We start from the raw sequence: 72,089 nt of genomic DNA, 5'->3' as shown, positions 1-72,089 counted from the left end.
TGCGCTAAAATCCGCTAGCGCGGATTCGTAGAAGAGGGAGGTAAAACTTGCAAAAGATCCCCTATCTCTGAGGGTGGTAGGTTGTGGAGAGAATTAAAAAAAAAAACAGTTATGGATTAGGAAAGTGCATTTATTTTAAAATTAATCGTAAAACATGATGAATGAAGTCATTTTTAGTCTGTGTGCTTTTACTACTATTACTATTAATTATTTCTATAGTGCTACCAGACATATACAGTGCTGTACAGAGTCACAAAGCAGACAGTCCCTGCTCAAAGGAGCTTACAGTCTAAACAGACAAGACAGACAAACAAAGAAACAGGATTTCATGGATACAATTAGAGGGAATGGTTAATCTTCTGGCTAGGGCAGTGGGGAGTAGGGTTATGGATTGAAGGCTATATCAAAAAGGTGGGATTTCAGTCTGCTTTTAAACAAGGTAAGGAAAGGAGCGTGGCGGACAAACTCAGATAGTTTATTTCAGACATACGGGGCAGCTAGATGAAAGGAACAAAGTCTGGAATTGGCATTGGAGGAGAAGGGTACAGCTAAGAGCAGCTGATCTGCGGAATGGAGTTCTCTGGGAGGTATATAAGGAGAGAGAAGAGAGGAGAGATATTGAGGGGCAGCAGAATGAACACATTTGTAGGTCAGCAATAGGAGCTTGAATTGTATGCGAAGGCGGATAGGGAGCCAGTGAAGTGTTTTAAAGAGAGGGGTAGGAACAGACAATCAGCAATCCAACTAGAGCCAGCTGGATGAAGTCAATGATGTTTATTTCAATCCAGGGATTACAATAACATCAACCCGACACAGTACTGTGATTCGACGCATCAAAAGGCCTGCATCAGGGTCATTATGTAAAGAACTTTGCTGAAAGTGACATTAATCTTATGAATCATAAAACATCAATCTGAATTGTTTGTCTTGTCATAAGTCCAGCGAGGTCTAGCTTGTGGGTGCTGTTCCTTCCAGCTCCTGTTTTGGAAAGAACAGCATCCACAAGCTAGGCCTTGCTGGACTTATAACAAGAATATAGAAGTGATAGGCCTAGATAGAAGTGACAGACTTTAGCAGGTTGTTGGATGTGCGTAGAAAATGAGAGGTTGGAATTGAAGATAACTCCAAGATTGAAGACAGAGGAAACTGGAACAATGATAGTATAATTTACAGAGACAGAGAATGGAGGGAGAGGAGCAGAGGGTTTAGGAGGAAAGACGAGCAGCTCAATCTTGGACATGTTTAGCTTCAGATAATACCTTCTATAATCACAGTTAAGTTTACAATTAAATATGATTAATTATATATTGTGAAAATCTCAGACCCTAAACCCGTGACTGGTGATATCACCAAACTGGGGTTCATTAGGGGACCATCATTGTTTTTCACTGTCCCCACAACCATCCACCAAAAGATTTTTTAAATACCAGATAGACAAAACTTATCTGTATATAGGATGGTATAATGTTGGTAATGCCCCTCAGCGGTGAGTGAATAATCTGGTGCTAAAAACAATCACTGTTATTCCTCCATAGAATATCCTCGTCCCCCCGACTCGAGTTTCGAAAAACTTCCTTCTTCAGGGAAGGACTCTGTGAGAACAAGCATACAGGAAGGAAATCAGTGAGCTTATTATGTATATTGAAGATTAAAACCACTATGTACGGGAACCTATATTATATTTCATGTATATTGTAGATACATCTATATCATAATCAATCCTTATCTACTCACAAATCTCATACTATTACCGGCTCCACAACTCGGCTGGTACCATAAGCAGGGCTGAAGTGTATTAAGGACGCAAAAGCGCTGACCTTAAATAGGACTAGTACGTGCCTAACGTCACCGGCAGAAGCGGAAGTGATGTCACCAAGGGGAAGGTGAAATTAGAATAAACTCAACAAAATTCAATGCTGGTTAAAGGGACAGCCATTCGATCTCATGATTCAATCCATTTGGTATTAAGGTATGCCATTCAAAAATGAACCTTTGTTCTTTTCTAATCAAAATTTTTGAAAGGTCACCATCTAAGTTCTTGATTTGTATCAACACAGTATACCTCAAATCATGGATCGAGTGTGATTGCTCCAACCAGTGACCAGTGAGGGGGGCAGAAAGACGTTGATTACGGATACTGCTAATGTGTTCCGTTATCCTGACTTTGATTCTGCGGGAAGTTTGTCCTATATATAATTTATGACAAGGGCATGTGATGCAATAAACTACACCCGCAGAATCACAGTCAGTCCCGGAATTGAGTTTAAAAATATTGCGTTTCGCCCCAGGAGTGTTAATATGAGTAATGTCCCATACATACCTACAAAGTTTGCATTTACCACAAGCTCTGTGGGGAAGACCTGAATGAAATTCTGACGTTGCTGGTCTGTATTTCAATTTTTCTCCTAGGTTGGAAGCCCTGGAGAATGCAAATTTAGGTTTGTCCTGCAAGACTTTATGGAATTGGACTATGGGCCAGTACTTGAAAATAATACGTTTAATATGATTACTATTATTGGAATACGGCATTACACATACCGCCTGTTGTGGATGATGGTGTTTTGAAATATTGTTCTTACTGTTAGTTGTCATAACCCATGGGCGATGGCAATTTTTAGCCCTCTTCCATGCCCTCTTAATGATTTTATGAGGGTAGCCTCTCTCCAGAAAATTGTTATACATAATAGAAGCCTAAGAGAAAAATTGAAATACAGACCAGCAACGTCAGAATTTCATTCAGGTCTTCCCCACAGAGCTTGTGGTAAATGCAAACTTTGTAGGTATTTATGGGACATTACTCATATTAACACTCCTGGGGCGAAACGCAATATTTTTAAACTCAATTCCGGGACTGACTGTGATTCTGCGGGTGTAGTTTATTGCATCACATGCCCTTGTCATAAATTATATATAGGACAAACTTCCTGCAGAATCAAAGTCAGGATAACGGAACACATTAGCAGTATCCGTAATCAACGTCTTTCTGCCCCCCTCACTGGTCACTGGTTGGAGCAATCACACTCGATCCATGATTTGAGGTATACTGTGTTGATACAAATCAAGAACTTAGATGGTGACCTTTCAAAAATTTTGATTAGAAAAGAACAAAGGTTCATTTTTGAATGGCATACCTTAATACCAAATGGATTGAATCATGAGATCGAATGGCTGTCCCTTTAACCAGCATTGAATTTTGTTGAGTTTATTCTAATTTCACCTTCCCCTTGGTGACATCACTTCCGCTTCTGCCGGTGACGTTAGGCACGTACTAGTCCTATTTAAGGTCAGCGCTTTTGCGTCCTTAATACACTTCAGCCCTGCTTATGGTACCAGCCGAGTTGTGGAGCCGGTAATAGTATGAGATTTGTGAGTAGATAAGGATTGATTATGATATAGGTCCTTCCCTGAAGAAGGAAGTTTTTCGAAACTCAAGTCGGGGGGACGAGGATATTCTATGGATGAATAACAGTGATTGTTTTTAGCACACTACAAGCACCAGATTATTCACTCACCGCTGAGGGGCATTACCAACATTATACCATCCTATTTACAGATAAGTTTTGTCTATCTGGTATTTAAAAAATCTTTTGGTGGATGGTTGTGGGGACAGTGAAAAACAATGATGGTCCCCTAATGAACCCCAGTTTGGTGATATCACCAGTCATGGGTTTAGGGTCTGAGATTTTCACAATATATAATTAATCATATTTAATTGTAAACTTAACTGTGATTATAGAAGGTATTGTCTAAACACAGTATCACAGGATATTTAATATATATCTCTCCATATTAAAGTAGCTTCAGATAATGGCAGGACATCCAGGCAGCAATGTCAGCCAAACAGGTTGAGACTTTTTCTTGGGCTTTAGGTGAAATTTCAAGTGTAGAGAGATAGATCTGGGAGTCATCAGCATATAGGTGATACTGGAAGCCATGGAGGAGAACAGGGAAATGAGGGAGAAAGTAGAGAGAGAGAAAAGAAGAGGGTCTAAGACAGAGCCCTGGGGTATGCCAACCACTAGCGGGATAGCAGCAGAGGAGTACTCTCTGACGCATACACTAAATGTGCAGTGGGAGAGGTAGGAGGCAAACCAGGAGAGGACAGATTCTCAGAATCCAAGTGAGGACAGCATATCAAGGAGTAAGCTGTGATTAACAGTGTAAAAGGCAGCAGACAGGTCAAGAAGGATGAGGATCAAATAAAGGCCCTTAGATCTAGGCATGTCACTGCAGACTTTGGTGAGGGCAATCTCTGTGAAGTGTAGGGGTCAGAAGCATGATTGTAGAGGATCAAGAGTCTGTCAAGATGAAAGGAAGTCAAGGCAGTGACAGAGGACAGCACATTTGAGTACCTTGGATAGAAACAGAAGAAGGGAGACAGAGCGATATTTGGACGGGCAAGTGGAGTCTAGATTTTTTGAGGAGCGGCTTAACCACCACTTGTTTGAAGGCATCGGGGAAAGTTGTCATGGAAATGAATAGGTTGAGTATATGGCAGATGGAAGGGGTGTGCTGGGTCTGGAGGCTCGGATGCTCTTTTCCTGGGTGGAAAGACATCTGGTGGCCTTATCCGCAGCCCAGGGGCAGGTGTAGATAAAGTTCAGGTAGACCTTGCAGGTCTGGCTCGTAAGGGCTGGCCTGCTTCCAAGGCTATCATCTCTAGATGGATCCGTGTGGCCATTTCCACTGCTTAGGTGTCAGCGGGGAAGAAGCCTTCCTCTTGGGCCAAATCTTACGCTGTTTCTCCTGAGGAAATTTGCAGAGCGGCCACTTGGGCCTCAATTCATACTTTTACCAAGTTTTACCGACTTGATGTGGTGGCTAGGCAAGATGCTGTTTTGGGGGCTTCAGTCCTATAGGCAGGCTCATCGAAGCCCCCTGATATGTTAAGACTGCTTTGATACGTTCCACTGGTAAAGATTCCAGAGTTTATTGCACAAGAACGAAAGATTAGGTTACTTACTTCTGCTAATCTTCTTTCTTGTAAATAGACTCTGGAATCTTCACACCCGCCCATCTCTTCTGCCTGATTTGCAGATCGCCTGTCAGTAACTGGTAAGTTGATAAGTTAGATTTCTGTCTTGACCAGCCTATTTAAGAATCCCATTCTGGTCCCTTCTATGTAAGGTTGAGGGATTGGAGGGGTCCCGGGATGGTGGCTCCATCTGCTCCCTCAGGCTGTGTCTCCTTTTCCAAAGTTATACTGTTTTTTGCTATTTAACGTTATGGAAAGTTGGCCTTTTGGCACTAATTATTGTGTTTTGTTTCTCATGAGCAGAATTGACATGTAGCGGGGAGTCACCGCACCCCTCTCTTTCCTTTCTGGTGTTTCCTGTTTTTCTTAGGTCTACCTGGCAGCTTGGCTTCAACGTGAAAAAATGCAAGATCATGCACCTTGGCAACAATAATCTGTGCAGAACATACACACTGAACGGCGAGACATTGGCTAGGACGGCAGCAGAGCGGGACTTAGGGGTGATCATTAGTAAAGACATGAAAACAGCCATCCAAGTAGAAAAGGCTACATCCAAGGCTAGACAAATGCTGGGTTGTATCCGTAGAAGCTTTGTTAGCCGGAAGCCGGAGGTCATAATGCCATTGTACAGAACCATGGTGAAACCTCATCTGGAGTACTGTGTGCAATTCTGGAGGCCACACTACCGTAAGGACGTACTGAGAGTTGAGTCGGTTCAGCGCACGGCCAATAGGATGATCTTGGGGATTAAGGATTTCTCATACAAGGACAGGCTGCACAGATTGCGGCTATACTCTCTCGAAGAGCGTAGGGAGAGGGGAGACATGATTGAGACAGCAAACTACAGACCAGTGAGTCTCACGTCTATAGTGTGTAAACTCATGGAAACACTGATCAAACAGAATCTTGACACAATCCTAGACGAAGAAAAACTGCGTGATCCACACCAACACGGGTTCACCCAGGGTAGATCCTGCCAATCTAATCTGATTAGCTTTTTTGACTGGGTTACTAGACAACTGGACGCCGGAGAGTCACTGGACGTGGTATATTTGGACTTCAGTAAAGCATTTGATAGCGTCCCTCATCGAAGATTACTGAACAAGCTGAAATCGATAGGATTAGGAGACACTCTAACTACATGGGTTGGGGATTGGCTGAGCGGTAGACTTCAGAAGGTGGTGGTGAACGGTACCCCATCCGAAGCATCGGACGTGATCAGTGGAGTGCCGCAGGGCTCGGTCCTGGGCCCGATTCTATTTAACTTATTCATAAGAGATATGAGCACGTTGAAGTTCTTGTTGCTTGTGGCAGTGAACAACAAGAGGAATGAGGGAAGGGAAGGGGGCGCATGCGGCAGGGGGAATTGGGGGAGGAGTGGGGGTGGAGATGAGGGCGGAGAGGGACGCCACCATCCCGGTCTTCTCTTACCCTCACTATGCCACTGATCCCACTGCTGTTCCTTGTGAGAAAGACATGGAGGAAGCCTCTGCTTGCCCTGGATCGGTAGCATGAAATGTTGCGACTCCTTGAGTTTTGTCCAGATATTAGGGACCTGGATTGGCCACCGTGAGAATGGGCTATTGGTCTTACGTGAGCCAAGTATAGGACAATTAAGCCATTGTAACATCACTGATGAGGTTGGCTCTGAGGCACTGTGGAATGAGGCATTATGACATCACAGTTTCAGCTCTGGTATGTTGCTCTCATTGGGGTTCCAGAATCTTGCTATTCCTTGAGATGCTGGAATGTTGCTACTACTCCTTGGGTTTTGGCCAGGTACTAGGGACCTGGATTGGCCACCGTGAGAATGGGCTACTGGACTTGATAGACCATTGGTCTGACCCAGTAAGACTATGCTTATGTTCTTATGACCTTAGGTAAGTCACTCAACCCTTGATTGCCTTAGCTGCAAAATTAGACTGAGTCCAACAGGAGTATAACTCACCTTGAGTTACTACAGAAAAAGGTGTGAACAAAATTCAAATAGAATGTAAAAGGTTAACACATTTAATTATTTATTTATTTTTAAAATTTCTACACCATTTTTTCCAAAACGGTTTATAGAAAGTTACATACATAAAATATTAAAAGTCAAATCAAAATAAGAGTGAAACAGACAGATTCAATCTTTAGATTAGATCAATTGCTCCAAGAAATGCATCTACAAATAGTTGTGTTTTTAAAAACATTTTCCTAAGAGTTCCTATCTCTACATTTTTGAGTTTGGCCAACAAGGCTATTTCACAACTTAACTCCTTAACATGTAAAAGTCATGGCATTCGTTTTCAATAATGCTGAATTCCCAGAACGCTGTGATCTTAATGGTTGATACCCAGACCATCAGACTCTTAAAAAATTCAGGAATCGTACCATATAGAAATTGGTGACGTAACATAATTGCTTTGTATTGAATTCTAAATGCAGCTGGCAGCCAATGCAGTTGTCGGAGATATGGGGTAATATGCTCATATCTTGATGTTCCAGTTATCAATCTAGCCACGGCATTCTGAACCACCTGCAATGCCCTGCATCTGGTTTATTTTTTTTATTTTTTTTTATTTATTTATTTCATTTTCTATACCGTTCTCCCAGGGGAGCTCAGAACGGTTTACATGCATTTATTCAGGTACTCAAGCAGTTTTCCCTCTCTGTCCCGGCGGGCTCACAATCTATCTAACGTACCTGGGGCATCTGGTCTTAGTTATTCCCAGGTACAGGACATTGCAGTAGTCCAGCCGCGACAAAATCATTGCTTGTACAACAGCACATAAGGATTGACAGTGGCAGAGCAAGAATGAGAGGCGCCCCTCCTTTGCCCTCATTTCTGCCTCCCCCCACTTTTTCCCCGATCCCCTCTGCCATGTGTGTGGCCCCCTCCCTTCCCTTCCTCTGTACCGCTAGTTGTTCACCACCTCGGGTAACAACTTGAATGTGCGCCTCATGACCCCGGCGGCTCTCCCTCTGATGTCACTTCCTATGCACGGCACCTGGAGAGCTGATGCGGTCACAAGGAACACGTTGAAATTGTTGTCATGGCGGTGAATAACGAGAAGCATGGGGGAGGGGAAGGGGCGCTGAGGGATGGAGTGGCAAGGGGCAGACAGGAGGAGGGGTGCTTGTGCCCCCACCAACATGGCACCCGGGGCGGACCACCCCCCTCGCTCCCTCTTACTACGCCACTCAGGCAGTTAAACCTAGCCCCAAAATGAGGATGGATGCTTGAAAATAGCTCCTCTAGTACCCTTGATAAAGCCATTGTATGGCGAAATGGGTCCCGTGGGGCTGGCTAGTAATTCTGCATAGTAAAGATAAGTGACAAAACTTACTGTGACAATGCTTTATTAAAATTCATTAATAAAATAAATAAGCAACAGTAAGATTTTGGTAAAACATCAAGGAGGAGATGGCACTAACCCTTTTAATTTTAACATCACATATGATTGTGCTGCCCCCTTTCCTATAGAGTTCACTCTGAAGTGGGTTGATCTATATTTGTGGAAGGTTCCATTTAATCTCACTTCATCATCTTCTTTATTCTGGTAGTGATCCATTAAAAAAAAGCCCTACTCTTCCTGCCTCGAACAGCTGAATGGCAGGAAGCTGCTTTAGGGTTTCCTCTGCTGCTCAGCTGCCAGCTCCACGCATGTGTCAGTCGCCTTCTCCAACGACTGATTGGATGGGATTACGGCAGAACTCTGGGAAGCTCATTTGCATGTGAAATTGTTTGAACATCAATCGCTATTTTCAGATTGGACAATTAATTGGCCCACAGTGACCCACAGGATTTTAATGATTTTTGTGCATCCGGCCCATTGTGGTATCTGCTACCACATTCTGTCAGACTGCTATTTTAAAGGCCTTATCCAGTTAGTAGGATCGCTAACCAGATACGTCTCAGTAAGCCCAATATTCAGCAGCACAAGCCGGATAATGTTGCTGAATATTTCCTCTGATTACCACAGTACTATCTGGACAGTGCAGAGGTGGAGGAAGAACCAGTATTTATCTACACAATGATGATTTTCAATGCCTCCGTGTGGATAGGTATCTGCACAGCTTAGGACAGAGGAAAGGTTATCTTCTGATATCAAGTTTTCTTTATTTTTGATATACCGTTTATCATACATACAGGTATCTAAATGGTTAACAATAAAATTAGATTTAAAAATAAAATGTAAAAAACAAAAGATGTATCGTATCTAAAGCTGAAAGTAAGGGAGCATTTACGCACTGACGTACATGAAACGAGGGGAAAATAGGAGAAGGGAGGTTTGTAAATACATCGAGATAGAAAAATAAAAATAAAGGGAGCTAAGTGGAGAAGGGAAATACACTAGGGTAGGACTCGCTTCAAAAGGATTTTCCAAAGTACTTCTGAGAGAGAAAGTGATTTGTCAAAGAGAGCTTGGATCAAAGAATATAAGTGTCTTTAAATAGAAAAGTCTTGAGTTTAGTTTTAAATTTTTCTAAAGAGTTTTCTAGTCGGAGGTCCGTTGGAAGGGCGTTCCACAGAGAGTGAGCATTGACAGAGAAAATGGATTTCTGGGTAGTGTCATAAAAAAGTTCCCATATCGATTGAATGGTGAGTAGATTTTGGTTGCTAGATCGGAGTGCCCTATGGGATGCATATGGAATCAGAAGTATGCTGATGAAAGCTGGTTGGTGGGAGTTTTTTGCTTTGAAGGTACGAAGGAGTATTTTATAGGTGAGATGGTGAGTGTCAGGAAGTCAGTGCGCTTGACGGAGGAGAGGAATAACATGATCAAAGTTTTTTTTGCATGGTAGATTAATTGAACAGCAGTATTTTGTAGATATTCAGCAGTGGCCTTTATCCAGAAATGTTTTTTCCTTATCCACAGTGACTGGCATTTTAAAACAATGCTCACACCGGACTCGGTAATACCACCATGTTCTTAAATTCATACTCTCCAATGTACTTCCTTTTCCCTATCCTGATAAAAGAAACAATGCTGCAAATATTTTAAATGACCAGGGAGCAATATAACTACAGGAAGTATCTCAGAGGACAGCTCTTTTCTTGTCTCTAGTTTGATATAGCCTATTCTCAACCTATTCTTCCATTAAAAAGAAACTTAAACACCCCCTCCCCCTAATATGAGCTAGGGCAACCTATGATAAAGGAGACATTTTTGTGCTCCTGGAGTTGTTAATAGATAACCAAACTCTAATTTATCTCAGATCAGATAAACGAGTCGCTTGCCGTTCACACCTTTATTTTGCATTCACACCTGGATAACCAATAAAATTGGAAGGGAAGATAAATGAATTGGCCGTATGATAACAGCGAATTAATGTAACAGTGGGAGGAAAATCATTGGTATGTACACACTCCAAGCATCTGATGACAAAATGTTTTGTGGCAGTCCCATTGTTTGGAGACCATTCATCAAATTCCTTGTTTACAGTCAGCAGTTTGAATTGTGGACTCTGGGACTTTAGCTGCTAATGGGCCTAAACACTTTTGCCAACAGATTAAGCCTTGCTGGAACATTAAGAGAATTGGCCCAAACAGAGGATGGGGGCCTTTTGTTTGGATGCTAATTCATTTGCATAAAACTCATTGTTTTCAGACCATGACTTTTTCAGATCTCAAAAAGCAGGAGTAATTGTGTGAAACTCATTCAGTTTCTTAGATGCCTGTTACATTATGCAAAAAAAACAAACAGTGTAGCACGAAGGTTGGCTATATGTATATTTGGGTGTAATTGAATCAGACTGAAAAGGAAAAAAAAAACTGAATCGTGTCAATCAACAGATCTGAATTCTTCAAAATTAAAAATGGATGGTTAAATGTGGTCATACCATTAGTTAGTTATAAATGATAGCACTCTCTCTTTCTTGATGCATTCACACAGCTTTCTATCAGTCAGTTGATCAATATGAATATATAGATAGACATGAATCTATAGACAAGAAGCCTTTATAGTAGATAGGAAAATAGAAGCAAGATGCTTCTGAAAGTGTAATTTTATTTCTAACATTTTGTCGTCAAAAGGTTATCAAAAGGTTTCATATGTCATATCTTGACACCTTTAACCCCTAAATTCTATAAAAAGTGCTAAAAAATAATTGCATTCACAAATTTGGGCGTATGCTCAGTTTGGCTCTGATTCTATAACTTAACTCCTAGAATCACGCCAGAGTTTTCGTGGCCTAAATAAGTGAACCTACGTTAGGTGCCACAGTCAAACCATGCCCAAATCTGCCCCAAATTTACCCCAAATCCACCCCTAGCCATGTCTACTTGCTGGCAGGCACATCATTGTAGACGCCCACCGAGTTAGGTGCCTATCAGCTAATTAATTATTTTAACTATTTTTAGTTGTTTTTTAATAGTGCTTTCAAATATCAGGATTGATTAAGCCAATTAAGAAAATTAATCCCCCCCCTTTTACAAAACCATAGCACAGTTTTTAGCATGGCTGCGGCAGTAACAGTTCCAACGCTCATAGAATTCCTATGAGCGTTGGAGCTGTTACTGTCGTGGCCGACAATAAAAACCACACTACAGGAGGAGGGGGGTAATTAGTTGCCTACATTGGCTAGACACGCCAATCTAGGCACCTAACTTCAGGCACTGTGTATAGAATCTGAGCCTTTGCGCATGCAAATTATTTGAATAACAAACCAATTAGTTCCAATTGAGCAATTCTTGATGCTAATTGGTTTTAGTAAAAATTTAGGGCTTCCTACAAAGCCGACTTAGGCTTTTTTATCACCGGCCATGGCAGCATTAGCTCCGATGGCTCATAGAATTCCCATGAACGTTGGAGCTAATACCACTGCGTCCGGCGATTAAAATGCCTAAAGCAGCTTCGGAAAAGTAGGGGGTATATGAGCAAATTAAGCACGAGATTCATGCCTAAATTTTACATGCAAATCCAAAAAGGAAATGTTTATGTTTATTAAAATCTTTATTATACCGCATATACAGCCAGAAAGGATCAAAGCAGTTGACAACATAACTCAATCAAATTGGTGAAAAGAACGCCATTAAAATAGGAAAGAAAAAATAGAAGGGAAAAAGAAAATTAACATTTCTAATACATAATACCTGTTACAACTAAAATTAATTATTAAAAATTTAAAAATATAAAATGATAAGGAAGGATCATAGGTGGATCGAGGGCATTCCTCCAAAATATGCAAGTAATTATAGAATAAAGGGGATCTATACTTTATTTAGGCTGGAGGATTTGCACCACATTTCCACTGGTGTAAATGACTGTGCCTAAAGCCAAACGTGGTTCCCGGTGCTAAGCACTATTTAATAAATGGTGCATAATTTTGAATTTTGGGTTCAGAGGAGAGCGACACGTCTGATAAAAGGGATGGAAAACCTTTCATACACTGAGAGATTGGAGAAACTGGGTCTCTTTTCCCTGGAGAAGAGGAGACTTAGAGGGGATATGATAGAGACTTATAAGATCATGAAGGGCATAGAGAGAGTAGAGAAGGAAAGGTTCTTCAAACTGTCAAATAATAAAAGAACAAGAGGGCATCTGGAAAAGTTGAAAGGGGACAGATTCAAAACAAATGCTAGGAAGTTCTTCTTTACCCAACGTGTGGTGGACACCTGGAATGCGCTTCCAGAGGGCGTAATAGGGCAGAGTACGGTACTGGGATTTAAGAAAGGATTAGACAGTTTCCTGCTGGAAAAGAGGATAGAAGGGTATAAATAGAGGATTTCTGCACAGGTCCTGGACCTGTTGGGCCGCCACGTGAGCGGACTGCTGGGCATGATGGACCTCAGGTCTGACCCAGCAGAGACATTGCTTATGTTCTTATGTTCTTATGAATGCAGTTTTTAGAATAGCACTCAGCGTGTTTTTCAGGGCCCATATTTTTAGGTTCCATATATATAATCTAGTCCAAAATGTACCCCCATGAGAATCACTTGGAACAGATGCATAATTTAATCAATATGATTGATGACCAGGAAAAAATTAAAAGCTCTTACAGTTAAATGCATAAAAATGTTTAAACTAATTCTTACATATTACAAATGAGTACGTAGCAGCAGAGGCTTTGCCAGGATTACAACAGGCTAGTAAAGTTTCTCTAAATGATTTTTATAGGGAAAAAAGTTTGTTTCTTACCTCCCCCTCCCCCCCTTTTACAAAACAGCGGAAACGTTTTTTAGCGCTGGCCGTGCGCTGAATGCTCTGCACTGCTTCTGACACTCATAGGTTCGGGGGCATGATATCATGGCGTGGCATCCGCGCATGTGTGGATTCCCTTCTGCCTGACGCGATTTAGAGGAGGCTTTTCAAAAACCTAAACCAAGTTCCGGGTGTTGAAAAGCCGTCCAAACCCCCAGACAAAAGGAGGACATGTCTGGGGACATCTGGACGTTTGGTAACCCTAGTCACACTACTCAGCGCCTCGGTTTTAAGTGCCATGTATAGAATTGGGCCCTTATTGCGCTTTTAAACTAAGCACGGCCTTAAATAAGACTGTAAGAGGACAATTCTATGAAGGCTTCTATTTTTAGAAACCACAAGCAGCAGCAAAAAGGTCTAATAGACTTTCAAAGTAGCTCACTCTGTCTAGCGCACTGAACTTACAATGATATCATATAACTTACAATGATATAACTTACAATGATATCACTTACAATGATATAACTTACAATGATATCATATAACTTACAATGATATCACTTACAATGATATAACTTACAATGATATCATATAACAGGAACCTCTCAACCAGACAGAGAAGAACCCAGTCCCCTTTCTCCTAACCCCCTTTTAAAGGAACTAAACGCAAAAAAAGTACGACAACTTACTAGCAACACATGCAGCTAAATTGGACCCCACCATCACCAACCTACTGACAGCTTCAACTGACCTCAAGGCTTTCCGCAAAGAAATCAAGACCCTACTATTCAAGAAATTCACCCAAATGTCCTAACCCCTTCCTTTTCCCCTCTCGCCCCCTCTTAGCATCCTCACTTCTAAATTGTTTTAGACCTTACGCCTTTAATTGTATTCCTCTTCCTGGAAAAGTCCAGCTATCTTTTTGATGTACTAGGTCAAACGTCTTTAATTGTATTCTTCTTCCTGGAAATGTCCAGTTATCTTTTTGATATAATCCGCTTAGAACTGCAAGGTACAGGCGGAATATAAGCCATTAATGTAATAACCTGTGAAGGGGGGATCCTCAGTGTGAAGGCTCAGCGAAAGGAGAAAAATCTCCAGCGCTCACATATTCTGGTGAAGGTCTAATAACCTCCTTGCCTGTAGCTCTGTTAGCTCCTCCCCCCTGCGCCAGCTTGTTTGCTTCTGTTGCCGCTCAAGGCCGAATGACTGCTGTCCGCTCAATGCTACAGGTTCCTGAGAAAGGGACCCCGAGTCTCCGAAACCGGGCTGGTAGAACCTGACTTTGGCAGTGGGTTCTTGTGCCCCGCCATTGTTTTCACCTTCGGACTATGTCTGCAAGTGAAGTTTGCTATTATTTTTTCCTGGGAGTCGGCTGGGGGACTTTCTGAGTATCTTACTCTGTCTTTACTTTAACACTGTGAAAATGTGATTTATTATTATCACTTATTAGTTTTTTCACAGATTTATTTGGTTGGTTTGAGCACACAGGAGGGACCCGATGATGGTGTGCAGGTGGAGATTATTAGACCTTCACCAGAATATGTGAGCGCTGGAGATTTTTCTCCTTTCGCTGAGCCTTCACACTGAGGATCCCCCCTTCACAGGTTATAGAATATCATTATAAGTTCAGTGCGCTAGACAGAGTAAGCTACTTTGAAAGTCTATTAGACCTTTTTGCTGCTGCTTGTGGTTTCTATTTAGTATCTTTTGCAGCATTTTTTTGGAGTTTTTTTGGTTTCTATTTTTAGACATTATTTTTCTTTATAGAATACTAGTTTAGACAGGTAAATACACAGCTATGAATTTATGCACAAGCATTTACACCATACTATTGGTGTAAACACTCACGGCTAAGTTGGGATGATATGTGCATATAGTACTGTATGAAATAAACATGTAAGTGTGTACCCTCCTCCCACTTGCCAAGTAGATGTAGCTGTGTTCTTGTCAACTACATACATGTACTCACACATGTTTCAAGTTTATTTAAAATTTCTTACACCGCCCAATCAAACCTTCTAGGCGGCGTACAAAAACAACCAAACAATGTGCCAAATAAAATATAATTTACACAAAAACAGAACAGGGGAAATGACAATTTTTAAAGGCATTGACGAACGGGAACAAAAGGAAAGAACTACAATTGATGATAGAGAGAAAGAGAACAAACAAGGGAAAGAATGACAAAGGGAGGGGGAACAGAAGATAAAACCTTTCTTGAATCTAAGTCGTCCTTAAAAGGACAGTTTAAGTTACAAAAGCATCGAGGAAGAGAAAAGTCTTTAACTTCACCTTACAATTGGCAAGAGATATTTTTTCACGTAAGTAATTTGGGATATATTCCAAAGAGAGGGGGCACAAACAGAGAAAATTGTAGTCCTCATTGTAGGAGTGTGTGGCGCAGTGGTTGGAGCTAAAGCCTCAGCACTCTGGGGTTGTGGGTTCAAATCCCACGCTGCTCCCTGTGAACTGGTCAAGTCACTTAATCCTCCATAGCCCCAGGTACGTTAGATAGATTGTGAGCCCACCGGGACAGATAGGGAAAATGCTTGAGTACCTGATTGTAAAAACCATTTAGATAACCTTGATAGGTGGTATATAAAAACCTAATAAACTTGCTGATATGTTTCAATGAGGGGATGGTAAGAAGGTCGTAGGCCGTAGATCTTAAAATCCTAGTTTGGTTATATGGGATAAGTAGGTTATTGATAAATTCTGGCTGGTTATTTACTCTGGTTTTAAAGAAGTAACATGGTCATATTTTTTTGCATTAAATATAATTTTTACTGCCGTATTTTGTACTATTTGGAATCTTCTTATTTCATTTTTTGTTATGCCTTTGAGGAGGGCATTGCAGTAATCTATGCATTTTTACAGTAATCTGTGCATTTTTGCATCTACTTGCCAACTAAATATAAGCGGCTTCATATAGAATTAGCCCCTAGGGGTTGCTATTCAAAGCAATTTAACCAGGTAAGACAGCTTCCTGCCCTGTTAAATCTTGTGGCCTTGCCTATGTGCTGATATTCAGTGGCATTTCACCTGACAGTGCCATTGAATATCGATACTAAGGTCCGGATTCTCTAAATGGCACCGGATTTTTAGGCTACCAACTTCAGTAAAAGAAAAAAAAGCCATTTAAATGCTGTTTATAACTGTTTCAAGACGCTTAAAAAATTGGCACTGGAATTGTGCCTCTATAGGCGCTTTAGACCGCCTAACACCACCGTGGGCATGGCTAATTCACATCAAAGGTAGACGCCGGAAATATAGGCCTGGAAAACCCTTGCCTACATTTCTGGCACCTACCTTTGGCCGGAGGCGTGATTCTGTAACCGGTGCCTTTGCATGGTTGACACACCATCAGTGGCTACTTTTAAGGCGTCCGCCGACAACGGCGTCGGTTAGAGAATCTGGGCCTGATTGCCCCTGTGCTTTCTGGTTTACAACTGCCTCGCTGAATATTACCCCTCAATCACAACGTGGGTAGTTATAGTTCTTTTCAATGATTAGACATTGTCTTCAAACTGATTTCGATTTGCCCTGACCATAGGTGCACATTTAATGAACCAAAGTTATGAGAGTGGCAAAGACGTGGTCTTAATGCTCTGAATCCAAGGACACAACACTGAGCAAAGAAAAAGGTTTTCTTGTGGCATGCAGGATTGCAGAGATGATAATCAGGGAAACTGGTAATTGAAGCTTCTTTTGGGAAGAACCTTTCTTCTGAATCCTTGAGTCTTTAATAGGATAAAATTAGCTTGAGTGGCTTGGTGTTTGGAGAGGTGATGATATAATTGCAAGTGCCTCCTGGGTTTGCTGCTGGACAAGGCAATCAGGTGGAGACATGGCAGAGCATGGGAACCTCTGAAGTACAAAGCTCAGCTTCCACCATACCAATTAGCCTAAATTAGCTACGCCAGTTTGGTGCTTACTTTGGAATTTTCTTGATAGTGCATTTATTAGAATTGCAAGAAAAGGAATATGAAATGTCCACAAAGTTCTGATGGGGGGAGGGGCGGTATATTTAAAATCCAGGCTCCTTTCACACGATCCTCAAAAATGATTGTATTATAACAAATGGGTATCAAGTGCTAAGCCTTAGGGACTGATGTAACGTGTTCTCTTTAGAATGGAAGTTTACAAAGCTGCTGTAATAAATTGATTATCTTGAGGATTATTTGCATGTGATGCGGGGGCCCGTATAACTTCATCGCTGTTTGCTATTAAGCCAGCAGTAAAACAGGCTGACCCCTTTCAAGGCTTGTGCATTTCTCAGATCACAGCGCTAAATCCTGATGGCCCAGGAGACACCATCCAGTGTAGGCAGCTGACAATTTTTAATTCTCACTTCCCATCTCAATTTAATCAACTTTTAACAGTGCAAAAAGATCTTGCAATGCATTTAGAGTGCTTTGTTCACATATATTTGAATTGGAAATGTTTCTTTGCAAATGCAAGTAAAAGATGATTCCTACAAAACATCACCAACTCTCCTCTGTGAGGGAATTCAAGAAAAATCAAGCTGTAATCATGAATTTTGGGAATAATTGAAACATATCCAAACATTTCCAATATTTGTAGTATTATTAATACCAGCACTAGGGGCCACTGAAAAGTTCTTGGCCTAACCAACAACGGGTCTTTTCCAGATAAGCCTCGCCACTAATGCGAAAAGTGCACGGGCGAAAACTTAAGCCACGCCACCTTATAAATTATTAAACTATTGAAGCCCTCCGAGGAAATTATTCACATGATTTGAATAATGACTCGGGGGAGTTCAAGGGGGGGCTCTGCCCCCCCTTGTATATCACTTTCCCCAAGTATTCACTTAGCATGGTGTTAGCTAAAACTGTGGCGGGGGTTAACTTTTTGGCGGGGCTTATCTGGAAAAGATCCCCAACAACGTTGGGGCAGTCTCCATCGAGGGCCATGCACTTAGTCTAGTGATTTTCCACATTTTTTGTTCTGCATTTTTCCAACAAAATGAAAAAAAAAAATGGAAAATCGCTGGACCAAGAGCCGGATTCTATAAAGTGGTCTAAGAAACGGCCACCGATCGCATGTCAATCACGCGTAGACACCATTCATAGAATCACGGCTGGTTGTTTTTTTTTTTTTAACACAGGCGCCTTAAATGTAGGTCAGCATTTTAAAGGTCTACATTTAAAGCACCAGTCTCTCGCCTAGTTTCCAAGTTTCCAAGTTTATTAGTTTTTAATATCCCGACCATCAAACAAATGTCTGGCCGGTTAACAATAAAATTTAAAGAGGCAGATTAAAAATTTGTTAAAAAAAAAAGAAAAAAGAAATAGTAGTAGATGCGTAAAAATATATGAAGTGAACATAGATGACATATGCCTAAGGCCATTCTGGCGCAAATCATGCCCCCACCGGCCCTAGGCATTTGTAGGTGTCCCTATGTGCCTCTGTAGATACAAGACTGGCGCCTTAGAACAGCGCCTTCAATAAAAATAAAAAAAAATAAAAAAGTGCCCCCTGATTAGTCACTTACGTAGCACTATGCGCAGTACTGGGCAGAGCTCTGGGTTTCTAGCCTAGAAATATCTAAGGAAAAGAACAATTTAAATTAAAACATTAAATTATAGAGAGTGTATGTTTGGGCAGACTGGATGGACCATTCGGGTCTTTATCTGCCGTCATTTACTATGTTACTTAACTACTGCTGCCTAACTGCAGCGCGTTGTGTACAAAATTTGGGCCTAAGTGTATAGCCCTCGAGGGAGACTGCCCCGACTTTGTTGGTTGGGTTGAGAACTTTTCAGCTGCCCCTCCTATAACTACACTGTGGGCTCCTTTTACAAAGGTGCGTTAGGGCCTTAATGTGCGGACTAATGCACACTAATCGCTACCGCCTCCTCTTGAGCAGGCGGTAGTTTTTCAGCTAATCCGGTGCGTGCGCTAAAAACACTAGTGCACCTTTGTAAAAGGAGCCCTGTGACAAAGACCATTAGGAAATTTCCAACATTGCATTTCTTTGCACTTTATGGCTTTAAGCATAAGCTGTAAATGTTATAATAATCACATGTTTAAGAAAACTGTTGTATTATTTCTCTAAAATAGTTATCAGAACGCATATGATTACTTCTATAACTGACTCCCCCCTCCCCCCACCCACCCGATATTCAGCCAGCAGTGATGAGTGTTTTGCTACTCGCCACCAGTGTTATTCCTAGACTAGTTTTTAAGCACGTTATATTAACGGTTAACGGCTAGAATAAATTTGTGTGTCAGTCTTTCTTTCTTTCTCCTTGGCCGCTGTATGTCTGTCTGTCTTTTTTTGCTGTCTGTCTGTTTTAATCTGTCTCTGTAGCCCCCTGTCCTTCTGTGTGTGTCTTTTTTTTCTGTTTCTCCTTATCCAAAGGGTTTTTTTTTTTTTTCTTGAAATCTGTCTCTTTAGACCCCTGTTCTTCTGTGTGGTTTTTTGACTGTCACCTTCTGTCTATCTCTTTGGCTGCTGTCTGTATTTCTTACTTTTGGTCTCTCTGTCTGTGTTTGTTTTGGTGTTTGTCTCTTTGGCTGCTGTATGTGGTTTTTCTTTTTGGTTTTTCTGTGTCTCTTATTATTAACCAGCATTCTCTCCCCCTCCATTTCCCTCCCCCCACACTACTTCCCTGTGCAGCAGCAGCGTTTCCCCTACCCCTCTCCCCTTTCCTTTCCCACGATCTGGCCAGCTCCCTTAGTCCCTTTCTGCTCCCCCTTCCCTTCCCGCGGTCCTGACAAACCTGCGACTCCAGCAGCGTCTGCAGCACTGTACACACGCTGCTTCGGGGCCTTCTACTGCCCTGATTTGCTCTGCTGCATCTCTGATGATGTCATCAGGGACGTGCCAGAGTAAATCAGGGCAGTAGAAGGCCCCGAAGAAGCATGTGTACAGTGCTGCAGGCTGCTGGAGTCGGCAGGTTTGGAGTCGGAACTGCAGGAAGGGAAGGGGGCAGCAAGGGAGTAAGTGAGCCGGTCGGATCGTGGGAAGGGAAGGGGGGTCGGCAAGGGATTAAGTGAGCCTGAAACCGCGAGTGTGGGGCCGTTTCTGCAGCCGCGCGAGGTGGAGCGGTGAAGAGCAGGGAGGCTTTTCTGGTGCGCATGCGCACTCCTACCGCCACAGCCCAACGGATCAGGGATCAGGGAAGCACGCGGTAAGAGTGTGCATGCGCGCTTAGCATTTTATTATTATAGATATTTAAACTCTGGGTCCTACCTGGGCTTCAGCATTGAATATCCTTTCTGTTTTTTTGAGCTGGCAAACACATTGTCGGTTACATCAATATTCAGCTCCTTGATTCATAAGTTATACCACTTAAAAATAGGACTGCTATTCGTGCGGCCTGATTTAAATGGTTTACTTATGAGGTGAGAGGCTGAATATTGGCACTTCACTTGACTCTGCCCCTGGAACACCCATAAGTTGGCTGTTTTTTAAATTTGGCACTAGGCAGTCATTTTCAGTGGAGATAACTAGTTAAGTGTTGCTGAAAATTATCATACAAAGGGCCGCTGAAAAGTTCTCAGCCCAACCAACAAAGCTGGTGCAGTCTCCAACGAGAGCTATACACTTAGGCCCTCTTTTACTAAGGTTTGCTAATCGAATTAGCATGCACTAAACGCTAACAAGTGCATGCTAGTCTATGGATGCGTTAGCGTTTAGCGCATGCTAATTCGATTAGCGCGCTCTCATCGGTTAGCGCACCTTAGTAAAAGAGGGGGTTAGTCCAGCGATTTTCCACTTTTTTTGTTCTGTATTTTTCTCACAAATGAAAAAAGCGGAAAGTCACTGGACTAAGTGTAGAGCCCTCGATGGAGACTGCCCCGACTTTGACATTTGACTACAAATCCAGGTATGGGCTAGAAGGATGAAGAGCACAAAGAGATACCTACTGGCCACAAAAATGTGTCCCTTGCAAGATGTTAGTCTGATGTCATTCCCACCCATGTGAGCAATCTGTCTATCTGTGGGGTGGAGGAATTCTTGAAAAGTAAATCCAGAATGCAAGCAACAGCTGGCTCCAGCACATGCCAGGAAAACCAAACCACCAGACCTGAATACCTGCTGCATTCGGTCCCAGATTGGCTCTGAAGAGACAGTTTACAATATACTGTCTATGCTGTGCATCATTCATTCAATATGTCTTCAAGAGGAAAATGAGGTTAGCTGGCAGGAGTAATCAACTGGAGTGTGGGTGAATGTATCCTTGATATGTCCATGATCTCCAATGATCCAGATACTTGATAGCAGAAACAGGAATGCCCAATTAGGCAACAGATGTCACTGCTCTTATTTGAAATGAATGAGCGCTCAAGTCCATCAGGTTGTCCAGTGGCCTATAGTATTCTGTGCAGGACAGGTACAAGCTAAAATACGGTCAAATGGCTGCAATCCTGATGTATGAAGAAGGTTGTCCTACCCAGAAGGTTGACCGATAGGGCTGTTTGGTACATCGTGACGAAGGATGAGTTTCCCCCTTGCCAACTAGTCTGTCTCGGATGCTGGAATATTGACGTTTGCCATCCCCTGGTCAAACAGAGTGCCCTTAAGGCAGAAACTCCCTGCGGAGTGGACCTTCAGTTCTCCTGCGTGAAAGGTTGCATAAAAGTCTAATATAAAGGCGGCACTGAAGAGCTGGTTCTCCAAAGCAGAGGAGCAGATGTGCTGAAAAGCAGTCTACATGCTAGAATCCTAGCGCCCAGAAGCCATTATAGAATAGGAGCTTCCTTGTCACTTCTGGGGTTCTTTTCAGCTCTCTTTTATGACTTTTAATTGCACGCTGCTTACATCTTATTCAAGTTTCAGATTTATTTAAGATTTGATATACCGCACATTACAAATGCATCTGGGAAGTGCACATATAGACAAACAAAACAGACAGAAAGAAATGAGAAGGACAGATACCTAGAAATAAAGAAGGAACTCTATTTAATGATCTGACCACTATCTTGGGCAGAGGAAGGGAAAGGGACCAAAGAGGGAAGGGGGTCATTACTCAAAGGCGTCTTTATACAGAAATGTTTTGAGGGCAGATTTAAATCTATCTAATGATGATTTCAGCTAGATATGAGGAGTGCATTCCATAAAGAAGAACCTGTCACTTGAAAATGTTACTTCAAATGGATTCATACGTAATTTGTCTTGCAGTTGGGACAATAAGCAGATTCCGTTGTAAAGAGCGAAGCGTGTGAGATGGTAAATCTGGAATCAGCAATTGGTCAAGAAACGGCGGAGATCGGGAGTGGTGGGTTTTGAACACCGATTGCAAAATTTTGTAGGTCAGTTTGTGAGTTACAGGGAGCCAGGATGCAGATGTAAGGAGTGGAGTTACATGGTGTAAGTGGTGTAGAAAGTGAATTAATAAACATAAACACCGAGGCACCTCAAAAAGGGCACACAGTTATAGAATTGCCTCTTAAGTTTGTACCTGAGGTAATAGAGGGTTAAACTTCTTGCTTAGGATCACAAGGAGCAAACACCTCCAGTTGTCCACCCGATGCTCTAACTCAGAGGTGGGCAAATTTGGTCCTCAAGGTTCACAACCTAGTCAGGTTTCCCCCAGTGAATATGCATGCACTGCCTCCGTTGTATGCAAATAGATCTCCTGCATATTTAGGGCCAGATTCGTAAAACGTTAACGCCGTCACTAAACTGTTTTCCGACGGTTTAGCCTGCACGCATCTCAGCGGCGGATTATCAAAACGGATTATCTCTATCTTTAGCGAGCTTTCCAGCAGTCTTCGACAATGACATGCAAATGGGCTCTTCAACATTGCAATGAGCACTCCGGTGGATTATTGAACATCGCCGAGCCATTTTCGAAGAGCGGCATTGGCTTTTGGCGACAAAAATCAGCGACTGGTTCGGGGGTGCCGGTACAATGCTAGCACTGTTGAAAGCGCATCTTGTGGCATGTGTTTTACATTGGCTAATAAAAAAATATAAAAGTTGCATGATTCTCATAAACTGTAGTCATGTTTTTTTTTCGCGGGAGAGGTAACAGCACGCTTCTTGAGCGCGTGTATGATACCCATGTCTTATGTGTTTCTGATTGTTGTTCATGATAAAATTTTACATTAAAAACAAATAACAAGATTTACCTGAACTATAGTAGTTTTTGGGAGAGAAAGGCATGTTTTATGTGCGCTTGTTAAAAGATTTCTATAAGCGTCGCAGCGTCATGTTAGATTTCTATGAGCATTGAACGTTGCTTCTCTCCTCTCCCTTCCTTTCTTGCTTTATTTTCACGCTGGACTTTACAACACGAACTGCTCACGCTGTGCTTATTGCGTTGCGTTGCTTACATTCATGCCTCTTTCCTGCGCATGGGCTGATCATTATCAGCGGCCCAGGGCCGGATTTAGATGAAAAGAGGCCCTAGGCTATTCCACTTATGATGCCCTTTCATCTCCCATTTTTAAGTTTGTATATTACATGAGAGATAATAAAATACATCATTACTGTGATATATATCAATATGTTAAATGAAACATGTTGTTATTGGTACTAACCTTTATAAAAAATGTGACACGGATAATAAATAAAAAAAAGTCGAGAACACTTATTTGGACATTTATTTTCAGCACCATATATAGTACTTGTAACAATAACTAATCAAACATAACACACAACATTTACAAAGAAACAAAATTCAAATAATGAAAATCTTTGACTACGAAAATAAAATACGCAATAAAAATTATCATATTTTCTATCAAATTAAATAAAATATATTCAATACATTGAAGATTAAACCAAATTCAATTTTATTATTTATGATATAATCATGAAAATATAAAATAAAGCACGTAATATACATTTTAAAATATGCAAATTAAAACATATGTTAAGAACTTAGAATTCCGTGAAATGAAGATATTGTCACAAAAAATTTTTTCAATAGTCTATAAACATTTCACTAAAGTATTGAACCTACTGAACTCAAAAGACGAGAATCAAATGATCATGAACGCAATTCTAAAATAAGAATCTTTTCTAATAACATTAACACGTGTTTCATATTATCGAAGTAACACGAATATAACCGAACGTCGGGGTATCAATAGGTCTGTTCGTTTGTCTGTTCCAATCTACACCAATCTGCACTTTATTTATGCAAGAACAAACCAGAGCTTAGTAGCATAAGGCATGTCAATATTTGCCATAGCAATCAGTGAACGTATGAACTATACTTTGGTGCAATCTAGTATATACAAACGAACAGACCCAATGAGCCGAACGCGTTGATCTTAACCAATACATTTTTATGTTTGTTTATTAGTCATATGTGTAGAATTTCTCCTTATTTTCGGTTCAGTGTTTTAGTGTTCACTGTTTTTAGAATAGTGTAATTTTAATTTTGCTAACAATTTGAATGTAGGCCCCTCTTGATCTTGAGGCCCTAAGCTGAAGCCTAGTTAGCCTATAGGAAAATCCGGCCCTGGCGGCGACTCAACGCATGTACATCTAGCGAATCTTCGCTACTGTCGGCCAACTTCATTTACATGTGTGATTTTTTGAGAATGACTCATGCTTTTGAATTCGCTACAAGATCGCCTGTGACAGCGCCCCGTCGGTTTTTAACATGGTTTTTTGAGAAACCTGGCCTTACTGAGGAAACCCTAGGTGTGGCCCTCAAGGACTGAGGTTGCTTACCCCTGCTCTCACCACTAGTCTGCTCCTTCACTCTTAGTTGTAGGTGCAAAAATCACACACAGGTGTAAATGCTGTTTCAAGTTGACTGGAGTGTGGGTGGTGAGAACAGCTATGCACGTAGATGTTAGATTACTTTATTTACATGCATTTTTGCTAAATGTAGGCACAGCCGTTACACCAGCTATAGTGATGGTGTATGTGATTGTTTCTTTAATAAAGGCACATTTATGGCCACGCACACTAGTATTTTATAAAATGGCACCTTTTTAATACAGGCGCGGCTCCTTGTAACCCTGAGCAAGTCACTGAATCCTCCATTGCCCTAGGTACATTGAGAGCCCACCGGAACAGATAGGGAAAAATGCTTGAGTAACTGAATGAAAAACTGCTTAGACAGACTCCATTGATAGGTGGTATATAAATAATTTATAAAACTTCCAAAAAAAACTTGCCACCCCCTTTTATGAAGCCATGTTAGCATTTCTTATTGCTGGCCACAGCGGTAAAAGCTTCAACGCTCATAGAAATCTTATGAACATCAGAACTTTTACAGCCATGGCCGGTGATAAAAAAAATGGGGGGAGGGGAATTGGTTTCAAATTGATATGTTTATGCTGCTTTAAACTAGGCACCCTGTTATAAAATTACTATCCACTAATGAAATGAAAGAATTATTCAATATTTTACTTCATTGAAAATATTACACCAGGTTGTTTCATCTTATTTCTTATGCAAGAATATTTCCATGAATAAATCTGGGGTGATATTTGTACCGAAACAAATCCCTTCCAAAAAATGTTTGACATCTACTAATTAACAAGGATCCTTTCTACTGATGAGTTTGCTTTCTGAACCAGAAAATTACAAAAATCAGTGAAACCATAACAAGTCACCAGAAAATTATATTTCCTCAGAGTTTTTCAATAGATATTTTTATTACCTGATACAATATTCAGATTTCTAGCACAATTCATGAAAGTTTCCCCCACTTAGTCTGGAATAGTATTCTCTGGACAGATAAGAGTTTAACTTTTAGGTAAAAAAAAATAAATGTAAGAACCACATCCCTACTATCAAGCACAGTGACCTGGTTGACTGGATATTATTGATGGAACCATGAATTCTGTTTTATATCAGAAGATTCCAAATAAGAATATCATCTTATCCGTCTGTGAGCTGAAGCTGAGCTGAAAAGCGGGTCATGTAGCAAGACAACAGCCCTAAATATTCAAGTAAATCTACTGAGGAATGGCTGAAGATGAAGAGATGTTATGCTTTGGGTTGTCTAGGTGTGCGCCTCTCAAACTGTGTGCCACAGCACAGAAGTGTGCTCCAAAGAGATTCCAGGTGTGCCACGCAGATGTGCCACGCAGATGTGCCCCTCCTCTCCACACCCCTGCTCCATCCGCATCCTCCCTGCTCCTTCCCACCCCCCACTCCACACTCACGCACTCCCTTCCCCCCATACCTCTAAATCTTCACCAACGCGAGTGGCTTCTGCAGCATGCTCCTCGTGCCAGCGTTGGATTTCCCTCTGATGTCACTTCCTGGCCCCGTGACCCAGAAGTGATTCAGAGGGGAACCAAGCTGGCGTGAACAACAGGTAGGAGAAGGTGCTCGCACTAGCGAAGATCTACTGAGTTAGAGGGTGGGGGTGGGAAGGGATGGCACGAGTGTGGCATGGTGGGGTGGAGAGGTGCCGGCCAAAATTCTTCTAGGGCAGTGGTCTCCAATGTGCAGACCCAGGGCTACATGTAGCCCCCAAAGTCCTCTTTTGTGGCCCTCAAAATGTTGGCTGGAATGCAGTGGCATACCAAGGGTAGGGTAGAAGGTGGACTGCCCCATGTGCACGCCCAAGGGGGGTGCACAGCCGGCCGGGTCCAGAACCTCCTGGGATCTTCACTTCAGTGCTGCTGCCGGTCCACACCCGTGGCCATGAAAAAGGCTAAGAAGCCGGTGGGAGCGGTGAAAGCATCCTTTAAGGAACACCCTCCCAATCTGGTTCTATCCCGTACCCTTCGTGATGCCACCAGACAGCGTTCTCAGCCATCAGTTGACCTTGCCTGGGTGCTGAGACTCAGGCAAGGTTAACCAATGGCTGCTAATGCTGTCCGGTGGTGTCACGAAGGAGGCGGATTAGAGCCAGATCGAGAGTGTGTTCTTTAAAGGACACTATTGCCGCTCCTATCGACGCTTCTTAGCCTTTTTCGAACCGTAGCAGTGGCGTACCAAGGGCTTGGGGGGGGGGATCCAATAATGATGGGTTGGGGGGCGTAAAAAAATGATGGGCAGGGGAGGGGGTGTAATAAATGATTGGCTCCGGGTGTCACATGCCCTGGGTACGCCACTGATGGAATGTTCTTCAAGTCCTGAAAATTCAATAAGTTCAATTTTGAAAAAAAGGATTGGTGTAGGCTGGGCATAGATGAAGTTCAGTGTAGGGCAGGTGCAGGACCTAATATCCATGCACCATATGTACATATGGCCATAAGACAGGTCAAAGGTCAGGATTCATATTTAGATGCACGTGTACTGCACAGCTAGAGAAATCATGAAACACTTGTATTCAGTTAAAAGCCCACCTCTTTGAGAGTGCTTTCGACTCCTAACTCTTCTCACCTTAGGTTCTGCATCCCCAACCCTCTATGTCAGCGGTTCCCAACCCTGTCCTGTTGGACCACCAGGCCATTCAGGTTTTCAGGATAGCCCTAATGAATATGTATGGAGCAGGTTTGCATGCCTGGCACCTCCATTATATGCAGATCTCTCTAAGGCATATTCATTAGGGCTATCCTGAAAACCCGACTGGCCTGGTGGTCCTCCAGGACAGGGTTGGGAACCACTGCTCTATGTCATGTCTGTCTATCCAAGTTAGATTGTAAGCTCTTCCGAGAAGGTACCGTCTATAAATTTAAAAATGTACAGTGCTGTGTACGCCTTTCAGCACTATATAAGTGATAAGTAGGAGTAGTTGAATTGTGGAAACTGCGCCAAAGTTTAACTAAAAAACAGAAGAGTGCATGATGAAATCAGAATTTTCAATGATGCATTTAACTAGTATAGGCTTAAATGTGTAAGCCTGAAATCTTTTGGTGGCCCTTAGAACTTTCTCATATTCACATTGTGGCCCTTTACATTGGAGACCACTGGTCTATGATGTGACAGACTGACCAACAATCAGTTATTATTAAGATGGACTTGGGGAAATCCACTGCTTATTCCTCAGACAAATAGCATATAATATGTTTTACTCATTGGGATCTTGCCATGTACTTCTGGCCTGGGTTGGCCACTACTGGAAAAGGATACTGGGCTTGATAGACCTTTGGTTTGTCCCAGTATGGCAACTTATATAAACAGCAGGGAAGAGTGAGGTGTAATGAGGCAACCAAGACAGATGTATCTTTAGTGAAACGACTTGTCATGGCCATGTTTCAGCACTGACGACTGCACTGGGAGTCGATGTTGAAGGGTCAATGTCTTTCTGGCCCCAGTGTTAATGGTGGATACAAGAAACACCAATCAAAGCCCAAATGGTTAAGGCTGTAAATAGGTTTCTCAGGGAGGCACTTGAAAAAGCCAGTATACGCTCACAATGGAGTCTAAAAAAAAAAAAAAGACTGATTGCCAATTACACGAAGGGGGTAATTAGGTGCCCTGATGCTGTGCAGTGAAAGCCTATTCTATAATAGCACCTGGGCACCCATATTCTAATATGTAATATTAACACAATCCAGTATCAGAAAGCCTTACATTTTATGTGGAAAGGGTGCACATAACTTACTGTTTTCTGTAAGTTGTGTGCATAAATGGCAACCCAACCAAGACTCTCCCATGCTCCACCTCTGTGAATGCCCCGTTGCATTGTATGTGCCATTCTTGCACCCAAATGCTAAGAGCTGGGCACAGGGATTTACACCAAGTTTCAGCTAGCATAAATTCCGGCATCCAAATTTAGGTGCTGAAAAGCATCTAAGTACCAAAAAGGTACCCAAACTGATGAGATGACCATTGAATGGATTGATATGGCCCCCCCCCCCACTCCCTCAGTGGTCACTGACCCCCCCTCCCACCTCTCAAATATGTGAATGAAACAGTACATACCTGTTTTTAGAACAGAAGCACCTGATATTGGAAAGCCTAGTAGAACTCCACACAAGTAGGATTACCAGATTTTCCGTTTGGACAATCCAGACCCCCTAGACCCGCCCCCCCCCCAGGCCCACCCACCCATTCCCGCCTCACCCCATCACACCCAAGTCCCGTCTCCAATCCTGCCCTAGCCCCCCCCCCCCACTGCCTGATCTCATTGGACAGGAGGATATCTGCACATGCGCGGATGCGACGTGATGACATCACGTGCACATGCGTGTGCATGTGATGTCATTGTGTGGAATCCACGCATGCACAGATGCCCTCCTGTCTGATGCGATGGGGAGGAAAGCTTTTCAAAACCTGGACAAAGTGCCAGGTTTTAAAAATCCATTTGGACCCCTGGACATGATCTCAAAAGGAGGACATGTCCAGAGAAATCCAGACATCTGGTAACCCTACACACAGGTGTCTTAAGTAGTCAGATAGGTGGGCTAGTGAACCATAGAGAGGAGGAGTTAGACCTATAAGGCACTCTAACCACATTTATGGTGGAAAGTATGAGCCCACAAAAACCCACCTAAACTCTTCCACCTGCAGCCATAAGAGCTATTGGGGTGATAGACAGGTGGGTATAGTAGGTTTTGAGGGAGGATTTGATGGCTTAGCATAAATTATAAGGGGTATATGGTGAGATGTATATCTGGCACCCTTTATGTGAAGTCACAGCTGTGCCCTCTGAGGTGCCCCACTCCTCTGTTGGCATGTCTATGTGGCCAGTCCGTTAGAATGATGGCCCCACCCTCATCTAAATGGTGCTGATTTGGACGTTTCTATCTTGACTTTTTTGTGATAAAAAAAATGGTGAATAAAGTTAAATGTCCTGGCGGACTAGACTTTTTGGCAGCCAAGATGTCCAAGTAGGTGATTCTCAAAAAAAAAACCCAAAAATTATTTGGATGTCCCATTCAAAAATAGACATTTCTCCACCTCCGGCTTGCTGGAAACGTCCAAATTCAAACATAGATGGCCCTCCACGTGTCTTTATGTAATAATAAAGGTGACCAAGATCATCTGTTAAATATAAGGGAACACTTTATTGACTGTACTACTGAGTGGTTTAAATTAAGACTTTGGATGACACTTATATGAGTCATGGTGTGTGCAGTGTGTAACTGTTAGATAAACCTGTTGGTAGATAGGCTATTTGTTATAGATGTCTTTTTGATGCCCTATATTTAGGGCAGGATTAATTCTTTGGTGGGCCCTAGGCACGCATGTACAATGGGTCCCCTGGACCCGACCCTTCATGGACCTGCCCCCCCCCCATCACTGCCCCCTCATTGCCCTGCCTCCTCCCCACCTCTGCCCCCCATGCCCCCCCTTCCTGTGAGAGTGTTCCTCCAGGACCGGTTCCAGAAGTCCAAGTAGCATCTTCTGCCTTCTTCATTATTCAGTGCAGCCAAACTCACAGTCTTCAAAAGGTCATGGGCAGTGGTTCCTACACGCTGCCCATGGCTAACCCAGAAGCCTTCCCTCCAGGTCAATTGCGAGCAGCGTGTAGAAACCACTGCCCATGGCCTTTGAAGACTGAGTTCAGCTGCACTGAATAATGAAGAAAGCAGGAGGAGGCAGTACTTGGATGTTTGGAGCCAGCCTGGAGGCAGATACACAGACACCATTGGAACAGGCAACATTCCGGGCCTCCCTGAAATCTTTGGGCCTGAGGCACGTGCCTACTTGGCCTAACCTTTAATCCTGCCCTGCCTATATTTTATTCTAGATGTTTATGTGAATATTGTGTTGGATTATTCACATTTTGAGTGGAATCATCAGGGAATTGTAGATGTTTGTTTAGCATGCCTTTATAAGACAGGCACCATGTTGAATTTTTCACATAGGCACCTTATTATGAAATTAGCCTCTAGGTGCATAAGCAAAGCTGAATTGATTTGTTAAAGTAAACTTGAAATAGAAAACATAAAGTATCCTCTGGTGGGATGTCAATACTGCTGAGTATAAAGGCAAAATGTGGCACACTATGGATTCTTGAATCTTAATTTGAATTTCAAAGGTCTTTAGATAATAATTGAATCACAGGTCTGGATCAGAATTCTGAGGGCAACACTTGACTTTGGTCAAAACTGTTAGGAAGAGATGAAATTCTTTCACTGCACTTCACATTGATTAAGTAATGTGTGAAAATTAAAACAAAAAAATAAGTATTTGAATCTTAATCATAGTCATTTGCATTAAATAAAAGTCTGTGTCAGGAGAAGGCATTTTCTAATACCTCCTCAGTGTTTTGATTGCGTCAATAAGCAAATCAGCTCTATGCATGTTCAGTCTTCTTTTGTAGAATTCCTTTATTTTTTAGTACATTTTTGCACGTAAATTTAGGGGCCTTTTTACTAAGTTCTTTTAGGTACTAACGTTGTCCGATGCAGCAAAAATGGCCTAATGCAGGATGTGCTTAGCACAGAAAATTTATTTTTTTTTACAATTTTGTTAGGTAGGATGTCATAGGTGGAGAATGAGAGAGAATGGGCATGGAAGCAGTAATCAGTTAGAACAAGCACATTAGCATCTGCAAACTGGTTAACATAGTAGATGACGGCAGATAAAGATCCGAATGGTCCATCCAGTCTGCCCAACCTGATTCAATTTAAATTTTTTTAATTTTTTCTTCTTAGCTTTTTCTGGGCAAGAATCCAAAGCTCTACCCGGTACTGTGCTTGGGTTCCAACTGCCGAAATCTCCGTCAAAACCCATTCCAGCCCATCTACACTCTCCCAGCCATTGAAGCCCTCTCCAGCCCATCCTCCCCCAAACGGCCATATACAGACACATAGACTATGCAAGTTTGTCCAGTACTGGCCTTAGTTCAATATTTAATATTATTTTCTGATTCTAGATCCTCTGTATTCATCCCACGCTTCTTTGAACTCGGTCACCGTTTTCCTCTCCACCACCTCTCTCGGGAGCGCATTCCAGGCATCCACCACCATCTCCGTAAAGTAAAATTAATACAGGAGCCCTTACTGCCTCCTAAACAGGACTGGCTCTATTACTATTTATCATTTTTATAGTGCTGAAAGACATGTGCAGCGCTTTACATTTAACCCTTTATTTGGCATTGTTGCTTAGAAGCAACATGTGTTTCTAAGTCTCTTATTGGAGATCTGCATCTCCAAATGCCTGTTACTTGGCACTGTTGCTCTCGTTCAACATTAGGTTACATAAAGCAGCTGTTTTCATCATCTGCCAATTAAAGGCTTAACAATGGACTGTTCGGCCTTGACCAACTTTTATATCGGCATCCCACCTCTCACTCCTGCTTGCTTTCCAGTGCCTCTCCTTCTACTTTCTTCCCCCCCCCCCACCAGTGATCCAATATCTCCTGCTCTCAAGTGTCTCTCTCCCCACCCCTACTGATGATAAAGGGTGTTAATATACCAGTTCAGCATCTCATCTTCTGTCTTTCCTCCTTCCTATCCTGTGGCTATTGATCTACAGGCAGAGGGACAGCGGAAAAGGAAGAGGGAGGGAGAGATGCTAGACAGGATTTTGGCACCCTTTAACACTGGTGCCTCTTCAGCAGTAAGTGAATCACCTTTTGATTAAGGTTCTGAAAGCCTCTCAGCACTTATCGTTCTCTTATAGATCATTAATGCAGGATCTGGACAAAATAATAAACACAGCTTGCTAATGCAAAATTTTAGCTCTCCAATGAAATAAGCAAATAGGATGCAAATGACCACTGTGTTAAAAAGTGTGTGCCGACAGAAGAAAAGCAGTGCATACCATTGTAGTTATATGGAGCCATTTGGTGCAAATATCTTCCTTGCTCGCCCTTGCATCTTTTTTCTCCAGTGGGCTATCAGGGAAAGGTAGGTATGTGCCACATTCTAACTGCTCAAAACATTGCATCGTTGGCACCCCCATGCTCTCTTCTCTGCCACCCCTACTCATTCCCCAGCCCCCACACAACACTCGTGCCCTTCCTCCCCCCGTACCTCTTTGCCAGCATGAGCAGATTTTCCGGCCTGCTGTTCGCACCGTTTCCCTCTGATGTCACTTCCTGGCTCTGTGACCCGGAAGTGATTTCAGAGGGGAGCCAGGTCAGCGTGAGCAGCAGGGTTAAGTCCCCAGCCTAACATCAGTACCCTACCTTGAACCTAGCTCAAAAGGATGTTGTTTTCACAAGTGATGCAATACATTACAATTCAAAAGGTGGCCCACTATTTATCCTCTAGTAATGGTCTAACAGTACAAGCCTTTTGCATTACACGGATTTTTAGGCACTTTAAAATGCCTCCATATCTGATGTTTTTTTGAGACCATCTGTTTGCTTCCTTGGGAGCTGCTGCTGCAGTTGAAACTATAACAGAGCCCTTTTCCACTGCAAACTGGCTGAGAAGGGGTGGATCCAGGAGCAAGCCAGGAACATTTGAACAGACACCAGCCCTGCTCTAAGGACTGGGGACATGGATGAGGAATGGTGATCAGAGGAAAATAATCTGGAAGGAATAATTACCAGGGCCAAATGGAGTGGGAAAATTCCCCTAGTCCCAAGCTGCTGGCTGAGGAAAACATGGACCTCAGTTAACCATCCTGATGCAGGTCAGAGTATCTTAAACTTTTAAACGTTGTTTCAGAGTGTTTTTTTAAAATGTGCTGCTCTTTAGAAGGTGCTGTAGTCAGATGGAGTTATCTCGAAGCTTTCTTAAGGGATGAACGGCCTCGACAAAACTTTCCAGTGAAATGTGTTGGCAAAGTTATCCCTGAAATTAGGGTCTAGTGAGGAAACAACACTTAAAGCCTGGGACAATGAAGTAATGGAGTCTGAGGTGGTGTTTCTGAGGATCATATGAAGAAAACATTTTTGGGATGAGAACCGGAGGCAGAGCAAAAAGAGATTGTTCTACTGAATACATTTTGGCCCTTTAGAAGGTGAGCATGTGGCTGTTAGCTGTGCTGTCTGAGTGTGGCTGTAGCACAGCATTTTCAAGCCTTGGTTTTTCCTTTTCAAAAGAATTGCTCCTGTGAATGTTTTTCTTTTGAGCTTTATTTTTGCTCCAGGACCTTAAAGAACACTGGAGTCAATGCTAATACCCAGAGACTGGGGACTATTGGGCCATAGCTGTAATAATCTAACAACAAGTACAGTGATGTGTTTGGGAAGGGAGGTTACAGTTGAGTGCACAGCACACCCTACCCAGGCTGTCTGCTAAAATAGGCCCGTTACCAGTCCAGCAAAGGAAGAGCCTGGCTAGCACTGAATGGAAATAAAAGAAGAAAAGTTTTCTTTAAAAAGGTAGAAGAGGGAATCTAGAAGAAGGGACAGTGTCCCAGCTTTCCCCACAGAAGCCAGAGAGGCAGAGTAACGGCCTCTTTTACAAAGCCGTTAGTGCGGCTTTGTAAAAAAGGCGGTAAATGTTTGGGGGGTTTGGTTTTCTCTGAAGGACAATACTGATGAACTGAAATACTGTCGTGTGGATTACAAAGTTTGATTTTTGTGGGTTTTTTTTTAGTTCAATAAATTTTTATTAGAATTTCCAAATAACAACAGATGATAAATAACAACAAAAGATGAATAAACAGATTACAATAGCAATTCACAAAACAATTTGATATCCAAAAATCAACATACTTATAGTGTTGGATCTAAAGGCCAACCTATATTGGCAGAAAAAAACTAACAGCATGGATGTACATTACCATTTAGAAAAAATAATATTCTTTTTAAATGTGGTATGTCACTATATATATATATTTTTTTAAAAGTAGAGACTTCCCTAATTTGCCACTATATATTCTTTTGCTTAGGTCACGTCCATCTTCTTTTCCCTGGCAGGGTACCCTGGACGGGCTCCCGTGTGACCTGCTAGGCATCCCTGTCACAGCATGTATAACACTTTAGAAATGATCTGTTCTACTACTAGTAGCAATAATAGATGACTGCCTCTGCCTATCTGTCTTTGTGCAGTCTTTGTATTTCCTTCATCTCTGACATCTGTACTGTATCACTGGCACTCTCCGCACTATTGGTAGCCTTTCTCTGGACTACTTTTTGATTGATTGATTGATTGATTGATTTTAAAATTTATATAGTTTTATTCCCAAAACGGTTTACAGATAGTTACATACATAAGATATACAATTCAGAAGAAGGTTAAAACAAGACAAACAGATTCAATTCTTACATAAAATCAATTTCTGAAAGAAATGCATCTACATATAATTGTGTTTTCAGCATTTTCCTAAATAAGCTCCTATCTCTACATTTTCGGATTTGACCAACCAGGCCATTCCACAACTTAACCCCTGCACATGTAAAAGTCATGGCATCCGTCTCCACATACGTAGGGTTAGCCTTTGTTTTCAGCAATGCTGAACTTTCAGAGCGCAATGATCTTAATGGTTGATACTCTGACATTAAGCCTTTAAAAAATTCAGGGATCGTACCATATCAAAATTGGTGACATAACATAATTGCTTTGTATTGAATTCTGAATGCAACTGGCAATCAATGCAGTTGTCGGAGACATGGAGTAATATGCTCATATCTTGATGTTCCAGTTATCATTCCAGCAGCAGCATTCTGTACCACCTGCAAAGCCCTGCACCTGGGCTTAGTTATTCCCAGGTACAGGACATTGCAGTAGTCCAGGTACAACAGCACGGAAGTCACATGATAACAACATTAGTTTCAAACAATACAATAAATGTTTGCACTGTCTTTACCACCTGTACTTGTACTGTGTATCCTTTCTGAGATATGGCATCCAGAATTGCACAGGTCTCAATAATGACTTTGAACCTCAATTCAAGCAAGGCCTTCGTTCTCTTTCCTATATTGATTGTAGTTCTCCCCAATTTTCCTTTTATTTTACACTCTGCCTTGTCCGAAGTAAGTCATTGCCTCCCAAATGAATTGTCTTCTCCATTTTGTTGACCATCGCTTTGAAATTTTGAAAAAGTGATTTTATCAAATTTTTAAATAAACTTGAAGCTTATACGAGGATCTTTTCTACTAGTTACACCTCTCCTATACCCTGTAACTCTACAGACTCTGCTTTGTTGCTTTGGTTTAGGTATCTTGAGAAATTCAGATATGTTTAGGCTTACCAGATTTTCTGTTTGGAAAATCTGGACCCCTAGACCCACCGCCAGGCCCACCCATCCCCACCCTGTCATACCCCAGTCCCGCCCCTCAATCCTGCCCCAGCCCCACCCCCTGCTGCCTGCTCTCATCGGGCAGGAGAACATCCGCACATGTGCGGATGCCCTCCTGTCCAACGCCATGTGAAGGAAAGCTTTTCAAAGCACTGACAAAGTGCCACATTTTGAAAATCTGTCTGGACCCCCGGACATATCCTTAAAAGGAGGGCAAGTCTGAGGAAATCCAGATGTGTGGTAACCCTAGATATGATCATCCTGAGTTCTATCTTTGTGCACATCAGTCAGTATCTCACCTTCAAGTATATGTTGCTTCCTTGGATTTGTCTATTCCAACCTTAGTTGCCAAACAAATGACCATTTCTGGTGATGGTCATTGAATATCCCGCTAAAAAGTTAGCCGGCCATATTGATATTCAGCACTGGCCAGCTAAGTTTATAGTGACTTGATTTGGTTGTTTGACTTAGCCAGATAGTCTGAATTGTATGGATAGCTTCCAATATTCAATGGCCATCTTGTGTTGAATATTAATGCTTAGGCGACTATATGCAATTTAGCCAGCCAGAAGCCATTCCTGGCCAGATAAATAGCGCTGAATATAGGACAGATAGACTATTGGGGTCTTTTTATTAAGGCATGCTAACCAATTTAGCGCATGCTAAAGATTAGCGTGCATTACATTCTAAGGCATCCATTATATTCTTAGCATTTAGCGCACTAATATTTTGCATGTGCTAATTCAGTTATCGCGCCTTAATAAAAGGACCCCTATGAGATGCAGGGCTGATTAGAGTTTCTGACACCCCTCAAATAATGATAGCCATCTTAGTGTGCCAAGGCTGGGGCTCTGGCACTTATTTATTCAAACAACTGGTTAAATAATAACAAAGGCACTAAGGAGTCATAAAGAATAATTTTTTACAATATGAAAAATAGAATTTATATAGCGTTTGTATGAAAATAGTGTTGTTGAATTGTTTTGACCATCCGTTGTTCTCCATCTATTACACACTATCCTCAGATTTCAGCACCTATCTTAAACACAAGGCAAAATCTAGTATTCACTATCATGTTGTATATATGTTGTATATCATGTCGTATATATGTTGAATGCATAAAATTATTTCCTGAATGTGGCTGCCATAACTGCTCTAGTCATTTCTAGCTGCATGGTTGTTTTGTTTTCTTTCTTTTGTCCTGTTTGAGTAGTGAAATCACCTTTCAAAATATATATATATTTTTTTTTTTCCAGATTGCATCAAAGTTAGGACTTTGTTAGGGATGCTTGCTATTGGCATCTGTTACCTTTCTTTCTCGGGGGCCGTGGAGGAAGCTGCTGTGTGGCTGAAAAAGACGCTCATTCAGTTTGGGATTGCCTCTCTTTGCTTTCTTGTCACACTGTCAAGCTCAATCAGAAGGCAATGAAAGTGATACAGAAGCAAAGCTTTACCGGCCAGCCTAAGAACAAAGAGAACTCCATAGCCTAGTACAGATTTCACATCCAATTTAACTCTTTGGAAAAGGATTTCAGGAGATGCATAGTCAAGAGTTGATAAAATAGAGTTGGGTGTACTATAGAGGCTAAAAGTATTATCCTGGCTTAGATAAGCTACAAAGATAAGTTGATACTATTTTCTAGCATAAACCACATTAGCTGGTATTACACATTGAGCTCTCTTTATTTGTTAAGTTGCAAGGAGATTTGAGAGGAATTTAGCAGCTACATAAAATGACTCTTTTCATGATTCTAGCTTTAACACTCATTTTACTTGTACGAGGTGCATGAATAGCAAGGACCTAAATCATGTTGTTCAACAAATCTGGTATTAGAGGGTTAGTCTCAGTTTACTTATTAAGAATTTAGTTGAGTAAAGGATTTTAGAGCTCAGTTCTTTGTGCGAACGACAATGAAACACACCAATACTTGGATTTTGGGAACTCGAATCACCTCCACACATGCTTAAACTGTGGTCGGGCCTAGACCCGGCATTTAGCATGCAGCATTTTTTATTCAGCTGGGTTCAGAGAAAACATGATGGTACCTGGGAACTCAATAGACTAGTGGCTACATTAATCTTAATCTTTTTTTATTTTTTTAGAGAAATTGTAAGCATATTTTCAAAGAGAAACTGTCTGTGAAGTTTCCCTCTGAAACTTTGGGCCCAGCAAAACACAGTTTCATACCATATACATTAGCATCTACTTTGAAGATGCTGCAAATATATGCCAAGGGGCTTTGAAAATGCAAGTCCTTGCACGCACTTCCTTTGACCTAGCCGCCCAATAAGAGGTGGGCAGTTTTCAAAACAATTTGATCAGTGAAGTAATTGTTCAGGTAAATTCCTCAGGCTGAAAAATTACCTTTCATTCAGTAGGCAAAAATATGTGTTCGGCTTCACAACAAGCCTATTCTTCCATGAGGCGAAAAGTCTGGGGGTAAAGTGAAGATGAAGATTATGAAGTATATGTGAGGTGCTAAATGCTCTGACGCTGCCTAGACACCCATAGGAATTCTATGAGCGTTGGAGCAGCAGTAGAGCATTTAACGCTCCAGGCCTAAATTTGCAGATGACACAAAACTATTCATAGTTGGTAAAAACACATACATACTTTGAAAAATTGAAAGACGACCTTAGGAAATGCGAGAACTCACAGCAGCCAATCAGCCAGCAGCCTCGAACAGGACAGGAAGATCACTCCTGCTTTGTGCACCGGCTGGCTACCAGGGACCTGAAAGGTATGCGAGGGAGGTGGGAGGGAGATGTGGTTTTCAATTTTGGCAGGCACAGGAGGCAGAAGGGCTTCCTACTGTCCTGCCCACTGCGAGGCAGCCGAGAAGTCAGAGGGTGGAAAGGGAGACGGGGGATCCTTCTTATTCCAGCCCACTGCTGGACCACTGGGTCCCGTGTCAGGCCCGGTGAAGGCCTGCAAGGCATCGGGAGGGAGGGGGAACAGGGTGCAGAGCCTGGCAGGGAGTGAGGAGGCTGGGTGCACAGCCTGGTAGGGCAGGGAGGGAAAGGGGCTGGTTGCAGGAAAGGGGGCTGGGTGCAGAGCCTAGCAGGGCAGGACACTTGAATATTAAGCCCCTGTCTTGCATTCGAGTCTTGTAAGCCCCTGTCTTGCATTCGAGTCAACCAGTTTTCCTCCTTTTGGGAGGAAAAATGGAGGTCTCGACTTAAATTCGGATCGACTTATATTCGAGTATATATGGTAACACCATGAATGTACTAATAATGTTACAAAAAATGCATAGTGTGTGATACTAATATGGTAGCATTCTTTGGTAAAGCAAGCACCACTTCTGGTATCAATAAATATAGAATGAAAACATTTTCATTGCTTTTCTCTTTGTATTTAGAATCAGAAAATAATATTAAATATTGAACTAGGCCAGTTACTGGGCAAACTTGCATACGAAGGGGTTTCGTCAGTCGTAAAGCAGAAGTCATTATGCCATTGTATAGATCCATGGTGAGGCCCCACCTGGAATACTGTGTGCAATTCTGGAGGCCGCATTATCGCAAGGATGTGCTGAGACTGGAGTCGGTGCAAAGAATGGCCACCCGGATGGTCTCGGGACTCAAGGATCTACCATACGAAAAACGGCTTGACAAATTACAGCTATACTCGCTCGAGGAGCGCAGAGAGAGGGGGGACATGATCGAGACATTCAAGTATCTTACGGGCCGCATCGAGGCGGAGGAAGATATCTTCTTTTTCAAGGGTCCCACGACAACAAGAGGGCATCCGTTGAAAATCAGGGGCGGGAAACTACGAGGTGACACCAGGAAATTCTTTTTCACTGAAAGAGTGGTTGATCGCTGGAATAGTCTTCCACTACAGGTGATTGAGGCCAGCAGCGTGCCTGATTTTAAGGCCAAATGGGATTGGCACATGGGATCTATTCACAGGGCAAAGGTAGGGGAGGGACATTAAGGTGGGCAGACTAAATGGGCCGAGGGGCCCTTATCTGCCGTCTATTTCTATGTTTCTATGTTTCTATGGTCTGTGTCGGTGTATGGCCGTTTGGTGAAGGATGGGCAGGGGAGGGCTTCAATGGCTGGGAGGGTATAGATGGGCTGGAGTAAGTCTTAACAGAGATTTTGGCAGTTGAAACCCAAGCACAGTACCAGGTAAAGCTTTGGATTCTTGCCCAGAAATAGCTAAGAAGAAAAATAAAAATAAAAAATAAAAAATTTTTTTTTAAATTGAATCAGGTTGGGCAGACTGGATGGACCATTCGGGTCTTTATCTGCCGTCATCTACTATGTTACTATGTATTAATATTAGATAAATTTTGGCATGATTGCGCACTGTTCTTTTTGTAATGCTCACCTAATGATCTCCGAAGGACAGCAATATATAAATAGACAAACTGACCTTCAGTGTTATTTAAATATATGTTCCATACATTTTATTTCTCATATTATCTTCATGAAAAATGTTTCTGCTTCTTAAAGTCAATATCCACAAGTCAGAATAAACTAAGGGCTCCTTTAACGAAGCTGCATTCGGCTTTTTTATCGCTGGCCACAGCGGGTATTAGCTCCGATGCACATAGAATTCTTATGAGTGTCGGAGCTAATACCACCAAGGCTGGTGATTTAAGAAAAAACCTAACGTAGCTTTGTAAAGGGGGGAGGGTAAATTAATAAAGTGATCTTCCCCCAAAAATTATTTATATGCTTATAAGATATAAGAAACTGTGTCGAAAAGACATACCAATCTTTATGTTTATGCTATAAATATGAAAAAATGCATTCAGATATTTTGGGTAATAATAAGCTCTTTAAAATAACATGGGGTCCATTGACAAATTTCGCTAACAATGATTAGTTGGACTAATTGTTGTATTAATTGAGCGAAGGAAAGTGCTGTTTATGATTTAAATTGTATGTAGTAATGCACTTGGGGTTTTTTTCTTTTTGAATTAGGGTGGGGAGGGAATGTATTGTAGTACTTCTTTGATCAATTGTAGTGCTGTCTTGAAGCCAATTGTATGTATATTTTAATGCACTGTTTTTGAATGGAAAATTCATAAAGATTAAAAAAAAAAAGACATACCACATCAAGTACTTGAGAGAGTCCAAAGGAGAGCAACGAAACTGGTAAAAGGGCTGGAACACTGCCCATACGCCGAGAGGTTGGATAGGCTGGGGCTCTTCTCTCTGGAGAAAAGGAGGCTCAGGGGAGATATGATAGAGACCTTCAAGATCATGAGGGGCATAGAGAGGGTGGATAGGGACAGATTCTTCAGGCTGAAGGGGACAACAAGTACGAGGAGGCATTCGGAGAAACTGAAGGGAGATAGGTTCAAAACAAATGCAAGGAAGTTTTTTTTCACCCAAAGGGTCGTGGACACATGGAATGCGCTACCGGAGGAAGTGATCAGGCAGAGTACGGTACAAGGATTCAAACAGGGATTGGACGGATTTCTGAGGGATAAAGGGATCGTGGGATACTGAGAGAGATGCTGGGATGTAACACAGGTATAGAAAGCTAACCAGGTAATAAGTATAGAAACCCAACAGGTCGTACATGTGCAAGACCGGAGGGTTAGGACTACGATGGGAAGATAGGACTTAAATGAGAAACCAAGGTGGCAAGGGAGCCCCTTCTGGTGATTCAGACAGGTCGTGACCTGTTTGGGCCGCCGCGGGAGCGGACTGCTGGGCAGGATGGACCTATGGTCTGACCCGGCGGAGGCACTGCTTATGTTCTTATGTTCTTAAGTATAAAAACCCAACTAACTAACACATCACTTCCTAAAAATCAAAAGTACCCTGCACACGGCAAGGATACAATTTCACAAAATGATGCAGGAAATGTGCTTCAAATGCTGTATTCTCTTAAAGTGCTTCAAGAAATTAGATGAATAAGAAAGATGCATTGAAACTACTTAAAAATGACATAACGGAAGCAAAAGGGACACCTTTCATCATTATGTCAACATGCATCTAGAAGGGTTAGAGCTCCTTATACAAAGGTGCGTTAGGGCCTTAACATGTTGAATAGTGCACGCTAAATTGCGGTGCGTGCTAGACCTTAACGCCAGCATTGAGCTGGTTTTAGTTCTAGAAGCGTAACGCGGGTTTAGCGCACGCTAAAATCCTGCATGTGCTAAAAACACTAGCGCACCTTAGTTAAAGGAGCCCTTAGTGTTGTACAAGATTAACTTATATGCACACATGTCCCAAAGGAGTTAGACCAATCAACTGGCTGGATTTTATTTTATTTACTTTATGTATTTATATACTGTTTATCAAGGTTATCTAAGTGGTTTACAATCAGGTACTCCAGTATTTTTCCTATCTGTCCCAGTGGGCTCACAATCTATCTAATGTACCTGGGGCAATGGAGGATTGAGTGACTTGCCCAAGGTCATAAGGAGCTATGCAGGATTTGAACCCACAACCTCAGGGTACTGAGGCTGTAGCTCTAACCACTAGGCCACTCAATATTTTCTACCATAGTCATTCAATGAGAGACACTCGTAGGGCCTCTTCTACTAACCCCGCTAGCGGTTTTAGTGCGGGGAGCCGCACTGAATGACCTGCGCTGCTCCCGACGCTCATAAGAACTCTATGAGCATCGGGAATAGCACCGGCCATTCAGCGTGGCTTCCCGTGCTAAAACCGCTAGCACGGTTTAGTAGAAGAGGAGGTTAATGTTAAAAAAAGAGCATGCAATATTTTGATATATCAAATACACCAAAGATAAGTTCAATATTTATTTCAATCGGTGTTTGGAAGAAACTACCCAAAACATATGTAAATATTTACATTAAAATCACCCTGTTTTTTTTCATATGCTAAATAGCAAGTTTCTATAAGTGGGCATGAGTTGACGTGAGTGTGAAACTGTCTTCTCTAAAGCCAAAGTCACCACATTCTTTCACTTCTTCCTAACAGGTAATAGTTGCATATATTTAGTGAATCTCTTTATAAGGGAACAGGTTGCACATCTTACGACACAGAGAGAAACGCATTAAGAACGGCTTCTAAAGGTAATCATTAGAGCCGAGATCACATATCTCCAGGAAATTCTGCAGGAGCAAAAGAAGATTACAAGCAGGCAGTATGAGACACTAGCATTTCATCTTCACATACAATTATGCTACATATTAGAAATGCTATTATGTTAGCACCCCATAATTAACAAGCAATTAAAAACAAAAGCAGTTCATTAACAAATTGTCACAGCTATGCAGACAAGTGTCTAGCAAGGTCACGGCAGGCAGTTGAAATGAGACGTGAATGTTTGGAGCAGCCAGGCAGGAAGCATAATGCGACAATTCACAGAATTATTTGTTTGGTTGAAGAATGACAATTTTGAAGGAGAAGGAAATAAATGTAGAAAAAAGCCAGACAAACACTAAACTACAAAGGAGCAGGTAAACAAGAAAAGGACCCATTTTCCAGTACTTTCTTTCTGTTCTTCATTTATGACCAAGCTCTATTGAAAGTAGAGACTCAAGCATTTCCCACCTAGGCCATGCATTGTGAAATTATGCCTCTTAATGCACTGTAGAAGAAATACACTTGCCCCCTAATTCTATAACATGTGCCAAAATTTACTTGCTGATTGCATGCATGAAAGTATAGAATTCTAACACTTATATGAGTAAGTATACATTTACATGTGTAAGTACTGGTTGAGCACTAAGGCCTATTTTCTATAAATGGTACCTTAAGTTAGGCACCACTAGGCCTCTATCTTTGCCTAACTTAAGTGGAAAAATCCATGTAAACACAATTAAAATTGTTTCAAAAACAATGTAGGCACCTAGAAAAACTGCACCTTCATCAAGGCTACAGAGGCGCTTTATGAGGCCTAATACCACTGTAGGCGTGGCTAGTGCCGGAAGTGGCGTTAGGCATCGTAAACACTTTCGTAGCTGTGATTCTCGTGAAAGGTAGGCGCAGGAAATGTAGGCCTTGAAAACCCTGGCCTACACTTCTGGCGCCTACTTTTTGCGAAGCCGAGATTCTATAAACAGCACCGGGGGGAGGGGCTTATCAATGTGGGCTACTGTTAAGTTGGGTTTTGATATCACAAGTTGGGCTATTTTAGCACAGTCTTATTGCATAAAATGGGATTCTGTGCTCAACTAACTCAACTTGTGGTAAAATAACATAACTTAACAGTAGCCCATGCTGATAACGTCCTCCCCTTAGTGCATAAATGTAAGAAAGCATTGATAGGGGAGGAGCTTGAGTAAGCCTAAGCAGGACCAAGGGTAGGAGCTTGGGTGGGCCTAGGTGGGACCAACATTTACACATAGAATACTCTTAAGTTATATGCTAAAATTGCTGCATTTATGTGTGCCTAATTTTGCCTACTATTTGTATGGCTTAAGTGGGAACGTCTAAATACAAAGTGCGTTGATGCTGATTTATGCTAGTATTCAATAACAAAATCTTGCTTGCATCTAGGTAGAGAATGACACGGCGACAAAATTCAACACCGTTCCCGTCCCCGCGGATAACCGGGGGAAATAATCCCATGTCATTTTCTAGTGTCTATTTCAACCTCAGTCATTCTTCAAAGCAAAGCTTGCGGGTCAGTGGTTGTGGCCATTCATACTCTGATTCTTATGTGAGCCAAGGATAATGAAGCCATTGTGACATCACTGATGTGATTGGCTCTTAGGCACTGGTGGAATGAGGCATTATGACATCACAATATCTGCTCTGGATACCATTCTGTAGTGTCTATCTCAACCTCAGTCCTTCTACACCAGTATTCTTCAAAGCAAAGCTTGCGGGTCAGTGGTTGTGGCCATTCATACTCTGATTCTTCCCTCTCTCCTTAAAGAATGACATGAAGATGGTTTCCCGCGGTTATTTGCAGTTTGTAATATCAGATCTGGATTGCTTATTGTTGTTTGGAATGAAAAGTCCCATTGGCTGAAGAATAGGGAAAACAAAATCTTTCTCTGCTAGCACTCAATTTGAGTGGATGACCAAAGGGTAGGATGGTATGAACCCTTAACGTATTTTGTTTTCACTCACATTCTCTGGTGGATGTCTGAAAGTTCATTAATATCTATTTTTTTTTTTTTTTTAAATTCTTTAGATCATGTAAAGAAAACAAATATCGACCTTCAATAGCTTTAGAAAGTGGGAATATAACACAGAGAAAGAGTTAATCCCTGTGCTAATTATATGTTCTATTTTGTTTTGGTTAATACAAACTAAATGTTTCACTTGGTTCATGACAAATTCTATCAAAGAGTTCATAAAGTGATGGATGATGTTTGAAATGGAATTCAGAGGAAAAATGGTGTGATAGGGAGTTTGGCCGAGGGCCATCACTAGCAGGAACAGATGCCCAACATTTTTGGCGACTAGTTTTGTTCTCCTCTATCTGTTGCAGTTCACAGTCCTAATGAATGTTATGTTTAAACAACATGAATAAAGATAAAGTGAAAATGAATTCAATGCCAGTTTGAAGAGCGGAATAAAAATGAGCAAACTGTATTATCTTCTCCCACCTAATCTGGGATGAATTTTCTTAGTTTCTTTTTTTGTTGTTTGTTGAAGGATCCTTTTCTTACGTCTCCTTGGCCATTGACAAGGTCTTTTGAGATGAATATGAAAAGATAGATTTAAAGGTTAAGGCCAGGGTCAGATGGTTGCAGATGTTTTGTGAGAGATTGTCTGGTTCACTTGGGGTTCTCCTCCTGACTAAGGTATTCCGAGCAGGCAGAGACAGGGCCAGCACCTGTCAATGCATTTTGTTTATTTCTCAATTGATCCATGCAAACACAAACACAGATGAGATGAAGTGTTTGATTATGCTTTTTTGCCAGGCAGTAGATAATTCTTCCCCCCCCCCCTTCTTGAAGGCATGCACAAATGTAAGAATGGACCTAGGATTTGGTTTATAAGGAATGGAGTCACAGATCATGGCAACATTCAATGCTCTGAATATTTATATTCTCTTTGCATTTATATGATCTGTGACATTTAGCAAAATTAATATTTTAATACAACTGGTTATGCTAATGTAACACATAGTAAACACCGTGACATTAAATATGTGCTCCGTATACTGCATATATGAGGGGGTGCTGAAAATGACATGGATATGGTTCAATCAATGATCTGAAACAATGTCAAAATGTAGAATTTTATTTTTGCAAATTGGCACTTAATGAAATAAGATAACCTTCTTTTCAGCTACAGTGGCAAAATAATACTTAGGAAGCTAGTTGATTGGGCTAAGAACCTTTCAGCACCCCCTCGTATACTAAAGTACCAAATCTCAAGATCTCTTTAGATTCCTCTCTAAAGTGTTTTGATATTTCAAATACATAGAAACCAAGAAAACAAACTGTCAGACACTTGACCGAAAGGACTCAATTTAATGTGCCTTCTTTTGAAAACCGAGTGCTCTGATAGACTGATCTCATCAAAAATTGCACATAGCCAAGAGAGTCATACAAAGAAAAATACTTATAACTACAGTATTTATTTATCTATTTTTCTTTTTCATCATGTTCTTAAGATGAGAGCAGACTGAACTCTTTCTGCTGAGACATGGGCAAGCATAGCAAATGGCAGTTTTTAAATGTTTTCTTCACGCCTGGTAGTATCCCTCTGCTTTTAGTACGATCTGTGCCATGGAATTGTGGTGCCAAGAGCATTAATTACCAGATGTGCAGACAGCTGGGAGAGGTAGAAGAGAAAAGCATGCCAACTGCAACTATTGCACAAGGCACTGTGTTTCATTAAGCTTGTTGCACACGTGCGGATGCGGAAAACGGAGCTGGCTCTTCTTATGTGTGGAAATCAGTTGATTCTATATTAGGGGTTCAGGCGTGGTGTGGAGAAGTAGGGTAGGGAGAATCAGGATGGTAGACGCTGTGACTGAGCACGGCCAAGCTGGGCTCAGAATGTGGCCTTACCCAGTGCACAGAAAACCTCGGCCAAGCGGTTACGTGAGGTTCTATTGGTAGTCTGGTATTGGAATAATATAAAAATAGGTCCAATGACAGAGGTGCTATTTCCTGGTATACTTTATTGATCAAAAATCAAAACAAACTTTCAAACAGGTTTCTTCAGGTTTGTATCACCTGGTATATCATTGCAGCCTTCAAAACGTAAATAATTGTCAGTTCCAAGCCCACCATCTCAAAAGGAAAAAAAACAAACTTGTCCAAACTGCAAAGTTTTCTTCAGTCAGGCACCCACTCCCTTTGGAATAAAGATTAGTGGCCCACGGAAGGGATCCACTCCTTAACACAATGGCTGCCTGGGCTTGGAAGAATTCAACAAAAATTTCAGCCTTATATTAATCTAGTACACAATCCAATTTCTCCCAGCTCTCTTTATCATGAAAAGATTAGCTTATCTCTATTCCTTCCGTGCTGGGCAACTCTGTTTCTTCTACCTCCATATTACAAGCAAGGTCCTCATTTGCCATCTCATTATCTTGCCCAAACACAGACTCATCATTCTCAGTGGCTTCTATCTCACCAACCTCTGCCTGGGCTGGTTGCCAGGAGGTGGCCTGTGACTTTCTGATTCTCTGGGCTTGCAATCTGTGGCTTGCAACCTGCTGAATGGATCTGGCTTGCTGGGTCTGGAGCAGGCTCTGAGGCTGGTCCTGGAACTGCTCCTGGATCTGGCTCTCCTGCTTTGAGAAAACTACTCCCTTTTTTTTTTTCACTGCAGGAAGTTGATTAGTTCTCCCTGCAGGTGTGTTATGGTAGCCTGCTCTCAGAGCTCTTCTCACCTGGCCTAAACCGATTTGAGCTTAATTGGGAGTGGTTTGTACTCCAGCCCTGCTCTTTCCTTAACCTGGCTCTATGCCTGCTGGGAGATGTAGTCTTTCTACTTGTTTTCCTATAACTGGCTTAGGTAAAGCTAAACCAGATCTGCCTGCTTTAGGCAGGGCTTTAGGAGGTTTCATTGCTGGAAGGCTTGGCTTGTAAGTATTCCTAGGAGCTGCTTTGGGACTCTCCTTAGCAGGTTTCAAGGGTTTTAACCCCATTTCCCTTTTCTGGCAAGGCTTCCTCCCTAAGAACAGGGGCAGCCCTGTGACAACGTGTCCGGAAGAGGTGGTGGAGACAGAGACTGTGTCTGAATTCAAGAAGGCCTGGGATAGGCACATGGGATCTCTCAGAAAGAGAAAGAGATAATGGTGACTGTGGATGGGCAGACTAGATGGGCCATTTGGCCTTTATCTGCCATCATGTTTCTATGTTTCATATCATTTGGCCTAGTGTTCATACTTTGGATGTACTGTAACATGGTTTTATTGACTAAAGCTGTGTATTTTACAAATTCAATAAATAAATTTATAGCTTATTGGGTCAATATTCAGGGGCCCTTACCAGGGGGCTGTAAACCAGGAGACCTGGCTTCAGTTCTTACTGCAGTCAGTGGTGTAGCAAGGATGAGTGGTGCCCCTCCCCCCACCCTCTTCTCCGCCCCCATTCCTTCCCAATCCCTCCTGTCGTGCGCATGCACCCCCTTCCCTTTCCCCATACCAGGCGGGAGCAACATCACAAACTTGCTGCCCATATCATGTCGGCGATCCCTCTGACGTCACTTTCTAGGCACGGGGCCCATAAGTGATGTCAGAGAGAGGTGACTCTGATGCAGGCAACGAGTTTGTAATGCTGCTCATATAGGGAAAATTAAAGAGGTATGAGGGGCAAGAAGGGAAGGGCCGCAAGCTTGCAATGGGGGGGGGGAGTCGGGAAGGAGCAGTGGTAGAGAGGACAAGTGCTGGTACTAAGACTGCACCAGGGGTAGACTCCCCACCCCCCATTACTATGCCACTGACTGCAGTTCCATGTGACTCTGGACAAGCCACCTAACCCTGTATTGCCCCAGGCTCAAAACTAAGAATGTGGGCCCACTAGGGGCAAAGGAAGTGCCTGTATATGGTAATATGTAAGCCACTTTAATTATACCACAGACAGGTGGTATATCAAATGCATTACCTTTATCCACCAGCCACTGAATATCTGGTTCAGTGTACCTAATGGATTGAATATCCAGCCTTAATTTAGCCCATGGGTTGGCAGTGAAACTTCCTTCATGGTGCTGTTCCATTTTGTGTTTTTCTGATTATACAGTACCAGCCTCTTTGTTGTATGTTTTTATATATATATATATATATATATATATACAGAGATGACAAAAATTAGTTTTCAGAAGGGCTGGGTGTTAGGCTGGGGCCTAAGGCAGAAATTAAGGAGCTCCCCCCCCCCTGGATTTTCCCACCTACCAAATACCCTTCCATCAGCATCTCTCCCTTCATTTTTAAAATCAGCTGCTCTAGGGGGCAACCATGGACCGGGATGTCCTTTTCTTCTCCCCACCAAGTTCCGAAGCAACACTTGCCTGTAAAAATGCAAGGAGATTGCTGATATGGCAGTGAACATTGCCCATGGCCTCCTCAGTGCTGGTCCCTAGTGGCGGTCCATTCCCCCGATGCAACTTCCTATTTCCACTTGAGTGGAACACAGCAGAGGGACAGCATTGAGGAAGCCGCACTAGCAGCCTCCTTGCATTTTATGTATTTTTCTGTCTCCCTCAGCTCCTCCAAGTCTGCGACTCTAGCCTCAAGGGAACTCATTCTGAGAGCTAGGAGCTCTTTGCATACATGAAGACTAAACCAATCCCTGCTATGCCTGCCAGAGACTCTCTCTAGCAGAAAGATAAGGATTGCCAGATTTTTCTGAAGGAAAATCCGGATGCATAGCCACGCCACTAGGCCCACCCATTTCTACCCATGTCACACCCTATCCTGCCTCTAGCCTCACCCCAGCCTCACCCCTTAACCTGTTCATGTGTTGGGATGACATCTGCACATGCGCGGATGTGATGCAATGATGTCGCATGCATGCAAGCTTGCGACGCAATGATGTTGTATGTGTGCGCATGACATCACTGCGTTGCATCTGCGCATTCACGAATGCCATCCCAATATCAGAAGCTTTTCAAAACCTGAACAAAGTGCCGGGTTTTGAAAAGCTGTCCGGACCCCTGGACATTTCCTCAAAAGGAGGACATGTCTGGGGAAATCCAGACATCTGGTAATCCTAAGAAAGATTAAGTTTGAAAACTAGAAAAGGCTTTTATACTATGGAAACTAGCTAAGAAAAGTTTGCTCTTAAGATCTAAACTGTAACAGCGGGATATGTATTAGCCCGCTCTCTCTCCCCCACCCCACCCACACTTAAACTTCCCTTCCAATAACAACACAACTCATGAATATGGATAAACAGCCGCAGCTCTGTTTATTAATAAACCATTAATTTAACATTACATAACAAACAGTTCTCCCGAGCTACACCTTAACCAATCCCAATAATATTCGGCCCCCGATCCTGCCATGCCAGCAAGGTTCTGGGGGGTGGCATGTCCCAACATGCCCCTTTAACCATAGAACCAGAACCCGGGCACGACTCCCTGCCGGCCCCCCCCGCTCATCTCCTGATGAGCTGTACCATACCGTAGCTCGGGATAACCGCCACAAGGCCTGGAAAACAGGCCTCCCCCCAAAACAGGAGCTGCGACTACACACCCGCTACCACAAGGTGAGACTCGCAACAGGTGGCAAAATCATCCAGGAGCAAGTCACACCCCACCGCCGACAAATGAACCTGATCACGTGCATACAAACCCTTGCAATTTACATCCACCCAAGAATGTTGAATCTGCAACCCCCCCATCCCCAGTACCCACTTAGCCACCTGTCTATTAATTTTAATTAACCCTCGAGTCCATCTGCGCGACTCTAATCTGCGCAGGCGTGGAATGATATCCGACCATACCAGCCGCAAATGGGGAAACCAGTCCAGTACACAGCGAAGGTCATCTTTAATGCGGTCGATGAGCTGTTTGACTGTCATGGCGTCCACATCGTTGCCGCCCAGATGAATCAACAGGAGATCCGGCCTCCGGGGATTAGAACGCTGGCGAGCCATCAGAGGAAGAAGCTGTCGCCAGCGCATTCCCCGCTGCCCCCACCAGGAAACACGGACTCCCCGGTGCTCCAATCCTAAATGACGGCCACCTGGGCGGATAAGTGCCCGCTCCCCCGCCCGATGTATAAAGGAGTGGCCCACGATCCACACAGAACAGGCCCGGGAAACAATGGCTGCAAAACAAAGCACACAATGAACACCAGTCCCGACAAGCACAGACAGTTGTAAGTGAAATAAGGTGCCCGTGCCCATGCTCCAACCCCAACACACTCCACCCCAGTCCAAAGGAACCTAGACCCTGTCTGGCCTCCCGAGGCCCTCAGGCCTAATATAGCCCCTGTAAGCCCCGGAAGACCAACGCCCTAGGCGTCGTATACCCTCCGCAGACACTCCCGCCGCATGGGCACTGGTCGCAGCCCCAATACGGAAGGAGTGAGTCCCATAACGAGTAGGCAGTTCGCCACAGCTACCAAGAGCCATCCTAAGAACCGCCAAAAACTGGTAGCGCGTGAGCGAAGAGCCATCCTCATGCATGAATAAGGGAGCTCCCACCTGAACCCGTACCTGAAGGAAGTTTTGCATCAAAGTAACAGGACAGGACGAACTGCCAGGGATGGAATGCAAAATTATAGAATGGCCTCTACCCGTTTGATCCGTTTTGGAACGCGCAATAAAAACCCGCAATGTGGGACCCGAAAAACTAACATGCCTACGCAGTAACCCCTGCGCCAATCCACCGACAGACTGCGTCCCCAGCAACTCACCCACCCGCAGCGCTCCAAAAAACGCCACAGAGAAAGCTGCCTGAAAAAGCCGCCCCTCAAAAGGGGAGCGAGTAATCCCAGGCAGTGCCGCTAGTAGACGTACCAGCAAGTCATGAGTGATGGGCAAACGGCTATCCGGAGGACGCAGAACTAAGCGCCCCATGGCGGCCAGCATGCGACGCACTAAAAACCCCGACATAGGGCAAGCCCAACCAAAGGCTCTGCAGAAAAAGGCAAAGCCCGCAAGGCGCCCCGAAACAGAACCCCGGGAATCCCCGGATCGGAAAGCATGCAACACATACTCCACCAACAACGCCTCCGACACGGAACCCGAGACCCATCCTCTCGACTCCAGAAAGGCAGTCACCATACGGAAGCCTGCACAGTAATGAGTCCACGTTGACGCAGCTACTGACAAGCGGAGCATCTCCCAGACTTCGTCTTGACCAGGTCCCATAAACCTTCGGGCATCGGTGTGCCTTCCAGGCGTGCTTCCGGAGCAAGGAGCCGAAACTGTGAAAAACGAAAGTGAGATAATGCATCAGCTATGGAATTCTGCGACCCTGGGACATGACGCGCGCGAATAAAAAGATTTAATTGGAGGCAGCGCAACACCAATTCCCGAACCAACACATTGACCTCTAAACAACGCGCGCTCAGCTTGTTCACCACCTCCACGACACCCTGATTGTCACACCAAAAAACAATCTGCCTGTCTCGTAACCTTGCAGGCCAAAGTTCACACGCAACCACCAAAGGAAACAGTTCTAACAGGGTAATGTTACGCGTAATACCCTGAGTTCTCCAATTTTCCGGCCAACGCGCCGCACACCACTCGCCCTGACAATACAGTCCAAATCCAAGACCTCCTGCAGCATCCGAAAACAACTCTAAATCGAAATTGGCCACCTCTAGGGCCTGAATTCGAAGAGTGCCATTGAACCCACGCAAAAAGGAATTCCACATACCTAAATCGGCCTGCACTCCCGCAGACAGTCTGATAAAATGCCGTTTATCACGAACACCCGACGTCGCCACCGCCAATCATCGCAGAAACGCTCTACCCATAGGAAGCACCCGGCAAGCAAAGTGAAGGGACCCCAACAGTGACTGCACCTGCTTCAGAGTCACCGACCGCGATTGGAGAACAAGCTGAATCAAAGCTAACAGCTGAACGATTTTACCCGCAGGAAGCCGAGTAACCATGGCCACCGTATCTATTTCAATGCCCAGAAAGGTAAGCACATGCACCGGCCCCTCTGATTTGTCCACCGCCAAGGGAACCCCGAACTCCGCAGCCATATGCTCAAAAACGCTTTTTAAGTGAGCACAATCATCTGAGGCCGGAGAACCGACAAACAAGAAATCATCTAAATAATGGACCACTGAGTCCAGGCAAGACCGCGTTACCGTAACCCAGTGGAGAAACGAACTGAATCTCTCAAAGTAGGCGCACGAAATGGAGCAACCCATAGGCAAACAACGATCGAAATAGTAAAACCCCTGAAAGCGGAAGCCCAACAAAGGGTACGAATCAGGATGGACCGGCAAGAGGCGAAAAGCCGCCTCTATGTCTACCTTCGCCAGCCACGCCCCCCTACCAGCGCGCAACACCAGGCGCACAGCGGTATCGAAAGAAGCATATCGCACCGAGCAGAGATCCGCTGGGATTCCCTCATTAACCGAGGCTCCGACTGGGCGAGACAGGTTGTGAATTAGTCGAAACTTCCCAGGCTCCTTCTTGGGAATCACCGCTAAGGGGGATACAATCAGGGAAGGAAAGGGGCGAACCCGGAACGGCCCTGCAATCCTACCCAATGCAATTTCCCCATCCAATTTTGCCTGCACTACCTCCCTTAAGTGCCGCACAGAAGATGCATTGTGTACCCGACATTCCCGCAATGTGCCCTGAAAAGGAATAGGGAAACCCTCCGTAAACCCCCGATCCAGCTGGTCTGCCGCCACGCGATCCCCATAACGCTGTAACCAAGGGCGAAGGGCCGCCACCCGCACTGGTGTGGGCAACATGCCCCTCACCTTACGGTTTACTTGGTCCGGTCGAAGCTCCACCCCCTTTTTTGGGGCATTTGAGGGCGGAATGCGCTTGACTACAGATTGAACAGGCATGCCGGAATCTGCAATCCGTAAAGGCGCATGTAGCCTGGTTGAAGCGCCAACACACTCCTGTGCCTCCTCCCGCAAACCCTCCAACTGTGGGCCGAAAGGACCGTCCACCACCCCCTCCCGCGGGGGACCTGCCGGGACCCTGAACCGTGGAATTGGACCGGCACGCCATGTGGGTTAACCACAAGTTAACATCTTGCGTGCCCCAGGACATGAACCCGTTTTCCTCCATTTTGTCACGGAAGGCCTCGTCGTAATTGAGCCACGACCAGCCTCCGAAACGATGGTAGGCGTCCAACACCGAGTCCGCATAAGATAATAAAATCCCGTAGTCCTGCGGCCGCGCCCTCCCCCAAACACTGGCCAAGCGCAGGAAGGATCTAATCCAATTAACTATGTTCCGCGACACCGGTACCGCCTTGGACGCCTCGCCCACCTTCTTATCTTTCTTTTTACTCCTACGGCGAGACCTGCCTTCCATCAAGCGGAAGATATCTACACAAGCGCGCTTTCTGATCCTATGACGCAACCGTTTTGGCACCCCCTCCCATAGTTCCGACAACGCCACTAACGCCGGAGCACCCCTCGCCTGAGACCCGGACGGCCCCGCCTCACCACCACCCGTCCCCACCCCCGCCTGGCATGCATGTGAGGACGTAGAAGAACTAGTAGTAGAAGACGATGACGAAGTGGAGGACGACGACGAGGATACTCGGCCGCGCCTACCCCGCTTCTTACGTTTTGACTTCCCCTTCTTACCCCTTGTAGCAGCCACAGGCGCCGTAGTACTCTGAAGCGGGGGGTCCCGCACTCCAGCCAGAGGATCCACAGCGCCGTCCGCAGCAACCACACGCTCAGCCGATGGCTCCCGAGCATCACCAGCAACAGCCTCACCAGATCCATGCTGTGCCATCACTCCAGGAGGCTCGCCATGCACCGCCCTCTCACGCTCCGGCCTCTGCGAAGAAGGAACAGCCACTCCAGCACTCGGGACCTGCAACGAAAAACCAGACAGAGGAGCAGCAACCGACACTCCCCCACCCTCGCGGACCCCAAAACTCTCCTGACTCTGGAATCCAGCAGCCCACCCCTGGCCCTGTCCCGGGTGCCAACCCGCTCCCGGCACCGAACCCCATGGCAAAGACGATCCGCCAGGGGGGCCGCCCGACATCCAAGGGGGCATCCCCCACATAGACCCCCAGGGAGTCATACTCCAGGAAGGTCCAGTCCCGGGGGGACCCCAGTGCCTGTCACTAGAAGCGCCCACCCCGACAGCCCCAATGCCTCCCGGATCTCTGGCCACCTCCCTCTCACCTAAAACAGAAGGGCTGAGCTGCCCATACTGTCTGCCTCCCACAGCATCCCTCTCCCCGACCACAGCAGGCCCCAAGCCAGCCACAGAAGGGCTGTGATGGCTATGCAGTCTGCCGGCCAAAACCGGCAGACTGGAAGGCCTCCCTGCCGCTCTCCCTGCACCACGACCACGCGGTCTCCTGGCAGGTGTCCTCCCCCTCCCTCGCTCTAGAATGGGCTCAGAAGGCCCCGCACCGGATCGAGACGCCCTGCCTCCCACCTCACCCAGGCCCGCCCCCGAGACCACGAGGGCCGAAAGAGCAGCCGATTTAGAACGGCGCATCGGTCTCCCCCTCTCCCCGCCGCCGCCGACTCCCACCTGTTCGTCATCACTCAGAGAGTCGCCGGCGAGTAGGGAGATTTCCGCCTCTCTGCTCGCACCCGCCATCGTCGCGCCGCCTCGGAAGAGCTGAAAATTAGGAAAAGCCGCCTCGGAGGACCCAGGAAGAGACCGGGTCCTCCAAGGTCCCGGCTTTAACATCTCCGCCCGGCTCCCCCCATCCTATCAGGAGGCAGCCCCGCCGCGGGAATTTTAAACCCGCCTATCCTATGCTGCCTCCTGCACTCTACCCTCCCCCTCCCCTCGCGCGGAGCGCTCGTCTCGATGGGAGGCCGCGCGGGCCCTCATCCCCGTGTTACGGCCGCCCATCGAGACGAGCTCTCGGGCTCTTCTTTATTATAAAGGAACCTACAATTTAGCCTTTATCCCCTAAAATTATCAAAGCACAGAGAAAAATAATTTATACTTACCCAGAAAAATGTCCTCTTTTCAGAAAGAGAAATCTCCTCCTCTCCTTCCTTCTTATGTATCAAAAGATAATCCTTTTCAGTTGGAACTTTGTAAAAACAGAATAGATTTGAAAATAGGGCCTGCTATATCTTAATTAGTCAGGTCTGGATTTAAAGTTAGACATCCAAAGGCAACATGGGGTGGAGCCCTCAGCTCCACCAAAATTTCTTAGAATAGATGGTTGGTTCCCTCAGAAATCATTGGGGGTTAACTTTGAAACCAACTTTGAAACCAACTCTCTCATCTATCAAATTTGCTTTTCTGAAGATGGCTTTGGCATAAAGGTTGAACAGGTAAGGTGACAAGATGCATCCTTGCCTGATGCCACATTTTATTGGAAACCAATCAGTGTTGCCATATTCTGTTCTCAACAGCAGCTTCGTGATTTTTGTAGAGGCTCTATTGCTGATACAATAGGAAAAAGAAAGAGGCATTGTACTCCTAAATCAGAATGGCAAATAAAAAACCTCTGGACTTCTATTATTTTCCCCACAGCAAGAGAATGGGAAGGGTTTTGGAATGTTCAAATTATTAAAGCATTTTTCAATCACTAGGCTAGGTACCTCCACAGACCTAGAGGCAATTTTCATAGGGAAACTATATGTAATATTAGTGTGGATATTTGCATTGGCAGGAGCATGGGCACACAAGTTGGACTTTGCACCTCCTTTATTTGAGTGGTGAAAAGATTTGAATATCTTATTCTGTTTGCCAGCTTCCCACATCTCAAGCTAAACACTCTATCATAGATACATTAAATTGATTGATGCGCCTAGAGGTCTGATAGGCTAAGATCTCCATTTTGCATGGAAACTCTATGTGACAGTTTTTGTCATTAAGCAAAACACTAGGCTAGGTTCATAGACCGGTTCTTCAGAGGCCACCTTTCTTTCAAGTTGAGCTCTCTGGTGCTGGTGCTGGTGGCTGCCAGGTCTTCATTATTCAAATCCAGAACCCAAGGAAAGAACTAGAAAACAGAGGAACCCCAATGAAGACACAAGGGAACTCATTGACAAAGAGCAAGATAGGAGTAATCCCAAGGTCCAGCAGGGACTGGTCAGGATCAAGAAGCATTTAAAGGGAGGAACCAGAGAGAACCAAGCGGACAAAACACAAGACAACATTAAGAAGTGCAGAGTAACTTGTGATAAGGAAATCAGACTGTGACTGGGCTTAAATAGGATTCCAGATAGGAATGAGATAGCATATGGCAGGAAACAGCAGCTATGGTTTGAACAGATATAGCCAGCTTGCCTCATAAAGGACACTAATAAAGATTTCATCGGAAATTTGCATAAGCAAATATATGTATATCACATATATTTGCATGTACTGTACAAATTTCACCAAGATGTCAGACTAACTCCAGCAAATCTCTCTTAGGAGTTGTGCTCCCTGCAGGATGGTGGCAGAACCTCACATTACAATCCCCCCCCCCACCCCACCACCACCACACACACAAGAGTATTGTTCAGATGACTCACATAACCTTTGGCCAAAATCTGTTGTAGGAGGACATGGGAATGAAGGTTAGCCAAATCAACTCATGACCTCTCCTCTGAAGCAAAGCCTTTGCAGTATTACTAAGTATTGGGTCTGTCGGCAATATACTCTAGAATTGACAATCTCTTCCACTAAAAATTCTGGCTGTGCATCCACCAGCATGGGATCAGGTTAAGCCCAATGCTGAACAAAGGATCAGAGACAATAGGCATGGAGGATATCTTCAAAGTTAGGAAGCTGCAAATGCACCGTTAATGGACAACTCTATAGCCTGTCCTGTTTCTTATTCTAGAACGGTATCCAGGTCTTCTAGGAACTCAAAGTGCAGGTTTTGACATGGAGCACCACACACATCCTTATCAGATAGTATAATCCATACTTTGTCTACAGGCTGTTCAGTTGCTCTTGCAATGCCGAAAACCATTTTCTTTTAAGCATCATGATTTTATCTATTTCTAGAAAAAAAATCATGATCTCTTTCCCTTAGTTCCTTAATAAGGCTATCAATTTAGCAATCTGCAGAATCCACAGGGCAGGTATTTCACACCTTGTACTACATGAGTCAGCACACAATGGACATGTTTAGCATCCAAGTCTCACTCAAAGTAGATGATGAGCAGTTTGTGTCATAGATCCTCAAAAATCTTGGAGTCCATTCCTTCTAAACCCACAAGGAAACCAAGAATGCATGTTGTTCCATTTGTTCCTATTGTTCATATCTTCCATTGCTTTTTCAAACATATCCACCCACTTAAATTTGTTGCACAAAACAGGTGTTTCTTTCTACAAACATGAGATTATCCGACTCTGATTAGGCATTTAGTTCTAAAATCTTCCACCTGCTCTTTTATGTTTAAAGCTTCCATATTACATTGTCTTGGAGAAGCACAACTACATTATAGAGCTCCTGCATAATAGCCAATAGAGAAATTTCTTCACGTTTACCTGGTGCCATATTGGAGCAAGACAGCAGCCAAGTATTCCAGTGCTTCATGCCCTTACTTTTCTGTGACTCTGTGAAGGAAATAGGTTGGTCACCACTCCCGCTCAACTCCATGAAGATAAGTTGAGTGCTAAGCAGGTTATTACTACATTTGTTTGCATCCATGGAGGAGCTCCAACTACAGTTGACAATCCAACAGCAGTTTGCTAGTGCCGCCTCCCAAACTTTAAATATTTTAACCATCTCTTTGGCATAATGTGCAATTCTATAACCAAATGCCAAACTTAGGCGCCAAAGGTAAGCAGGTAATGCACCTATTCTATAAAAGCAATAACACACATCATTTTTGTTAGAGAATACCAGCCTAAATCAGCACAAATACACATACGGTACATTTAGATCAGTGGCCTCAAACGCAAACCCTTTGCGGGGCCACATTTTGGATTTGTAGGTACTTGGAGGGCCTCAGAAAAAAATAGTTAATGTCTTATTAAAGAAATAACAGTTTTGCATGAGGTAAAACTCTTTATATTTATAAATCTTGCCTTTTGACTAAGTCTTAATAATAATATTGTGATTTATAGCTAAAGAGGAGTGTGTGGTACAGTGGTTGAAGCTACAGCCTCAGCACCCTGGGGTTGTGGGTTCAAACCCCGTGCTGCTCCTTGTGATCCTGGGCAAGTCACTTAATCCTCCATAGCCCCAGGTACGTTAGATAGATTGTGAGCCCACCTGGACAGATAGGGAAAATGCTTGAGGACCTGATTGTAAAACCGCTTAGATAATCTTGATAGGCGGTATATAAAATCCTAATATACTAGATACTAGAAAGAGACATATGATCAAGAAACTGTTTTATTTTACTTTTGTGATTATGATAAACATACCGAGGGCCTCAAAATAGGACCTGGTGGGTCGCATGTGGACCCAGGCCCCAGTCTGAGACCACTGATTTAGATGCACCCAATTACACCAGGTCTATGCTGGAGTAAAGGTTGGCACCTAAATATGGCTTTTTAGTACATAACTTACAGTATTTTGTAAACATTTGCCTTGCCTATGCCCCAGTGAACATCTCCTTACATTTACATTCCAAAGTATTTGTGTGCCTATCTCAGAGAATACTGATGAGTACACAGCTTGACCATATGCATGAAGGTTATGCATGAGAGTGTGCATTAAACATGTTATATGTTGGTATTCTATAAATGCACTTGCACAATTGTCTACTAATCCTATAACTTGGTGCCTAAGGGCTCCTTTTACTAAGCTGCGATAGCGGTTTTAACACACGCTTAGCGGGCACTGAATTGCTTTGTGTGCTAGACCTTAACGCCAGCACTGAGCTGGCGTTAGTTCCTGCTGTGTAGCGCGGGTTTAGCGTGCACTAAAATCCTGCGAGCGCTAAAAACGCTATTGCAGCTTAGTGAATGGAGCCCTAAATCTATGCATGCAATTCAGGGCATAAATGTGATGGGGCATTCAGAAGGGAGGAGCATGGATGGGACATGGAAAGGGCCAATATTTGCATGTGTAACTTATAGAATACTATAAGTTACTCACTAAAGCTCCACATGCTCATTTGTGCCTGCTGTTGATATGGTGTAAGTGGGCACACCTCCATGTAGGCACGTTGATGCCAATTTATGCTAAATTTCTATACTGGAATCTTGGTGCCCAAATGCTGTTATAGAAATAGTGCTCTAGATACCTAAATTGTGGTCTCTCGTTGTAGAATTGTCCCCTTGGTGCCTAATTCTCGGTACCTCGCTATAGAATGGGGGTGGGGGTGGGGGTGGGAGGTTTATGTCCTAGTTATCATTGTGAGGATTTTATAAGGCATTTTCACCACATCAAGCGTGCTTAAGTGCAAAACAGCTCTTGCAAAGTATGTGGATGAATACATGACAACAACTACATGTAGTATATTTATAGAACACAAATTTCGTAGACTAATACATTAAAATGTCTATGCTGTGGAGCCTCTAGACTTCAGCTTTAGATTTTGCCTTATTTAAATATTGAGCCACAGCTTTTGTATTTGATTGAAATGTCATCTGAAGTGGTTCTGCACACTTTTCTTTGCATCCTGAATATAATGCACCCTAACCCTATAGCTCAAGTAGTCGATTGCTTGAAAAGAATTAAACTGGAAGCCATGTTTATTTTTAATAAGAATTCTAGTGGTACATAGTGTTGTTTGAATTAGGCTATAAATGCTTTGGTGATAAGCAGGGATATCTATGACTTGTTCTTCTCACACTTTATTAAGGCATGTCAGCTGGTTCACTTCTCATTCATAACCAGCTTCAACCATTTGTATATCTAATGTAAAAAAAAAAAAAAAAAAGGCGGAGAAGGATTATTTCTGAGGTAAAGCAGCCATGAACTGCGTTATCAGCTGATGCACTATTTGACTTCATCATTAAATAAGGTATTCACAATGTCTAGAGGGAGCAGAGTGCAGAAGTGTGTTTTCATTTTGATACGATAGGTACGTTCTATTTATCTTTCTTTTGCAATAGATTTACGTTGCTGGGTTTTTTTTTAATAGGAAGCTGCTTTCAGACTTGAATCAGAAATGAAAGAAGGTGTCATGACACTGGATTAGCTGTAACCAGATAGTAAATCAACACTGCAGGTGAATAAAATGAGGACTGTGATTACTATCTGTACTGCTTGTTATGGACTGATGCTTGTTGGGGATTTTTGGTGGGTAGGCAGAAAAAGAGTGGGGGATGTTTATTGACACAAGTGGAAAACAATGTCTAGCAATCTTTTGACCTTTTTGAGCGCTAGGATTTAGCACAGATTTGAAAACATGCTGCTTTTTAAACAGCAAAGCTCCCTGCACTCCCCTAACCGTAATAACCTCAGAAGATTAACGATGGACCAGGCAGACCATTGAGCCCTCTTTCTGATTTCCAACATCTAAGATTTAATATTCCGCATCGTAATATTCTGGGAATGGTCACAACAGTGCGCAATGTTTGGCCAAGCTAGTGATAGTTTAATCTCACCATGTTAACACACAGTCATTTTATCAGTAAGCGAAAAAAGATAATTCCGCTTCCAGAAATCTCTGCAGCCCAAAGAGTGAGTGAATGAGAGAGGATTTCAACATTATGAATGGCCTTGACTGATGGAAATCCATCAGTTTGGAAACATCTCCACGTGTAAATAGCTGCATTGACACAAGTTTATCGCATATTTGCATAAACAAATTTCAGAAAGCTTCTGTGCACCACACCACACAGATATTTCAAGGGTGTGTGCTTGGTTTGAGCAGAGCTTGGGAGGACTAAATTCTATATGTGCATTTCCCATTTTACAAAAGGAATGCAAAAATTCCTACATGGGATTTATACTTGTTCATGGGCACATATAATGGTCAGTATTCAAAACCATTCAACCAGGTAGGAGATATTCCTAACTGATTTTATGGTGTTCAGCTGCTTAACTGGAGATATTAAGTGGTAGTTACCCAGATAGAGTCACTGAATATTCCCTCTAATAGTGAAAATGGAAGCCAGTTATTTAGAAGGTGGTTTGGGACAGATGTGACACTTATTTGATTACAGGAAAAAACAAGCAAAGTCCACCACAGTATTTCCACAGAAACAAAAGCAAAGCAAAAAACCAAAAACTGTGGAACTGATGATCTTGATAAAAACTTTATTTGAACAAGATGCAGAAAATAAAATATCCAATTCCTCAAACAAACACAGTATGTAAATTGTGGTATAGACTCGACATGGGCGGTGTTTCGGTCATGAAATGACTTCTTCCGGGGTCCAATATTAGAACCTCTATCAAAATTTCTGGATTATTTTCTAAGTTCTGAAGTCCCTAAGATCACCTCCTACTTGAAAGGACTCTTCTCACTTGTTAGGGATTCTAGAGGAGAAAGGAGAATGGTCGGGGGTATCCTTTCTTGTGACTTTAGATATTACATCCTTGTATACTCAGATACCCCAATCAGTTGCATTGGAAATTATTGAAGAAGTTCTGATGAATAAAGATTTGGGAAGATTTAATGTGAGATGGCTACTAGAATTGGTGAGGCTTGTGGTAAATCAGAACTATTTATGGTATAAAGGGGAATTCTTTAAACAAATTCAAGGAGTTGCTATGGGGGCTGCACTGGCCCCTTCAGTGGCTAGCCTTTTTGTATCCAAATTTGAGAACAAATTGATATACCCAGCACCTGTTTTTGAAAAATGAAACTGTGGAAGAGATATTTTGATAATATCCTGATTTTGGGGGGAGATTCCCAGGAAGAATTGGATCTGTTTTGGAATGGATAAATACCCTCAACCCCCACCTTAAATTTACAATGTCCTATCATCCTATAAGGATTGCATACTTGGACCTTATACTTATAAAATGAGAAGATAAAAAAATAAGTATCAATTTATATAGGAAAGAGGTAGAAAAAAATAATTTTTTACACTTTTCAAGCTTTCACCCGCATTTTTTGAAAAATAATCTTCTTTCAGACAGATTTGCAAGGGCATCAGGCCGCCAAGTGGTATAAATTAATATCTGAATATTTTAATAAAAAACCAAAAACAAGCCTAAAAGATATTTGAAGCATTGAGATAAAGCAGCAAATTTCTGCTACTCAATGGCCACGGATTTGGACTTGGAGGATGAGATGTACAGCATCAGCATCCATGAGGCAAACATGGTTCTTTTTGTTACATAGAATTATTTGGACCGCAGTTCATTTACAAAAGTTGGACAGTTCTAAGTCTAATAGATGCTGGCATTGTCATCTTGAAGTAGGGACACTGGATCATTTGTTGTTTTATTGTCCCTTGATACTCAATTTTTGGAAATCAATATGGGGACAAATTGATATGATACTGGAAACATCGATTCCATTGTCCTACGAGGTGGTCATATGTGGGACATTGTTGAAAGCTAAAAATCCATTAGACAGGTATAAAACCAGACTTCTTATAATTATGACAGGGGTTGCCATGCAAATGATCACCAGGAATTGGAAGAACTGGGACAGGCTAAATTTTTCCTTTTGATGGGAAACTTTGAGTCAATGTTATAGATATGAAAAAAATGAATTTTGAAATATTGGGACATAATAAAATATTAAAAGCAACATGGGGTCCATTAACGGAATTTGTTAAATCTGATTAACTGTATAAGCTTTTAATTTCTGTTTGATCTTCACATACACATCCAGGGAGGGTGGGAGGAGGGGGGGATATATTTTGTATTATACTATTTGATTGGATGTAAATGCTGTTCATTGTATTATTTATTTGTAAAATTTTTGCAAATTTATTCAAATTGAAAATCAATTAAAAAAAAAAAGAAAAGAAAAATAAACTTCTGGTAAGCCAATTTGATTGGATGTAAGTGCTGTTCATTGTATTATTTATTTGTAAAATGATGTACTTTGTATTCAAATTGAAAATCAATTAAAAAAAAAAGAAAAAAGAAAAATAATCTTCTGGTAAGCCAATTTCATAGAAACATAGAAACATAGAAAGATGACGGCAGATAAGGGCCATAGCCCATCAAGTCTGCCCACACTATTTACCCACCCTCTTAAATCTACTGACCCCCTAAAGAATAATTGTAATTATACTGTCACTCTACTGACCCGCTCATTCAGTCCTAGTGACCCTATCCCTTGTAATTATACTGTCACTCTACTGACCCGCTCATTCAGTCCGAGTGACCCTATCCCTTGGCATGACCTCGTAGGGATCCCACATAGGTATCCCATTTGTTCTTGAAGTCTGAGATGCTGCGTGCCTCGACCACCTGCACTGGAAGCTCGTTCCAATGCTCAATCACTCTCTCCGTGAAGAAGTATTTCCTGGTGTCTCCACGAAACTTCCCTCCCCTGAGCTTGAGCGGATGTCCTCTTGTGGTCGAGGGTCCCCTGAGAAGAAAGATATCATCTTCCACCTCTACCCGTCCCGTGATGTACTTAAATGTCTCAATCATGTCTCCCCTCTCCCTACGCTCCTCGAGAGTGTAGAGCTGCAATTTGCTCAGTCTTTCTTCGTACGGGAGACCCTTTAGCCCCGAGACCATCCTGGTGGCCATCCGCTGAACCGATTCAACTCTGAGCACATCCTTACGGTAATGTGGCCTCCAGAATTGAACACAGTATTCCAGATGCGGTCTCACCATGGCTCTGTACAGTGGCATCATGACTTCAGGTTTCCTGTTGATGAAGCTTCTCTTGATACAGCCTATCATTTGCCGTGCTTTAGATGAAGCCTTCTCCACTTGAGTGGCTGCTTTCATGTCAGCACTGATGATTACTCCTAAGTCTCGTTCTGCCGTAGTCCTTGCTAAAGTTTCTCCATTCAGGGTGTAAGTTCTGCAAGGATTTCCATTTCCGAGATGCATGACCTTACATTTCTTGGCGTTGAAGCCAAGCTGCCAGATCAAGGACCAACTTTCTAAAGTACGCAGGTCTTGCTCCATAGCATCCTGAAGATTATAGCCGTTTACTACATTGCATAGTTTGGCGTCATCAGCGAATAAGGTTACCTTGCCTTGGAGCCCTTGAGTCAGATCCCTAATGAATATGTTGAAGAGGAGTGGGCCCAGGACCGAACCCTGTGGTACTCCGCTGGTCACCTCTGACATTTTAGAAAGGGTACCGTTGACCACCACCCTCTGAAGTCTGCCACTAAGCCAATCCTTAACCCATGCAGTTAGAGTCTGTCCTAATCCCATAGAATTCATCTTGTTCAGCAGCCTGCGGTGTGGGACGCTGTCAAACGCTTTGCTGAAGTCCAGGTACACGACGTCCAAGGACTCTCCTGAGTCTAGTCTTCTTGTTACCCAGTCAAAGAAGCTTATTAGATTGGACTGGCATGACCTACCCTTGGTGAATCCATGTTGGCTGGGATCCCGGAGATTTCCCTCGTTCAGGATCGTATCTAATTTATACTTAATTAGTGTTTCCATGAGTTTGCACACTATTGAGGTGAGGCTTACCGGTCTATAGTTCGCAGCCTCAGCCTTGCAACCCTTTTTATGTAGAGGAACGACATTGGCTGTTTTCCAGTCCAACGGAACTTTCCCCGTACTTAATGAGAGATTGAAGAGCACCGCCAACGGTTCTGCCAGGACATCTCTCAATTCTCTGAGCACTCTTGGGTGTAAATTGTCCGGTCCCATGGCCTTGTTTACCTTTAGCCTTGCCAGTTCGTTGTAGACGTCCCCAGGAGTGAACTCAACGTTCTGAAACGGGTCATCTACGTCTTGTATTATCATCAACTGTGGTCCGTGTCCCGGTGCTTCGCAGGTGAAGACTGAGCAGAAATATTCATTTAGTAGTTCTGCTTTTTCTGAATCCGCCACCGCATAGTTTCCGTCCGGTTGTCTAAGGCGTACTATACCGTCTGTGTTCCTTTTCCTATCGCTGATATACCTAAAGAAGGCTTTGTCCCCTTTTTTAATGTTTTTTGCCAGAGTTTCCTCCACTCGACGTTTGGCCTCCCTAACTGCTGTTTTGACCGCTGCCGATCTGGTTTTATATTCTACTTTAGTTTCTCTTCTCTGGGTGCGTTTGTAGGAAAGAAATGCTTTTTTCTTCTCCTTAATGAGGAGTGAGATCTCTTCAGTGAACCATTGGGGTTTGTTGTTTCTTTGCCGTTTATCTTCTGATTTTATGTAGCGATTAATTGCTTCGTGTATGGATGATTTCAGGTACGACCACATAGTTTCCACATTGCCGGTCTCTTCTTCTCCTAGCAGAGGAGAAGAAGAGATACTTATGCACCTTTAATGATGAATTTGAGAAACATGCAAAAATTTTAACCAGGTGCTTCCAAGAACGAGGCTATCTAATGAAAGCTATTAAGAGAGCACGCTTAAGAGCATGCTTTGTACAAAGAACTTTGCTGATACAAGAACAGAGAGATAAGAAATTGGAAGAAAATCTAATCTGAGTGCTTCCTTTCTCTGATCTGAGTATACTTCCCCCTCCGCATTCGCAGTGATAGGGGAACGGCAAGGCAGCAAATAGAGAAAAACCGCAAATAAATTTTCGTATGTTATTCATGGTTTTTCTGTAAAAAAAAAGCAAAAAAAGACACAATATCGTGAATAACCTGACCTTTTCCAGTGAAGAAAGTGCAGCTGGGAGCAGCGATTTTCTCTGTGCAAAGCTGGGAGCAGCGATTTCCTGTGACGTACCTCTATGCTGCTCTACTAACTAATGTCAAGCTGAAAGATAAGTGCTTAGCTAAGGCTTTAATATTTTTTTTTTATATGAGTTATTTTGCCTTTTGCACAGCTATTTTGCACAATCTTGACTCCTTGCATTTTTACACAAATGTTAATGCTATTTGCACAGTTTTGAATTTAAAATATAAAAAAAAGTTTAAAAAGTCAAAAAAAGCTCAGAAAAATATAAAATAACTGAGTACTGAAGTTATTTATTTATAAATAAGTGACGGATTAAGTCACGTTAATGTATGAAGGTTTTGGATCAATGAAAGAAACCCCATACCACAATTCCTTATATGGATGATATCATTATGATCCTTGGAGTGGCAATTCTGAGATTCTTTCCTTCATTTCCATTTATTTATATGTTTTTTTTTCTCTGGTTGGATTAACCTTTTGTGGACCTGTTAATTTGTGGTTAAATTTTCTTTTTTCTATTACCATTTTGAGCGCTGAAGATGAAGCAGCAGTCCGAGAAGAACAGGGCCAGGAAGAGCAGAAGAGAGAGAGTACACAGATAGGGTGGGCCATCACCACCTTGGCGACTGAGGGCTAAAGGAGCCCTCCCTCCCTGCCCTGGAGAAAGTGAAAGCGCGGAGGAGTGCGGAAGTGTGCACTGGGGTTTGGTTCGGCTCGGCTCGCCATGGCCCAGCAGTTGGCAAGCTTCCTGCAGAGCAGCATCAGGCGGTGATCCAGTACCAAGGGTGAGCGAACGGGGTCTGGAGGGGAGACGGGACGCATTTGCCTGTTGTGTAGCTGGGCAGGTGTGTGCGGGCAGCAGGCCACAGCTAGATTGAGGAAAGGGCAAGGGATCCCTTAGCTGGCACAGCTGGAAGGCGGTTTCAGTGAGGGCCTGGGCAGGGAGAGAGACAGAAAGAAAGAAAGAAAGATAGATAGAAAAAAGAAATAAAGATAGACAGACAGCGGGAGGGAGACAGAAAGAAAGAAAGATAGACAGCGGGAGGGAAAGAGAAAAAAGGAAGAAAGAGACAGAGGGCAGGGAGAGAGAAAAAGAAAGAAAGAAAAAAAGATAGACAGTGCGGGGAGTGAGACAGGGAGCAGGGAGAGAGACAAAAAGAAAGAAAGAAAAAAGATAGACGTGGCAGGGAGAGAGACAGAAGGAAAGAAAAAAGATAGATGGGGCAGAAAGAAAGAAAGATAGACGGGGCAGGGAGCTGAACAGAAAGAAAGATAGAAAGAAAGAAAAATAGACAGCGAGAGGGAGAGAGATAGAAAGAAAGGAAAAAAAGAAAGAAATGGGCAGGGAGAGAGACAGACAGAAAGAAAAACAGACAGATATCTATTCTAACACCCGTTAATGTAATGGGCTTAAACACTAGTAGGAAATATTACGCTAACTCGAATCATTCTTGTACAAGTACTCATGTAGTATATACAATTAAATGTCCATGTGACCTCCTTTATGTGGGGCGTACAAGTAGGAAAATTACTACTCATCTTACAGAACATAAATCTAGAATTAATACAGGGAATATGAAAGCTCCTCTTGTCCAACATTGGCATGAGAAAAAGCATAAAGTAACTGATATAAAGTGGAGGATTATTGATCAGGTCGAGATTGGGTGGGAGGGAGGGTACTATGAAGATAGACTTAACTTTAAAGAACAGAAATGGATCTTCATATTAAACTCAGTTAAACCTAAGGGGCTGAACGCTGAAATCGAGTGGATGACACTTGTTTGATTCATAACTGCCTTTTTCCTCGCCATTAAGGGTGTTTTCCCTGCTGATTGGATGAGTAAGAATAGCTTGTACTCGTCACTGGGCCATGTTCCTGCTTTAACCTTGGCAATGCGGGACACATTGCACCTGCAAATAAAAAGGTAAAAGACTTTAGGTGAGACCGATGACAATTTGGGTGTATATAGTCTGCATGTATTTGAACTATACTACACGTAGCAACACCGCCAAGGTCTCAAAGAAGACAGCTGAAATTGCCCTTTGATGTATTTATGTGTGAACAAGTTTTCAAAATGACTGCCATGACATCTCACAGCAGTTCATGGTACTATGCGAAGTATGGCGAAGGACCATCAATACTTTTCCAAATGACCTACACACATCCAGTGTAGCAGAAAATTCAGCCTAAAATTCAAGACATTTCAGAGTACCGTATTTTTCGCTGTGAGATGCACCTGACCATAAGACACACTTATACGTATTGAGGAAAAACCAAGAAAAAAATAATTTTGTTCAGAAATTTTTTTTCTTGGGTTTTCCACCTCAACACAGAGGTATGTCTAATGGTCTAGTGCATCTGGTGGTAGGCAGCCCACAGTTCCCCCAGTACCTTTTTTTAAATGCCGGCAGTCCAGTGCTCCTTATGGAGCAAATACCCCACCCCGTACCTTTTTTAAATTGCCGGCGGTCCAGCACTCCTGTCCCTCCTCGCTGGACATCTGCCTCTGAGTCATCTTCTCTTGCAGGCAGCAGAGCGGCACACAAGGCAGGACTCACAAGAACTGCCGGCAGCCATTCAGGGAGCGGTAAACAGCTGACGCCTGCCTTGAGCGCCGCTCTGCCACCCGCAAGAGAAGAGGACTCGGAGGGAGCCATCCAGCGAGGAAGGGCAGGAGCGCTGGACTGCTGGCAATTAAAAATTGGTGCAGGGGGTTAAAAAAAGATGCGGGTTTTTGCTCTATAAGGAGCACTGAACTGCTAACAATTAAAAAAAGGTGCAGGGGTGGTGGTGGTATTTGCTCCATAAGATGCACCCTTATTTCGACCCACTTTTTTTTTTTTTTTGGGGGGGGGGAGTGTGTTTTATGGAGCGAAAAATACCGTACTTTATTTTTTAACAGGAGGATGCTCTAGTGCAGTGTTCTTCAGTGCAAGGCCCGAGGACCAATGGCAGCCCTTGGATATCACAGGGGTGGCCCTCATCATCATTCTGGCTCTTTTTATTTTTCTGCTACTCTCTGCATCTCTAACCAAGTTCATGACAGAAATAAAGAAGTAGATGGGAGGAAGAGCTACATATTTGAAGGACAAGGCATTTCTCAATAGGTGAAGAGGATGCATTTGGAAATGTCCACCTCCTTGAGCATATGCCCAATAAATAGTTTATTTTGAAGGCTGGTAGGATGGATGTCACTGACACACTCTGGTCAGCAGTGTTGTGACTTCGTATGGGAAGCTATTTTGCGGCTCTCCTTCAGCTCATTAAATCCAAAGTGTCCCATCTTAAAAATTAGGGAAGACCACTGCTCTAGTGCACTGAGTTCACAAAACAGTTGAGCTCTTAATTAATGAAACCCCATAATTCATTGAGCCAACAACTCAATGACACTGGAAATTTTTTTAATATGTTAAGGTTGAAGAAGGACACATTGAACAGAAATCATGAATTAACTAAGAAAAAAATCCATCATACTATTGGATTTTCAAAGGTCATACTAAATGTTTAAATAATTGCTAAGTATTTTAAACCTATGTAAGGAGTTCCATTTTTTTCCAGACACTATGGGGCTCATAATCGAAAGAGAAAAGCACCCAAAAACCGGCCTAAGTCGGCACTTGGACGAACATTGTCCAAATACATCCAAGTGGTAATAATAAAAACAGGTTTTGGACGTATTTCTAAATGACCTAGGCCTTCATAGTGCCGCTGAATGACCAAAGCTAAACGGGGCGTTTCAGGAGGAGTGTCGAGGGCGGGAGTTGGGCGGGACGTTGGCAGGCTTAGACTTAGTCATACAGCATGTATAACCGAAAGTTATACAGCCCAGGATCGACGGAACTTGGAAGTTGTGACTTAGACCATGTAAAACATGGTCTAAGTCACAAAACCCACCTAAAGTCACCAGATAAGCACTACAAACACATAAAACAGATCCCCACACACTACCGCAGTGATCACCGACCTCCCCCACATCTCCATAAAAATATTAATCCCACCTTTAAAATTCAGCCTCCAGACCATCATCACCTGGCAGCCTGGCATAGGAAAGCCTAGTCGTCCAGCACGGAGGTGGCTTAAGCTATCTTGAGGGTGGGTTAGGGACTCATGGAGAGGAGGACCCATGCCCATAAGCCCCTGTAATCACTGCATTGATACTTAAACATGTGCACTCTCCTATACAACCCCCAAACCCTTTTGTACTGACATATAAGTGGCTCCTGAAGCCATAAGGGTTATTAGGGTGGTAGATAAGTGGGTCTAGGGGATTCTGGAAGTGGTTTGGGGGGCTCACCATGACTTATAAGGGAGCTGTAGTGAGATGATGACATGGCACCCTTTTTGTGAAGTTCACAGCAGTGCTCTGTAAGGTACCCCACTATTTAGGTGTTCAGTCCATCACTTTGCAGACCCCTCCCACGTCCAACAGAGCTTGTTCTAGGCGTTTTTGACTTGGACGAAAAGTTGGACGAAAATGTGGTATAAAGATGGATGATTTAGCGGCTTGGACGATCAGATTGGCAGGACGTATAGTTAGATGATTTTCGAAACAAAAAAAATGTTAGACGTATTTTTCAAAAATGTGTCCTAGGCTGTTTTTTACTTTGGACGACTTGCGACTTAGACGAAAACGGACTTAGACGCACATAGAATGATAACACCCTTTCCAAGAAAAAGAATTTCATGACATTACTCCTAAGTCTATTACACCTCAATTTCATTTTATATCCTCTAGTTTTACCAATTTCCCTTCTCTGGAAAAGATTTGGTTCTATATTAATACCTTTAAAATATTTAAATGTCTATACCATAGCACCTCTGTCCCTCCTCTCTTCCAGAGTATAGGTGTTGAGGTCTTCCAGTCTCTTCTCATACCATTTTTGGTGCTTTCCTATGGACCACTTCAAGTCTTCTTATATCCTTGGCTAGATACGGCCTCCAAAACTGAACACAATACTCCAAGTGGGACCTGCACAATATTCTAAGTCGGACCTCACCAACAACCTGTATGGGGGGCATCAATAACTTCTGTCTTCTGCTGGTTATGCCTCTCTCTATACAGCCTAGCATCCTTCTGGCTAAAGCCATCACCTTTCACACTGTTTTGTTGCCTTCACATCATCAGACACTATCACTCCAAGGTCCCTCTCCCCATCCATGCATATAAGCCTCTCGCCTCCCAGCACATACATCTTCCCAAATACATCACTCTGTACTTCTTTGCAATGAATGTTAGTTGCCAAATATTAGACCAGTGTTTCAACTTTTGCAGATCCTTTTTTATGTTTTCCACTCCCTCCTGGGTGTCCACTCTGTTACAAATCTTGGTATCATCCACAAGAAGGCAAACCTTTCCTTCCAACCCTTCGGCAATATCGCTCAAAATCATATTGAAAAGAATTAGGACCAGCAACGATCCCTGAGGCACTCCACTACTCATCTTTCCTTCCTTCAAGTAAATTCCATTAACCACCATCCTCT

Source organism: Geotrypetes seraphini, chromosome 7 (assembly GCF_902459505.1).
Source record: "Geotrypetes seraphini chromosome 7, aGeoSer1.1, whole genome shotgun sequence".
Taxonomy (NCBI): Eukaryota; Metazoa; Chordata; class Amphibia; order Gymnophiona; family Dermophiidae; genus Geotrypetes; species Geotrypetes seraphini.
This window is presented reverse-complemented; position numbering follows the sequence as displayed.